At 38.4% G+C, this 72,089-nt stretch overlaps 2 protein-coding genes, 1 long non-coding RNA gene and 1 pseudogene across 5 annotated transcripts; 3 read left to right on the top strand and 1 right to left on the bottom strand.

Moving 5' to 3' along the window:
* The first annotated feature begins 20,658 nt into the window (after positions 1 to 20,658).
* Positions 20,659 to 29,156, top strand: LOC110886273 (annotated as a pseudogene).
* An 11,884-nt stretch (positions 29,157 to 41,040) lies between these two features.
* On the top strand, positions 41,041 to 42,056 carry LOC110883101. The gene is made up of 2 exons (XM_022130947.1): positions 41,041 to 41,355; positions 41,469 to 42,056. The coding sequence occupies exons 1-2, from the start codon at positions 41,041 to 41,043 to the stop codon at positions 42,054 to 42,056; spliced, it is 903 nt and encodes a 300-aa protein (XP_021986639.1).
* An 859-nt stretch (positions 42,057 to 42,915) lies between these two features.
* Positions 42,916 to 47,627, top strand: LOC110886272. 3 transcript variants are annotated; one of them, XR_002562726.2, is made up of 6 exons: positions 42,916 to 43,158; positions 43,678 to 43,862; positions 44,947 to 45,003; positions 46,371 to 46,475; positions 46,560 to 46,633; positions 47,497 to 47,627. It is a non-coding gene; the product is annotated as an uncharacterized LOC110886272 (long non-coding RNA). The 3 variants fall into 3 exon arrangements; XR_004871040.1 differs by adding an exon at positions 43,248 to 43,368 and having other exon boundaries at positions 44,947 to 46,475; XR_002562725.2 differs by having other exon boundaries at positions 44,947 to 46,475.
* A 5,475-nt stretch (positions 47,628 to 53,102) lies between these two features.
* LOC110883099 lies at positions 53,103 to 53,801 on the bottom strand. Its single transcript, XM_022130945.1, has one exon. It carries the CDS (start codon positions 53,799 to 53,801, stop codon positions 53,103 to 53,105), a length of 699 nt encoding a protein of 232 aa, XP_021986637.1.
* Positions 53,802 to 72,089: the final 18,288 nt, after the last annotated feature.

The following is a 72,089-nucleotide window of genomic DNA, read 5'->3' as shown; positions in this document are numbered from 1 at the left end:
CATTAAGCATCCATACAAAGCATGCATGCACACGTGCAAGGGGAGAGCTTTATTGGGCCCGGGGGGGGGGGGGGGGGGCGTTCCCACCGATTTTTTGCTCTTATTGTTCATTTTACTAAAAATTTTCTAAAACATTGTTTTTATAGTGTAAAATATTGGATTTTTAAGAGTCCTGCCCACACCGATTTGGATTTTGAGAGTCTGGCCGACGATTAGTTTTCGTTCAAGTTCTACCACTGCACACGTGGGAATTGTCAAAACCGTCAAACACAGCAACAAGGAGAATGTTTCCTGGTTATGGGAATATTAGCAAATTTCTGCAATGTGTTATTGCAGGAGATTGTGAAAACCTAGTAATTGTGTAAATAAGTTGTGTTTCGTTTTATTCATGTTATTAAACTGACGTATTAAATGTATTATGTCGTGTAACCCGTTTAATAAATATGACCGTGTAAGTAGTTTAAAAAAAAAATACACATTTAGTAATTAAACATGTCATTTTACACGTGTCATGACGTGTTACCTGTTTACCTTTCATTCTTATGTAATTTTCGTATCGTTAGATGAAATAGAACTTAAAATCAATATATATACACATATATATAATAGGAGAAGAATAAGTTCATTTATTGGTGATGATGATTGGCCATCGGATCCTAAACCATCTAGGTTGTATAGCCGGAGATAATGATGCTCTAACTACAATAAGTTGAATTGTTCAGTTTATGTAGTAAGTCTACTATGAACAACTATTAATTATTGTATGTGTACATAAGAACAAGCGGTATGGGGGCCGGCTTAGGCCTGACGAGGCCCGGCGCCGGTCTCCCACACCGCCCCCACTCCCCCGGCTCGTCCTTTCCATCACCCAATAGCCGATGTTCACGGGCCTCCCTTCTCCTCCCTTCTCTCACATATACCTATACATACATACATATATATACATAAAGGGGTTCATCCCCCACCCCCTAGGTCCATCCCCTCCAAGTCACTCCTACTTGGCGCCGACGTGGCGGCCCATCCCTTGGGGATGAGGCTCTCCATACCCACTAGTCTAAGTAACATATTATAAAGCCTCTGAGCAAATGATCGATAGCCTAATGAGCTAATGAGTGTTGGAATTAACTGGATAAAAAATGCAGCAACACAACGATTTTGTGAGAACTCCTCACGACTCTTTTATATATTAATAAAGAACAAAGCAAAACATCCAAGTAATTACATAACCTAACCTATCTATTTATACTAAACTAATTACTTGCTAAACAAGCTATCTCAATTAAACTCAAACTCTAAAACCAATTATACTAAACCAATACTAACTCTAATACCTAATAAATAAAATAACTAGATAACTATTTAAATTCAAACTACTAATTATCTCTAACTATTTGAATAATCTTTCATATATCAAGATTAATTCTTCATTCACCCCCTTAATCTTGATATGGACACGTTCTTCAAAATAGTGACGGATCATACTCTTCGGCCAAGTTTGCTACTTCTTCCTTTGACTCCTTCTTAGGACATTCACTTGCATAATGACCTTTTTCTTGACAATTATAACATACGATAAACCTTTTATCCCTTTGGTATCGTCCTCCTCGACTACGACCTCTTCCACGATCACTTTGGCGAGACCATCCTCGTCCACAACACTTACAACCAGACTCTTCATTCTTCTCTTGACCATCGGTTTTAGAGTCTTGTCCACTGGTATTAGAAGTTTGACCATCAGTTTTAGATAATAATACCTTACTTTGATAATTATCACTCGTCTCGTCTTGCTCTTTGATTCGTTCCTCATAGGCTTTCAATCTACCTATTGCTTCTTCAAATGGCATGCTCTCGATATCCGAATACTGCTCAATAGAAGCAACAATTTGAAGATACTTCTTTGGTACAGAATCTAACAACTTTCGAACTATTGCTTCATCATCAAGACTTGACCCAAGACTGCTATATCTTGAAACAAATCCGCTTATCTTTCCAGCAAAGTTTTCTGTAGAATCTGTCTCTTTCATTCGAAGTTGCTCGAATTCTTTCCTTAACGAAGCTAATCAAGCCTTTTGAACCTTGTCAGCGCCAAGAAATCTTACTCGTAAAGCTTCCCAAATATCTTTCGCACTTCGGTTTTTAGCAACTTGTAAAAGTATGTCTTCCGGTAGCGCTTGAAAAATAACCGCCCTAGCGACTTTGTTTTTCTTCTCATCCACGGCATCACCTGTTACCGGATCAATCACCTCCCAAAGTCCTTGAGCGTCTAATACCGACTCCATCAAGATAGTCCAAGTGTTGTAATTCTTTGACGTCAATCGTTTGTTTTCTCGTACCTAAACAATTCCTGTATTAACTGGTTGTTCTCCCGCCATCTTTCACCTATCTTTTATTACTTCAATCGGTTGTCAAAATCCTCACCAAATACAGGTCGCTTGTTCCTCGGTTGTACTTTTCTCACTTAGCATCAAAACAGTTAATTCTACTGTTTAGCTTTCTTCCTGAAACCAAAAAATTACTTCACTTGAGTTGACTTTTGCCAAAGAAAAAAAACCTTATCTAATTTTGATTACACCCTACGTAAGCAACCCTTTGTTTTTTTTTCTTCACAAATTCTCCCAAACAAACACTTACTGTTTGTTTTTCCTTTTTTTTCACCACTCCGAATCAATTAACCCGCATGTCACGATCTTTGTGATCACGATTTTCTTCACTATATTTTTTCTCGAACGTAATTTGTTCACTGTGCTTCTTTGTTTCTTCACTCAGATTGCAATCTTCCTTCACAACTCTGTCGATTCACTAAGATTTCGACCGCTCTACTCGATTCACTAAGATTTCGAGTCTTCGATCCTTGTCGATCCACTTAGGTTTCGACTTTCCTACTCGATCCACTTAGGTTTCGAGTCTTCCTCTCTCTGTCGATCCACGAAGGTTTTCGACCTCTTTCTCCTTGTCGATCCACGAAGGCTTTCGACTTCACCGGGTTGATTTGCTTCGATTCTTCTTGCTCCCGCTTGATCATTACACGCTCTGATACCAATTGTTGGAATTAACTAGATCAAAAAACGCAGCAACACAACGATTTTGTGAGAACTCCTCACGACAAGAACAAAGCAAAACATCCAAGTAATTACATAACATAACCTATCTATTTATACTAAACTAATTACTTGCTAAACAAGCTATCCCAATTAAACTCAAACTCTAAAACCAATTATACTAAACCAATACTAACTCTAATACCTAATAAATAAAATAACTAGATAACTATTTAAATTCAAACTACTAATTATCTCTAACTATTTGAATAATCTTTCATATATCAAGATTAATTCTTCAATGAGCAATTAGATTATTGTGTGTGTACGTAAGTAACATATTATAAAGCCTCTGAACAACTATTAAATATTAATTATTTGTATGTGTATGTAAGTAACATATTGTTTTAAAGGAAGTTTAATTAAAAAAAATAGATTTCAATATTTGATGATGAGTAGAGCTAATGAGCTAAGGGTGTATAAGGAGTGGTTAGACACTTGAGAGTGGCAAACTAAAAAATCAACCAATCAGAGTGCGACACGTCAATCAGTGAAAAGTGTTTAAACTATGCTGAAAAGTTGTAACACCTCGAAATTTTGTGTTCAATAAATAAATGACACGTGTCAAATACGACAAAATAATATAAACCCGGAATTAAAATAAGATATGCGGTAGGATTTTCGAATATGTCGACATGTTAATTTTATACCTCTGAGCGACTTCGACACTATAAATCCCGAGACCCCAAGCAAATTTATAAGCACCTAATCTTAATCAGATCATTATTAATAATCAAAAGCATACAAGTTGTTAAATAGGGTCTTAAGAGAAATGCAACACAAATAATTAGTTATGCAAACCCATGACCCATTATAAAATCTGATCAAGCATAGGTTAAATAGGGCCTCATACTGACATATCCCATACCCAAATTTATATAATGCAAGTTGACCGTTCAATGCATGAACGGTTAATTTTTTTTTGCCACTGATGAACGCTTACGGACCGTAAGGGTCATTCCTTACGGACCGTAAGGGGGTGAAAGGGTAAAACATTTTCCGCCATAGGCTTACGGACCGCAAGGACCAAGCCATACGGTCCGTAAGCGATGCTCAGCGACAGAAAGTTGGCTGTTGGCTGTTTTAAGCGGTAAATCATAAATGTAAAGATCTCCCAGAGATATGGGTGACCCCTAATCACCTCTTAGACATCAGGGGACACTTGTACATGATCTAGAATCGTTTTAGGCCTTGTTGTCATGATCACAATGGATTAAAGTGCCTATAAAAGGTCTCATTGTGCAACAAGTTTTCCACACACCTTGTTCTGCCTTCATTGATCACTTCTGGAGCTCAACATTCCTCTCAAGTGTTCTCTAATCAAGCTTAGGACCTCAGTAAGAATTCAAGTCCTTTCTAAATTAAGTTTAGCTTAGTTATTTAGCTAGAAATCAAACCGTCGTAACTACGGTTTGACTTCGAGATTAGTCTACAATGGCTCAGTCATATCTCGAATTGAAAGTAGTTATAAGTTGGTATCTATGTGGGTAATAAACCTCTAAAAGGGTTCCCTCTGATCACCACTCTAACTAGTTCAAATAACGAGTCAAACATGCTTAGAAAAAGTCAACAGAAAGCTATTTTGCGATTTTACATGTAATATGTAATGTAGAAGGTATACAACCTGTTTGAACACTCATAAAACATGATAATAAGTATATTAACACGTCTAAGCTTGTTTGATCCGGCCATTTGCTATATTGACCCGGTTCGGAGCTGAATGTCGCAAAAGTTTGACTTTTGCTTTGACTTCAGTTCTGACCCGTTAAAGTTCGATTTAAATATGCCTTAGGACTCTCTTAGGACCAGGTTACATGATGGTATAACCCTCTGTGACCGGTTCGTTGTTTGTCCGAGTCTTTTACGCGTTTCCGTTAATTGCTTAAAAGTTGACCGTAACGCCCTTTTTCAAAATAAAACGAGTATTTCGGACACGTGAAGGGACCATAACCTTGCTTACTAAATTCTAAGCATGTCCCTAAAGTTTCACGTCAATCGAAGGTCTAGAATAGGAGTTATGCTAAATAGCGCAATTAAAAGAAACTTTTGTAATAAACGGCGCAATTAGCATAACGCCTACCTAAACCAAGATTTCGTCACCAAACCTTTTACTCACTATTGTAAAATAATATTTTGGGAATTTTAAAGATTTTTAATTATTTTTAACCTGCTCATAACCTGCGGTTATGGCTACGGTTCAGTAAATACCGAATATGCCCTTTTCGGCCATAACTTGAGTTCTACAAGGTCTTTTGACCCGATTCCAGTTGCTACTGATTTTATATAATAAATAAAGTATTTTAGACTTTATAAACTGTTCGGGAAACTCAGATTTCCTGTAGAACTCTAAAAACCTCTTTTTAATCTTTAAAAAGACCGAAATACCCCTACGGGGCATAATATCAACTTAAACTCGTTACGGGCATTATGAAAGGTATCCTACTGGTACCACAACCTCTTTAAAGTATATTTACTTAGGAAAGTAGGACTCTTACGGTTACCCGTTGCGCCTTTTGCGCGCACGGTTCGGCTTATGTAACTAGTTTACATAAATTAGCCGATACGGGTCAAACCATATTGTTTTGACCCCAAAATCCAGAGTGTGAATATTAAACCCATATAAAACAAGCCTTCAAACTTGTTGGGTCAGAATCACATTCCATTCCTGGTTTTCGCCTTTCACGCGATTAAACCGTATCTATCCTTTGAAACTGACCGGTCTAGGCTACGGCTAATATAAAGACCCGTTAGGATTCTAATAGGTTATTTTAAAACCTTCGTTCCAGAATAGGAGCCCAGTAAAAGATATCTGTGATTTAATCAATTAAGGACTATACTTGCAAAGGTAAATACTTTTAACTTATTTTCCGTATTACGGGCTTGGGGTACGGTATCTAAGATACCGCTTGGTCGGGCAATTGACCCCAACTCATTTGTAGTTGGGTATTATCAATGTGACCCGTTTAAAAACTTGTTTTGTTGGCTTAACGCCTTTGGGGGCTTAATGACCATGTCCCGGATATCCTTGGCATCATTTTACGAAATGGCCACGACCTCGACATCCGGGTGTAGGCGTACACCCGGCATTGTGTCTATATTAATTAAAGGTGTAACCGTTGGTTTACCCACCTCGGTTTTACGCTATGTGGTGTGTCTATTAAACTTTAACCCGGCACGACCCGGGCGACCGAACGCATAGCGAGCATGTAATTCTTTACAAGATTTAATTATAAATTATCCCAAGTTATAAAAGAGTTTGTGCCTTGTGCATTCAAATCAATTTTAATAAACATTTTTCAAAAGTGTCGGTTGAATGTATTTACCAGTGTAAACTGACGTATTTTCCCAAAAAGATTAACTACAGGTACTAAACGTAATCGGCTGGCAATAGCTCCTTAGCATCTTAAAGAGTCTCGCAAGCTTTTGATGCCTTGTCTGTTGAACAATACTTTTTATTATTTTGATCCCCCTGTAGATACCATTCGACTATTTGTGATACATTCGATATTACAATCAATGGTTGAATTATATTTATCTTTATGCTTCCGCTGTGCATTCATATAATTGTGTGGTTTGACTATATTGTTGCCAACTACGTCACGGTAATCCCCCACCGGGCCCACCGGTGAGACACGTGGAAATTCGGGGTGTGACAGGTTGGTATCAGAACCAACATTGAGTGAATTAAACACTATCCTAACGTGTTTAATCTCAGTGACACAATTGCACATACTTGAGTCTAGACAAGAACATAGGATAAATTCGAATTGTTATTCCAAATTGTCTTTTTATTGTTATTGTTATTTAAAGTTTTGAAAGCAGGAAATATGCCACCTGTAATATTCCGAGGAAGAGGAAGAGGAAGAAGAGGCAGAGGAACGGACATTACTCACAATGATCACGAAGCTGGACCTTCGAATACGCGAGCTCCTTCGACCACAAGAAGTGAAGAACCACAAAGGCGAAGAAACCTTTTTGAACCTGCTCGACATTCTACCTCGCATAGCTCGATGCCATCGTACCGTCACTCGTTCGGGCCAGATTCCGAAAATGATCCCAATAACCCTCAACCCTCCTACTTACCTCTGCAGCGTTCGGTATCGCACCGTGCTTTTGACGATCCCACTCCTTACTTCAGGGGTCAGTTTAACCCAGCAGATTACATTCAGGAACCTGCAGGCTTTGTCCCGTTAGGACCACAGGATCACTTATCAGAAGACCATATGGATGAGGACACAGATCCCATTGAACCTGCTCGTGGTATGCCCACACATCCTATCGAGATCTCCGATGGGTCTTCTTTTCATGGGACACCTTATCAGGGCCCAGATAGCTTCCAGGCGTTGTTCAACCAACATGAGTGGTACTATACACCATCCCATCAGACATCGCAACACGAGCAGCAACAACAACAAGATCCCTCCGAGGATCCACGTTTCGTGGCAGTTACGCCACCACCACCGCCACCGGTTCAACCAGTAGTTCCAGATCCGCCAAGGCGAAGAACATCAGGCGCACGGATGTCTAACCGAGGAGGGGAATTTCATTTCAGCACCCCTTGCCACTCGAGTGCTAGTCACTATCCGTCAGTACCTAAAGAAGGACCTTCAAGTCCAGTACAGGAGGCAAACTCCGCACCAATTGCACCATCTTCGCCACCATTTGGGTATGACCACCCGATACCGGCATACACGGGTCCAGCGGCATACAACCCGTTCGAACCATCGTCGTACACACATTACAATTACAACTATGATCGCGACCCATATGTGATAGCGGCTAGGTATAATGCCCGCTATCCCGACGGAGCTTTTGGAAACATGGGGATACCGGACTACTCAGCTCATGGGTATCCAGCACCTTCTAGACCTCCAGCTCCGCAACCGGCGCCACAACCACGTTTTTCTCCTCCTGAACAAGAAGAAATCCTCCACCGCTTAACTCGTGTGGAACGGGATTTCGAGGAAGAACGAAAGAACAACAGGGATTCCTTAAGGGTCTAGCGAACCTGTTGAAAGGCAAGAAGAAGAAACGCGACCATTAGTTTATATATGTTCTAATGTAATGCCTATTTTAAATAAGTCCCTACGTGGACATTTATCTTTTAGTCCCTGCGCGGACATCTATCTGGTAATTGGTCCCTGCGTGGACTTGTCTCTTTATTAACCTCTATATAGGTATGTACTTGTTTAAAAGTCCCGTTTAGGGTAACGTGTAATCGTATTTGAAGTTATGGAATGTTATGTTATAATTTCATTTTTGTTATTACTATATATGAAATAAATCAAAATCATTCCTTTTAAATTAAATCTGTCTAAATAAAGAATCTTAAGAGTGAAACCTAGCCAGGTGTCTTTTAGACCCGGCCGAGATGGTAAGACCTGATTAAAAGATTCAGAATTCCAGTTAACCTCTGTAATCATGTTAACGTTCATGGCAGATGTGATTCGTTAAAATCACACACGTCATTCTTGAATAAGAATCCTTCTAAGGATTCCAAGGCCTAAATTAATGATATAATAAATCATGGGTTAAATCATCAATGAAGATGATCACTTGTTAAACATCCATTAGCGATGTAGTGCCTACGGGCCGAATTATCAAACATCCATTAGTGATGTAGTGCCTATGGGCCATAATCATTGTCATAATAAGACAAAAGACAGTGGTGGTCTATGACTCCCTGTCAGAAAAGGGTAAAAAGGACTACGGTTCAAACCTTCATACCTTGATTCTCTATAATCTCGGCTAATATTATAATAACGTCCTCGTGACTAGGCTTTTATGCCACTAGCAATATTAATTGTAATTAGGATAAGTATGTTCAAATCCTAAATAGAAAGTGAGTAACAAATTAACCAGATATGGTCCTTGTTACCATGGTTAATGAATTGCCATAAAAGACAATTCAATAATAAACTCCTAAATAAAAATTTTCGTTATCTTCTGTAACAGATTCAAGTTACCATAGCTGAACCTAATGGAGAAAATAGTCATACGAGTGAAGACGAATACGATAACGCCCAAGTACATTTAACGGGCGCTCAATTAAAAGCTCTTGTCGACAACGCTGTTCAGGCAGCTCTAGATCGACAATATACCGACTCTCGGAGCAGAACCGTATCCAAACCACTCTCCAAGCCAAAAACACACTCAAAATCCCACAGCAAACCACTGTCCAAGCCCAAAAAGGACGATGATAATCACTCGTCCAATGAAAACAGTGTTCGTCGTGAAAGGGAGTATACTGATGCATCCCGTGCTAGGGGCTGCACCTACAAGTACTTTGTGTCTTGTAAACCCCGAGACTTCACTGGGGAGAAAGGCGCAGTCGATTGTATGACGTGGCTGGATGAGATGGACACCGTGGTGGACATCAGTGGCTGTGCGGAAAGGGACGTGGTAAAGTTTGTGTCGCAATCGTTTAAGGGCGAGGCCCTGGCTTGGTGGAGGGCGCTGGTTCAGGCCTCGGGAAAAGCTGTTCTATACAGCATGACATGGGAGGAATTCATTTCTCTCATCAAAGAAAATTACTGCCCTCAACATGAGGTGGAAAAGATAGAATCCGACTTTGTATCGTTGGTGATGACAAACCTTGACTGCCAAGCTTACCTAACGAGCTTCAACACGATGTCTCGGTTGGTTCCATATCTGGTAACCCCGGAGCCAAGGAGAATCGCTCGTTTCATCGGTGGGTTAGCCCCCGAGATTAAGGCAAGCGTGAAGGCCTCTCGGCCAACGACCTTCAGATCTGTGACCGACTTATCTTTGTCCCTCACTCAGGATGCGGTCCGGCAACGGTCGCTGAGGAACAAAGAGGCCGAGAAGAGGAAGCGTGAGGACGATACCTCACGAAGGTCGGGCAAGAAACACCGTGGGAATGGTGATGGCAAGAGAGGGTCAGAGTCGAGGAAAGATGGGCAGCAATCTGGAGAGAAGCCCAAGTGCAAAAACTGCCAGAAGCATCACTTTGGGAAGTGTAGGCTCGGGTCAAACTCACAGTCCCAGTCGAAGTCGTATGCTTGTGGACTGTGCAAGTCCAAGGACCACAAGACTGTGGACTGCAAGAAAATAAAAGATGCGACCTGCTATAACTGCAATGAAAATGGGCACATTAAAAGCAACTGCCCCAAATACGCCAAGAAGCCTGAAGAAACCAAGAAGAGCAATGCTAGTGTCTTCAAGATGGATGTGAAGGAAGCTTTGCAAGATGATAATGTAATCACAGGTACTTTTCTCGTAAATAATATCTTTGCAAGAGTACTTTTCGATTCAGGCGCTGATAAGTCCTTCGTAGACCAAAAATTTTGCAAATTGCTGAATATGCCTGTCAAAACCTTAAAAGTGAATTACGAGGTAGAGCTAGCAGATGGCACAGTAGAAACCGTCTCCACTATACTAGATGGATGTGTGATATCCATTAAGAACCACTCTTTTCCTCTATCTCTACTTCCCTTTAGACTGGCTGGTTTTGACATAGTTCTGGGTATGGACTGGTTATCTCACAACCAGGCCCAGATCGTCTGCAACAGAAAGCATATAGTGCTAAAGACTCCGACTGGTGAATCGCTTACCATTCGAGGAGATACGCAGTATGGATTGCCCGAGAACGTAACTATTCTCAAGGCTTCAAGATGTTTGAAAAGAGGCTGTGTCATCTACATGGCACAGGTGATTATTGAAGAGCCCAAACCGAAGATAGAAGACATTCCCGTCATTTCGGAATATCCAGAAGTTTTCCCCGAAGACCTACCTGGTTTGCCACCAGATAGGCAAGTGGAATTCAGGATTGATATCATCCCTGGAGCAGCACCTATTGCTAGAGCGCCTTACAGGCTAGCACCGACCGAAATGAAAGAGTTAAGGACCCGGCTGGATGAACTACTAGCTAAAGGTTTCATCAAACCTAGTTCATCTCCCTGGGGAGCACCTGTCCTGTTTGTTAAGAAGAAGGACGGATCGATGCGTCTGTGCATCGATTATCGCGAACTTAATAAGGTCACGATAAAGAATAGATATCCCTTGCCAAGGATCGACGATTTGTTCGATCAGTTACAAAGGGCAAGTTATTTCTCAAAGATCGACTTGAGGTCAGGCTACCATCAACTGAAAGTCAGAGATGAAGACGTACATAAAACAACATTTAGGACTCGTTACGGTCACTACGAGTTCCTAGTGATGCCTTTTGGGCTCACAAATGCACCGGCTCCGTTCATGGATCTCATGAATCGCGTCTGCAAGCCGTACTTAGATAAATTCGTCATCGTTTTCATCGACGACATTCTTATATACTCAAAGAACCAAGCTGACCATGAGAAACACCTTCGCTGTGTTCTCAAGCTGCTACATCAGGAGAAACTCTATGCCAAATTCTCTAAGTGCGAATTCTGGCTACGAGCAGTCCAATTTCTAGGACACGTCGTCAGCGAGCGTGGTATCCAGGTGGATCCCGCTAAGGTAGAGGCGGTCATGAATTGGCAAGAGCCAAAGACGCCTACCGATATTCGTAGTTTCCTGGGGTTAGCAGGATACTACAGGAGATTCATTGAAAATTTTTCAAGGATTGCTGCGCCCTTAACCTCCTTGACCAAGAAGAAGGAAAGGTTTGTTTGGGGCCCTAAGCAGCAAGATTCCTTTGATATTTTAAAGCAAAAGCTAAGCAACGCCCCTGTGTTGACACTACCGGAAGGTACCGAAGAGTTCGTGATTTACTGCGACGCGTCACACACTGGCATGGGGTGTGTGCTCATGCAAAAAGGCAAGGTTATTGCCTATGCGTCGAGACAGTTAAAGGTGCACGAAAAGAATTACACCACCCATGACTTGGAGTTGGGTGCCGTTGTGTTCGCACTAAAACTGTGGAGGCATTATCTGTACGGAATCAAGTTTGTGATCTATTCAGATCACAAGAGCCTTCAACATCTGTTTAATCAAAAGGAATTAAACATGAGGCAACGCCGTTGGATGGAAACCTTAAATGATTATGATTGTGAAATCAGATATCATCCCAGCAAGGCGAATGTAGTCGCTGATGCCCTGAGTAGAAAAGAAAGGGTGAAACCCATCCGAATCAATGCTAAGAGCATTGAAGTAAGGAACAATTTGATTGAAAGGATATTAGCTGCACAGCGAGAGGCTGTGTTGGAAGCTAATTATCCTAAGGAAAAGTTAGGAGTAACTGAGGAGCAGTTAACTCTTAGCAAGGATGGAGTTTTACGATTGAATGGGCGAATATGGGTTCCTATATATGGAGGACTACGAGATATTATCCTCCAAGAAGCCCATAGTTCCAAATATTCTGTGCATCCTGGAGCAGATAAAATGTATCAGGATCTAAAGGCGAATTATTGGTGGATAGGCTTGAAAAAGTCTGTAGCCGCTTATGTAGCAAAATGCTTAACTTGTGCGCAAGTCAAGGCTGAGCATCAAAAGCCATCTGGCTTGCTACAACAGCCTGAACTTCCTGAATGGAAGTGGGAATGTGTAACTATGGATTTTATTACCAAGTTACCCAAGACGAGGAAAGGAAATCACACAATATGGGTTATAGTCGATAGACTGACTAAGTCAGCTCATTTCTTACCCATCAAGGAGACGTATAGCTCCGACATGTTAGCCCAGTTATACGTTGATAAGATTGTAGCCTTACACGGCATACCTGTGTCTATTATCTCTGACTGAGATACTAGGTACACGTCTCATTTCTGGAAAAGCTTCCAGCAATCTTTGGGCACACGTTTGAATTTTAGTACGGCTTACCATCCTCAGACAGACGGTCAGAGTAAGCGTACTATTCAAACGTTAGAAGACATGCTGCGTGCATGTGCTATCGATTTAGGTGGTAGTTGGGATAAGAATCTACCACTAATCGAATTCTCCTACAACAATAGCTACCATACCAGCATAAAGGTTGCGCCTTTCGAGGCATTATACGGTAGAAAGTGTAGATCACCTGTTTGTTGGGCGGAAGTTGGAGAGGTCCAATTATCAGGACCAGAGATAGTCTTCGAAACAACGGACAAGATTGTCCAGATTCGAGAGCGTCTCAAAGCTGCCCGTGATAGGCAGAAAAGTTACGCCGATCCAAAGCGTAAGGATTTTCACTTCGAAGTAGGTGAAAAGGTATTACTTAAAGTATCGCCCTGGAAGGGGGTGATGCGTTTCGGTAAGAAGGGCAAGCTGAGCCCGAGATACATAGGACCTTTCGAGGTTATTGAACGTGTCGGGTCAGTTGCCTATAAGTTGAACTTACCAGAAGAGCTCAATGGAATTCACAATGTGTTCCACATCTGCAATCTTAAGAAGTGCTTCGCTGATGAATCATTGGTGATACCTCATACAGATGTGCATATAGACGAGAGCTTGAAGTTTGTGGAGAAGCCTTTGTCGATTGAAGACCGACAGGTGAAAAAGCTTCGAAGAAAGCATGTACCGATAGTAAAGGTCAAGTGGGATGCCCGGAGAGGTCCCGAATTCACGTGGGAAGTTGAATCCACAATGAAAGAAAAATACCCTTATTTGTTTGAGTAAATCTCGGGCCGAGATTTATTTTAAGGGGGTGAGGATGTAACACCTCGAAATTTTGTGTTCAATAAATAAATGACACGTGTCAAATACGACAAAATATTATAAACCCGGAATTAAAATAAGATATGCGGTAGGATTTTCGAATATGTCAACATGTTAATTTTATACCTCTGAGTGACTTCGACACTATAAATCCCGAGACCCCAAGCAAATTTATAAGCACATAATCTTAATCAGGTCATTATTAATAATCAAAAGCATACAAGTTGTTAAATAGGGTCTTAAGAGAAATGCAACACAAATAATTAGTTATGCAAACCCATGACCCATTATAAAATCTGATCAAGCATGGGTTAAATAGGGCCTCATACTGACATATCCCATACCCAAAATTATATAATGCAAGTTGACCGTTCAATGCATGAAAGGTTAATTTTTTTTTGCCACAGATGAACGCTTACGGACCGTAAGGGTCATTCCTTACGGACCGTAAGGGGGTGAAAGGGTAAAACATTTTCCGCCATAGGCTTACGGACCGCAAGGACCAAGCCATACGGTCCGTAAGCGATGCCCAGCGACAGAAAGTTGGCTGTTGGCTGTTTTAAGCGGTAAATCATAAATGTAAAGATCTCCCAGAGATATGGGCGACCCCTAATCACCTCTTAGACATCAGGGGACACTTGTACATGATCTAGAATCGTTTTAGGCCTTGTTGTCATGATCACAATGGATCAAGGTGCCTATAAAAGGTCTCATTGTGCAACAAGTCTTCCACACACCTTGTTCTGCCTTCATTGATCACTTCTGGAGCTCAACATTCCTCTCAAGTGTTCTCTAATCAAGCTTAGGACTTCAGTAAGTATTCAAGTCCTTTCTAAATTAAGTTTAGCTTAGTTATTTAGCTAGAAATCAAACCGTCGTAACTACGGTTTGACTTCGAGATTAGTCTACAATGGCTCAGTCATATCTCGAATTGAAAGTAGTTATAAGTTGGTATCTATGTGGGTAATAAATCCCTAAAAGGGTTCCCTCTGATCACCACTCTAACTAGTTCAAATAACGAGTCAAACATGCTTAGAAAAAGTCAACAGAAAACTATTTTGCGATTTTACATGTAATATGTAATGTAGACGGTATACAACCTGTTTGAACACTCATAAAACATGATAATAAGTATATTAACACGTCTAAGCTTGTTTGATCCGACCATTTGCTATATTGACCCGGTTCGGAGCCGAATGTCGCAAAAGTTTGACTTTTGCTTTGTCTTCAGTTCTGACCCGTTAAAGTTCGATTTAAATATGCCTTAGGACTCTCTTAGGACCAGGTTACATGATGGTATAACCCTCTGTGACCGGTTCGTTGTTTGTCTGAGTCTTTTACGCGTTTCCGTTAATTGCTTAAAAGTTGACCGTAACGCCCTTTTTCAAAATAAAACGAGTATTTCGGACACGTGAAGGGACCATAACCTTGCTTACTAAATTCTAAGCATGTCCCTAAAGTTTCACGTCAATCGAAGGTCTAGAATAGGAGTTATGCTAAATAGCGCAATTAAAAGAAACTTTTGTAATAAACGGCGCAATTAGCATAACGCCTACCTAAACCAAGATTTCGTCACCAAACCTTTTACTCACTATTGTAAAATAATATTTTGGGGATTTTAAAGATTTTTAATTATTTTTAACCTGCTCATAACCTGCGGTTATGGCTACGGTTCGGTAAATACCGAATATGCCCTTTTCGGCCATAACTTGAGTTCTACAAGGTCTTTTGACCCGATTCCAGTTGCTACTGATTTTATATAATAAATAAAGTATTTTAGACTTTATAAACTGTTCGGGAAACTCAGATTTCCTGTAGAACTCTAAAAACCTCTTTTTAATCTTTAAAAAGACCGAAATACCCCTACGGGGCATAATATCAACTTAAACTCGTTACGGGCATTATGAAAGGTATCCTACTGGTACCACAACCTCTTTAAAGTATATTTACTTAGGAAAGTAGGACTCTTACGGTTACCCGTTGCGCCTTTTGCGCGCACGGTTCGGCTTATGTAACTAGTTTACATAAATTAGCCGATACGGGTCAAACCATATTGTTTTGACCCCAAAATCCAGAGTGTGAATATTAAACCCATATAAAACAAGCCTTCAAACTTGTTGGGTCAGAATCACATTCCATTCCTGGTTTTCGCCTTTCACGCGATTAAACCGTATCTATCCTTTGAAACTGACCGGTCTAGGCTACGGCTAATATAAAGACCCGTTAGGATTCTAATAGGTTATTTTAAAACCTTCGTTCCAGAATAGGAGCCCAGTAAAAGATATCTGTGATTTAATCAATTAAGGACTATACTTGCAAAGGTAAATACTTTTAACTTATTTTCCGTATTACGGGCTTGGGGTACGGTATCTAAGATACCGCTTGGTCGGGCAATTGACCCCAACTCATTTGTAGTTGGGTATTATCAATGTGACCCGTTTAAAAACTTGTTTTGTTGGCTTAACGCCTTTGGGGGCTTAATGACCATGTCCCGGATATCCTTGGCATCATTTTACGAAATGGCCACGACCTCGACATCCGGGTGTAGGCGTACACCCGGCATTGTGTCTATATTAATTAAAGGTGTAACCGTTGGTTTACCCACCTCGGTTTTACGCTATGTGGTGTGTCTATTAAACTTTAACCCGGCACGACCCGGGCGACCGAACGCATAGCGAGCATGTAATTCTTTACAAGATTTAATTATAAATTATCCCAAGTTATAAAAGAGTTTGTGCCTTGTGCATTCAAATCAATTTTAATAAACATTTTTCAAAAGTGTCGGTTGAATGTATTTACCAGTGTAAACTGACGTATTTTCCCAAAAAGATTAACTACAGGTACTAAACGTAATCGGCTGGCAATAGCTCCTTAGCATCTTAAAGAGTCTCGCAAGCTTTTGATGCCTTGTCTGTTGAACAATACTTTTTATTATTTTGATCCCCCTGTAGATACCATTCGACTATTTGTGATACATTCGATATTACAATCAATGGTTGAATTATATTTATCTTTATGCTTCCGCTGTGCATTCATATAATTGTGTGGTTTGACTATATTGTTGCCAACTACGTCACGGTAATCCCCCACCGGGCCCACCGGTGAGACACGTGGAAATTCGGGGTGTGACAAAAGTGTTGGCAATGATTAGACACTTGGGTGCTGTTTGTTTTTTCTGCGGGAAAAGGTCTGCAGTCTGCGGACCACATCTGCAGGCATTTGCAGAAGAGGTGGACCAAATGTCTGCAGTCTGCAAGAAGTAGATGGTTTGTTTTTTTTACTTCTACAAAACCCCTTCTCACACATACAACACACACACTGATCTCTCTCTCCTCCCTCGATCTCTCTCTGCCCTTCATCATCCTCACTCTCTCGATTACATACAAACAAAACAACACAGAGCCTCATTTTCACAATCAGATGCTCACAAACACCCCTCCCCTTTCCCTGCTCGATGTCGGACCGGTGATACACCGGCCGATGGCGATTGTTCCAGCCGACGACAACCCCCCCTCATTCTTGGGTTCTCGATAACCCACACCTGTGAATGAACCGGCCGACGACTGACGGCCCTCTTTCCGGCGACACCCACCTGCAACACCCCTCACCATCTCGTCTCTTTTAGCTCCGACGAAGAAAACAACCGGCCACCACCACTCTTGGTGGTGGCGGCACACATCAGCAGACACTGGGGAACGAGTGAGGAGAGAGAAACGGCGAAGGAACCCCGTCGCCGCCGCTGCTCACAGCGGCGGTATTCTTGGGCTGTCCGACGATGCTAGGCGATGATGGAGATGATGATGATGTCTGTTGCCGCTGATGATTTCCAGGTCAGACGGTTCGAGCTTTTTTATTTGTTACTTAGGGTGTTTGGTTTGTTGATTCTGTTGATTTGTGGAGGTGGTGGCGGAGCAGGGGTGGGAGGTGGTGGCGGAGTGGAGGTGGGCGGCGGAGGTGGAGGTGATGGCAGAGGAGGTGGTGTCTGTAGGGAGAAGAGGAGAAGGTGAGAAGAGGTGAGCAAACCTTAGAAGACATGGGTCAATGTCTGTGCCAAGAAGAGGTCTCGCAGACCTTTTTTAATGAAAGGTCTGTGAGAAAACAAACAAGTTGCAGCACTCAAACGTCTGCGCGCGTCTGCGCGACGCAGGCATAAGTGGCCAGAAGCGCTTCTGGCCAAAAAACAAAGGGAAATTGGCCTGTAATAATCCCACCTAGACCTTATTGGCCATTAATAATCCCACCTCAGAATATTCCCCACACCAGTCCCACCTTTCACCTATTTTTCCTACAATGGTCCCCTGTTAAAAAAACTTAACGGAGTTAAGCTTTTTTCCAAACTACAAACAGATTTTTTAGGGCTTTTGATCAGAACGATGATACGAGTCCATTGATGTAAAACTTACTTCGAAATGGTGCTCCAAGTGACTTGATTTTGGTTAATTGGAAATTTAAACACCCGAATTGAAGCGCCGTTTTCATCGTTTGGAGCACCGTTTCGAGGCAAGTTTTACATCAATGGACTCGTATCGTCGTTCTAATCAAAAGCCCTAAAAAATCTGTTTGTAATTTGGAAAAAAGCTTAACTCCATTAAGTTTTTTTAACGGCGGACCATTGTAGGAAAAATATGTGAAAGGTGGGACTGGTGGGGGGAATATTCTGAAGTGGGATTATTAATGGCCAATAAGGTGTAGGTGAGATTATTACAGGCCAATTTCCCAAAAACAAACACCACCTTGGTGATGTGGTAAACCTTTTTTTTAAAAAAGGGAAAATGTGTGATTGGTTGAGATTGGAATGGACTCCACCCCACACTACCCTCTCTCTCTCATACCCTCCCTTCACCGCAGCGGCGTTTGAACCCCGAGCGACATTGAAACCGATCGGCAAAGGGGGTCGGCGGCGGTGTTGCCGCGCGGCAAACTCCCTTGCCAAACTCCTTTCCCGCACCACACCGTATACCCTAATGAGCAATTATACTAAAGTCAACAAAGCTCTGATAGGAAGTTGCAATTAAAAAGACTTAGAAAGGACAAATAGGAGAACAATTTCTCAAAACAACCACTCTAAATAGCAAAATCGTTAAAAACCTATTTATATACAACGGTTCAGTTAACAATATTATCTATAACGATGATTTGTGTTTTTTTTATAACGGTTTAAGTAATATTATTTTAAATAATAGCATCCCGTCGCTGTTTTTTGGTACTAGTGCATACAACTGACATGCTGACCCAATCATGTCACCACGGCCATTTGCATAGGTATGAAGATTGTGTCGTTGGACATCATAAACACCAAGTTTCCTTATTGCTCTTTTTAGAGTGACACTTCCCATGAAGCATATTAGGATCCAAAATACCCCTACTCACATGTGCATATTGCAAAATTCTCATTAGGAATAATGGATTTTGTTAATAGCCGTTAGGCCGGTAATTACGGCTGTAAACGAACCGAACGAACACGAACAAAGCTTTGTTCGTGTTCGTTCGTTAAGGAAATAAATGTGTTTACGAACGGTTCATGAACACTTACCGAACGAGATTTTATGTTCGTGTTCATTCATTAAGGAAATGAGCGTGTTCGCGAACGGTTCACGAACACAAATAAATTTGGCGAACGCGACGAAGGATACAGATAGATGGCCCAGAGAGTAGCACTCGAACTTGAATCCCTTATTGTGGAACGGAGGTCGATCGTATTCGCCGATGTAAATAATGAGAAATGAAAGGGAAATGATGCATAAACAAGGCGAAAGTGGGTTTCCTAGTCTAATTGTTAGGGTAATAAAATAAATAAAAGTTTAATAGTATATAAAGTACAAATAAAATATAAGAAAGCACAAAGATCTTCAACTAAAACAAAAACATACGAACATAAACGAACGCAAATCAACGAATGTTCACGAACACCTTACCAAACGTTCACGAACACAATCGAACGAACGAGACCTCTGTTCATGTTCGTTTATTTAACTAATCGAACAGAATTTCTTGTTCATGTTCGTTCGTCTATTAAACGAACGAACATAAACGAACTTCCCGCCGAACGGTTCACGAACTGTTCGCTGAACGTTCGGTTCGTTTACAGCCCTACCGGTAATAGTCCCAACTTAAAAAATAACCAGTGGTGGTTTCATCTTTCACATATTGTAAACCAATGGACATTTACTAACAGAAAAGAAAAAGACGACAAAAAGAAATTCAGGTTCTATTACTAAAATCCATTGGTTTACAATATGTGAAAAGGTGGAACCACCACCGGTTATTTTCGAAGTTGGAATTATTATCGGTCAACGACTAATAGTTGAGGTTATTAAAATCTATTATTCCTTCTCATTATTGCCAATTTGGACAAGTATTAAATTATTACTATCAGAGTAAAGACACTCATGATAACTCACTTGGTTTAAAGAATTTCTCTGTTCTTGACTGCTTTTGTCTCCAATAATCAAATAGTATGTATATACAACTTAATATAAAGTTTCACACCGAATACCTAAGGTGAACCTATAACTGTATTTATACTCTACTCCCTGTTACCATATCAATTAACAACAACAGGGCCGGCTCAACCATTTTGGTGGCCTAAGGCGAAGAAAAATCTTGTGACCTTTTTCCCAAAAAAATGTATGTAATTGAAAGTTAAACTTGAAGGGCCCAAGTGTAATTATTTGAAAGATTGTGTTAAAATTTTAAAACAAGATAAAAAATTGTTGAACCAGGGATTCAAACCCGGGTCTCACCAACATCCATACATACACAAAACCACTACAATACCAACCATCACTTGGTTGATAACCTACATCCTAAATCTTTTATAAATGAACTGTGGTTTTATTAAATTGTGGAGGCCCTATAGTTTTGGTGGCCCAAGGCCCAAGCCTCATTTGGCTTACCCTTGGACCGGCCCTGAACAACAACAACAACAACAATAATAATAAATAAATAAATAAATAAAATAAATATATAAGTATTTTTATCTAATAAATAATGACACACACAGGTGGATAGCTTGGAAGTTGACATCACACCAAAATATATATCACACACAGCCACCATATCTGAACACTATATAGGTTTCTTTCCATTTTTGAAGACTATATAGCCCGCTTACCAAAAACTCCAAATTGGGGACAAGTACCTATCCTGTAAACATGACGACCAGTAAGCATAGGAAAGAAACAAATGCCAGTAAGGACGGGTCATTCCCGTCACTTTTCATGCATGCAGATAGAGCCGACATGTTTCTGATGGCTGTTGGATTAATCGGTGCCGTTGGCGATTGACTCGGGACTCCAGCCATGTTGTTCTTCACCAGCACCATCATGAACACCATTGGAGCCGCTTCTTCTGTATCCGCCGACGTCTACACAAACAAAATCAATAAGGTTATTTATTATTAGATATTAAGTTAATTAATAATCAACCTAGTATTGATTGATTATGGCTAAGAAACTCACCTAAATGGCTTTTCTTGTTCACAGAATGCTGTTTGTCTCTGTTAAGTGTCTATCGCAAAGTGGGCATGTTTTCTTGGTAGGTTTTGTTTTGCTTGCTTGATAATCATTTTTTATTAAAGCCATGTATGGATGGCAATGGGTCACTATATATATGGATCGGGTATGGCTAATCTCGATCTAATAACCGGTTATAAAATCTTATCTCTTGTCCGGGTATTTATCAGGTATTTTTACTCGTCGGGCATGGGTTATATCTGTTGGGATTTTCATGTGTATATGTATATTTACTTTCCTTTATAATTTTATGTTTTATAAATCTATACATGGTTGTAAAAGTCGCTAGGCGCTCCCTAGTCGGTTGACCGGGGAGTGGAGAGTACTCGGCCTAGCCAGAGATTACACGGGGAGTACTCGGAGATGCCAAATTATAAAGAAATTAGTTTTTGGAAATTAAATATATGTCAAATACCATAAATTTAATAATATTTATAACAAAGTACGTGAAATTGATATTCATTCTTTAATATGATAGGCATAAAAATTATGTTTTATTTTATTTTAAGTCAAACTCGGCCCGAGTTGACCTACTAGATCCGATTTTGGCCAATGTTGACCGCATTTGATCGATTCCGAGTAATTAGTCGGAGTTGAAGAAAGTCGCCTCGACAGCCTACCTTGTAGCGACTACTCGGGGAGTACTCGGCCTTGGAGACCTTGTTTTACAACCATGAATCTATATAATATATTAAATTGTGATAAATAGCATAAAAATATTTAAAAATATAAATATATTATAATATTAATCTCAAAAAATATATATTTTTTATCATGTGTGATATAAATATAAAATATGTCATCAAAATATATATTTCTAAAAGAAAACTTTACTTTTTTACGTAACAAAGCTCCTTGAATGAAAAGAGAAAATAAAAGTATAAGTTAAAAGTTTTCGGGTATATGACTGGGGTAAACAGGTATATAGTTTTAGAAAATCAGGCCAAGTATCACCTAATCTCATACTCACGAAATATATATTTTTTTCAATCCCATACCCGGTCCCATACTCGTCGGGTATCGGGTATACCCATCCCGAATGTTTGGGTTTCGGGTATACCCGACGTGCTCAGGTTTTTTTTTTGTCATCCCTAAAAACTGTGTTAGAAACTTAGAATCCATATAATCTGATGATGAGTTTTGTTGCAGAGGGGTATTGCTGGTCAAGAACCTCAGAAAGGCAAGCATCAAGATTGAGGTTAACTTATTTGAAAGCAGTGTTAAGGCAAGAAGTGGCCTATTTTGACTTGAATGCTACAAGCACAGCGGATATCGTCGCGAGTGTTTCTAGTGACAGCTTAATCATTCAAGACTTCATCAGTGAAAAGGTATGTCAGCCACTAGTTTATGGAGGCTGCGATCAACCTTATTTGAAGAAAAAATTGCAATGCAGGTGCCAATGTTTGTGATGAATGTGGCAACTTTTGGTGGGGCATATATTGTGGCATTTATTTTGCTATAGAGGCTAGCAATTGTTGGGGTGCCATTTATCCTAATTTTAGTTATACCTGGTTTGATTTTTGGAAGGATTCTAATGAGGTTATCAAGAGAAATCAGGGAGGAGTATAATAAGGCTGATGCGGTTGCACAACAGGCGGTTTCGTCAGTGAGGACAGTTTATTCTTTTGTGGGTGAAGAGAAAACTGTTAAAGACTACTCTAATGCTCTGGAAGGTATAGTGAAGTTGGGTTTAAAGCACGGTTTGGCTAAAGGACTTGCGATTGGCAGCGACGGCGTCACTTTTGCTGTATGGGCTTTTGTGTCTTGGTACGGAAGTCGATTGGTGATGTACCATGGAGCTAGAGGAGGAACCGTGTGCACAGTTGGAGCAGGAATGGCTGTTGGCGGGCTGTAAGTTTCTTTCTTTCTTTTTTTTAATAGACATTTTATCAAACAGTTGTCTACCTTCTCAGGGCTGGTTCTAGGAAGGGCAAAGTGGGCGACCCCTAGAGCCCACTTTCCTGGGAGGGAATTTTTTCTCTTATTTATTTTGGAAAGTTAAAAAGTGAAAAAAACACTAGTGAGAAAAAAATACTTAAAAAGTGGGACTGTGACAATATTTGAAAGTAGGATCATTATTGGCCAACCCCTCTGGGTGAGATTATTTAAACTAATTTTGCTATAATTTTAAACCCATATTATATATTAGGGCCCATTTATTCTAGTCAAATAGGCCCTTGTTCTCAGGGACGCCCTGTGCATTCTACATATCAATTTGCAACTCAGATGCTTGTATGAAATGAATGATTCTAAAATGTCTAATTAAATCAAATAATGACAGGGCATTTGGTTCTGGAATGACCAACGTGAAGTACTTCTCTGATGCAATGGCTGCGAGCAAACGTATACGAGAAGTGATCAAAAGAGTTCCCGCGATTGATTCAAACAACATGGAAGGGGAGATAATACAACAAGTCTATGGGGAAGTCACATTTAAGAACGTTAAGTTTGCATACCCATCAAGGCCGGAATCTTTGGTATTCAAAGACCTTAACTTAAAGGTTCCGGTGGGGAGGACAGTGGCGTTGGTGGGAGGGAGCGGGTCTGGTAAATCAACGGTGATCGCTTTGTTGCAGAGATTTTATGATCCTCAAGGAGGAGAGATTTGCATAGATGGAGTGAGGATTGATAAACTTCAGCTAAAATGGCTGAGATCACAATTAGCCTGCTCTATTTTCCACTACCATAAAAGAAAACATATTGTTTGGCAAAGAAGATGCCTCCATGGAACAAGTCATTGAAGCTGCAAAAACTTCAAATGCTCATAACTTCATCTCTCAGTTACCCCAGGCCTATGACACTCAGGTTCTTTTTACATACTCTAGAATCAATGATTCTTTTGTTCGTTATACTTCCTATGTAGTTACTATCACGATTATCACCGATGTATTGGTGATATAGCGGTTATCGTACTCTCGGTGATATAGAGCGATATTGGACATATACTTGACCGATATATCACCGATTTCTGATATCAATACCTTTCTTCTTAGTTCTAGCATTCGTCTTTCTTTTTATTGTTGCTATTAGTGTTTTAAGTCTTAGTTGTTAATTATTAGTGTTAGATGTTAATGTTTTAAGTTTTAATTAGTTCCTACTTGCTACAATTGTTAGTGTTTTGCAAGTTGGAAAAGGTTAATTTGTTAATGGTAGAAGAGTTTACTGAATTGTTAAGTGTTAAATTGCTATATACATAAATCTAGCATGATATTAAAATTACCGATATCTCAAATATCGGCCCTTGACCGATATCCGATTTTTTACCGCATTAACTACTTAGAATTTACTTCCTAAACAAGACATATCAATGGATTTTCCTAGTAGCTATGTTTTAAATACCGGTATGAACCGGCCGGTTATACTGATAATACCGGCTACTGGACACAAGCCCGATACAATAAACACCGGTAAAACTTGAATACGGTATATGTTAAGTACCGCCGTCAGGTTCTACCGGGTCAAACCGTTGTACCAGTTCAAAACGTTGTACTGGTTTGCAAAATATTCAATTTTGATTTTTAAATTTTAGGGTAAATTACACTTTTCATCCTTTATGTTTGTATCGGACTGCAATGGATGGCCTTTAACTTCAATAATTACAGTCACAGTCCTTTATTTGTAAATCCTGTTACACTCTACGTCCTTTAACACTAACCTGATTAAAATTTCCAGTTAAGTGTGACATGTGCCTTGCACATGAGGGTAAGTTGGTAATTTTACTCTAAAATTAGTTTAATAATTAAAATTAAAATTAAGATCTATACAATGAATGAACACACTCCAGCTTATCTACCCACTCATCTGATCCTCTCTCACTTCCTCTCTCTCTCATCCACCTTCTCCCCTCTCTCTCCGTCGCTTCTCTCTCCTCCCCACCCACCATCACCCCACCTCTCTCTCCCTCTCAAAACCCCTCAATTTCCATCAATCAAAACACACGCAAACACAAGCAACCACCACATTCTTCGACAAAGTTGACCCATATGAAATCACCGCGTTTGACCCGCCGGAAAAGCCTGACAGCTTCGTTGCTCCGCCATCGTTCAGGGCCCGAAGAAGACTGAAGAACAGATCGCTAGAGCGGTGAGGAGCTTTACTGACCCGCGTATAGTGGTGAAAGTGTGTTGGGGAATGATGTTTATGTGATGGATTCGAAGGTTAAGAAGACGAGTGCGTTTGGGAAGGTGAAGAAAGATAAAGTTAGAGATGGGTTTGAAGAGAGAGTTGTAGGTGAATTAAAGTTTTAGTTTTGACTTTTGGGTCAATGGGGTTCTTGAATTGCATTGTTTGGTAAGTAGGGTTCTTGAATTACAGTTCAAATGGTGTAAGCTAAGCAAAAGTTAAGATTTTTATCATATGCTTTTAATATTAATTTAAATTAAAATTATAAACTTTTTGGGTTTGTTGAATCTTTGGCACAAGATGAGGATATTACTGTCTGAGGTTGGTACTGATCTTATAATCCAAGTGAATGAAATAAGATTTTTGCTTTACAAGGTGATTGCTTTTTCTTTTTTCTTTTTTAATGTTCATAAAATTCAACACTTTTATGTTTTTTTCTTTTATAAAAGTTTATAGCTTGATCACACAAGAGGGTTGTTGAATTTGATGAAATAATAAGATGAAACCAAGTCAAAGACTTGTTTGTTTTAGTATTATCTTTTCTTTAATTTTTTTCATGATTCTTGATACTCTGTTTTCCACTTCTATCAAAATGCTTGAAGCTACAGAGACTTTGTTCCAAAAACACTTCATCGTCATACATTCAGTTTCGGGTCAGCCACTAAGGGTGGTGGTAGTTGGCTGCCACCATGGCTCCGCCACTAAGGATGGCCGACCCTTTTCTAGAGGGAGAAGGGCATGAGAGAGAAGAGAGTTACAGAATAAGAATAAGGCTGATGGATCTAAATGTTAGGTTAGAGAAAGGAGAAAAGGGGATAATTTAACAGGGGTTTATAAAATATTTTAATTAGATTAGTGAAAAGACAAAAGTGTCCTTATATAAATAAACTTAACTGAATTTTTTAACTTTATTACTGCTAAAGGACGAAAGATGTAACAAGATTTCCAAATAAAGGACTGTGACTGTAATTATTGAAGTTAAAGGCTATCCGTTGTAACCCGGTACAAACATAAAGGACGAAAAGCGTAATTTATCCTAAATTTTAATAAAATTAGATATTTATCTTTTATGCGATTGTGAACTTAATGCATTCAACACTTTAATTAGTCGCAAAACCTATTTTACACTTTGATTAAAAAAAACTTTGTTGGAAAATTGAGTATCTTATATTTTTATTATGGATTATTTTTTAATTATGGAATCATGTACTTTTCGATTATCTTTTGAGTTGAAATTGTATTTTTATGGAATTAGAGGGTAACTAGTCAACCCGCTTGAACCGCCTTGGTATAACCCGGTACAACTGGTTGAACCATTTCTAAACCCAACCCGGTATGAGCTAAAAACCGGTTTTTAAAACATTGCCTAGTAGAATCTACCGTCAATCCGTTGGTAAAGATACCAACTGTCTTACCCGAATGAGTAGATTAAAATTTGTTTAAAAGGCTTAGAAATATAGGTTTTTATATTAAAAGACATTTTTAATTGCATTGTAATTAATATGGTGCAAATAACAGGTTGGGGAAAGAGGAGTTCAAATGTCAGGTGGACAAAAGCAAAGAATTGCAATTGCCCGTGCGCTGATCAAGTCACCTCGCATTCTTCTATTGGACGAGGCAACAAGTGCACTCGATTCAAAATCCGAGCGATTCGTTCAGGTGGCATGACCATCGTCATAGCTCACCGTCTTTCCACAATTAGAAATGCAAACGTAATATGTGTGGTCCAAAATGGTCAAGTGGTCGAGTTTGGCTCCCATGATGACCTCATTCAACTTGACAACGGTTTCTACACTTCACTCGTTCAACTTCAAGAAACTAAGCAGATTGATGAAAACCCGTGTCCTTACCTACCCAGATTGTCAAACATGTCCTTAGCATTTGATGTCCACAACATAAACAGCTCTGGACAGTCAACGGTGAGCCAATCAGGCTTTACAACCTTAGTTAATAGCAGTGGAAGGGACAACTTCACCTTACGGGCTAACCAGGAATTTCAAGTGATGCCCTTTAAAAAGATCTTAGCATTGAACAGTCTTGAATGGAAGCAAGCGCTAGTTGGGAGCTTGTGTGCAATTCTATTTGGTGCAATCCAGCCAACATTCTCATTCTCTTTGGGGTCAATGATATCGGTCTATTTCTTGGTCGATCACGATGAGATAAAGCACAAGACAATGATTTATACCTTGTGTTTTGCTGGTTTGTCAGTTCTCTCGATGGTGATCAACATCATTCAGCATTAAAACTTTGCAGCCATGGGAGAATACTTAACGAAAAGGGTTCGAGAAAGGATGTTGTCAAAGATACTTACCTTTGAAATTGGGTGGTTCGATCAAGATGAAAATTCAAGTGGGGCCATATGTTCAAGACTGGCTACTGATGCCAATATGGTATGGTTTTACATGTAGTTGATCTTGCCTCAAATAGTTGATTTCCATTAGTACTGGTACACAATTTGCCAACAATGATTTAATTTGCAGGTGCGATCTTTGGTTGGTGATTGATGCTCTCTTATGATTCAAACATTTTCTGCCGTTATGGTTGCCTGCACGATGGGGTTGGTGATCGCGTGGCAACTGGCATTGGTTGTGATAGTGGTTCAGCCATTGATGATCTTCAGCTACTATAGCAAACAAGTTATGTTAAAGAACATGTCACAAAAGGCTTTAAAATCACAAGAGGAAAGCAGCAAGCTCGCAAGCGAAGCTGTCTCAAATTTGCGGATAATCACCGCCTTCTCATCTGAAATGCGAATTATTAAAATGCTGTTGGGGACCCAAAAAGCATCAATGCGCGAAAGCATCCGACAAGCTTGGTATGCAGGATTTGTGCTTGGGTTTTCTCAAAGCCTTATGGGTTGTACTTGGGCTCTAAGCTTTTGGTATGGAGGGAAACTGATTAGCAATGGTCATCTTGGTCCAAAAGATTTTTTTCAGGCATTTTTAATCTTAATAAACACAGGTAAGGTCATTGCAGATGCTGGAACCATGACAAATGATCTATCTAAAGGATTTAATGGAGTGCAGTCAGTGTTCAGCGTATTAGACCGTATCACCTTGATAGATCCTGAGGAACATGATGGTAAGAAGCCCGAGGGCCGAGGTCATTACAGGACATGTAGAGATATGTGATGTTCACTTCACTTACCCTTCTCGGCCTGATATCAAGATCTTTAACGGGTTCTCCATCAGTATTGAAGCTGGAAAATCAACTGCCTTGGTTGGACAAAGTGGATCGGGGAAATCATCCATAATTGGGTTAATCGAGCGTTTTTACGACCCAATGAAAGGCGTTGTCAAAGTTGATGGAAGAGACATTAAGTTATACCATTTAAGAACTCTAAGGAACTTTATCGGGCTTGTGAGCCAAGAGTCCACGTTGTTTGCTAGTACTATATGTGAAAACACCAAATATGGTGTTTCCAAGGAAGTTAGTGAAGTTGACATTGTCATGGCTGCAAAAGCAGCAAATGCTCATGATTTTATATCGGTTTTGTTGTGGTAATCAAGGGGTACAACTCTCTGGGGGACAAAAACAACGCATTGCTATAGCGCGTGCAATACTGAAAAACCCCTCGATTTTGTTACTAGACGAAGCCACTAGTGCACTTGATAGTCAATCGGAAAAAGCAGTACAAGATGCACTTGAGCGAATGATGGTGGGTCGGACCAGCGTAATAGTGGCACATCGGTTGAGTACCATACAAAGTTGTGACACCATTGTGGTTTTGAAAAGGGGGAATGTGGTTGAAAAGGGGAACCATGGCTCATTACTAGCGAAAGGGCCATCTGGCGCATACTACTCCTTGGTTAATCCTCAGGAGCTTAATACCACTCACCATACGCTAGACTGAATGATCTCACTTGGTAGATCGTGCGCAAGTGTTGGAAGTAACAGAAAATTGATATGTATTTTCTTTAGCCTTTTAATAATTTACTATTAAAGATTTAAATATCATAAATGCGATTTCAATACTTGCCTTTAAAAGCTTGTGCATATAAAAACATGGTTCATAATAGCACCAACAATTCTTAGTCCACAATCTACATGCCTGGTAGGGTTCTATACGTATTAATTACACTACTACACAAACAATTTTATGGGGCGTGGGGATATATTTTATGGTGCGGTCTCCCAATGAAAGTCCACAATCTACATGCCTGGTAGGGGATTAAGGATTGGAAAGAATTGGAACGGGAAATGCAGGGTCTCAATCTGGGGGGTTTTAAACTTCAGATTAATCGAGCAAGATTTGCTAAGGAAAACGATCAGTTGGAGGAACCTAGGGTTCCACCCCCGAAGTCTCAGTTTGTTCCCCGGGATAAAGACAAGGATTTGGAGCACCATAAGAAGGAGGCTTTTGTTAAGAATGGATGTTCGTTTTCGTCGGCTCTGATGAAGAACTTAGATATACCATTGAACCCGGAAGTGCATGTCCTGGGTTCTGACATGGTAGTGGACGTTCATAGTGAGACCAGCGCGTTCTTTGACTTGCATGGCAGAGCGGTGGTGGGGAGAGTTAAAGATTTCGATTGTTTGATAAACATGAAAGTTAACCTGATCAAGGCAGATATTTCTAGTTTCAAGCTTCATTATCTTGGGGGTTTAAACATGTTGATTTCCTTCAAAGACGATATCGATGCTTCTGTTTTCGTTCTTAACGTTAGTCAGTGGAATGAGTGGTTCGATCCCTTGACATCTGGGACGGACAGACCCTGGCATACGAAAGGTTAGCTTGGCTGAAGTTCCAGGGCGTTCCCCTTCATTTGGCTGAGAACAAAGTTTATAATGATATTGCGGCATTATTCGGAAAAGTTGTTAAAGGCTCTCAACTGTCTCGTGATGATTGGGACCTGTCTTCTTCTTACGTTGGAGTGTTGGTGGACCATGGAACGAGCATCTACGGCACGGCTATGCTGAAGTGGAAAAATAAGAAGTTTAAAGTTTGGGTTTTTGAAGAACAAGAAATCTGGGTTCCAGACTGCATGCTGGAAGAAGTTGGTAAGATGAGGAATTTTGATTCTGATAAGGAGGATAGTTTCAGTAAAGAGGGGAACGAATATTCTAGTGAAGAGGATGTTGAATCTGTGGGTAGGACGGGTAACGACATGGAGGAAGGTACTGGTGCTCAGGGACCGGTGATGCCGGATTCAGTCTCGCCGGCGAGAGATAATGAACGGTCGGAAGGAATTATTAATGGTGGCGGTTCAAATTCTGACTTTCTTGGAACCATACGTGGAGTGAATGTCGATCCATTTTCCAAAGTTGGCAGGGATTCGAAAAGGTCTGGTGGGGACCATCAACTTTCTGGCCCGGAGATTGTTTTGGACCCTTCTAATTTTAATTTCGACCTGGGTAGGCCCACTCTTTCTTCCAAAAAACCTAGGCCAGGCATAAAAAATCTTACTGCAGTGCCAATGTTAGCCCAATATCGGATCCTAGGCCCAGGAAATGGTTTAGGGAAGATTCTGAGTTCTCGTTTGACCTCAATAAACAAGTCGTTGAAGGTGCCCAGTCATCTTTCTCGAAGAAATCCCCAGACGAGGATAAGTCCAAATCGGCGCAAGAAGATGAGGTTATCCTTGTTCCTCATGATGTCTCAGGCCTTTCTTCTCCCATCCTCGCAGCTGATATTTCAAGATCGGACGACAGGGATATTCGTCTAGATGATGAGGTTAGTGTTTCTTGTGGTTCTTCGTTAATCAATGAAGTTAGGGATACGATCAATTTGGGGAAAGTCGTGGGGGTGGATTTAACTAATCACCTTGAGTTGGTCAATGAGACAATCAGGAAAGAAGGAATGAATGTGGTGATCCCATGAATTGCTTGTCTTTGAATTTAAGGGGTATCGCTGGGGAGGCGAAAGCTTCCTGGGTTAAAGATATTCGGATTTCTAATAAAATTAGTTTTATTGCAATTCAAGAAACTATGGTATCTTCTGTGAACAGGTCTTCAATTGCGAGGTACTGGGGCAACAACAATTTTGAATATGTTTTTTCGGCTTCGGAAGGGTTATCGGGAGGTTTAGTGTGCGTTTGGGACCCAAAGGTTTTTAAAATTGAATCCAGTATTGAGGAGAGATTTTATATTATTTTAAAGGGTTCTATGGTCGGTAGTGGCGATTTGATTAACCTTATCAATGTTTATGCCCCTCAAAATACGGCATCGAAACTTTAGCTTTGGAACGAGCTCTTTAATATCATCAATCCTTCGCTGGGCATGTGGATCATCATGGGAGACTTTAATGCGGTTAGATCAAGCTCAGAAAGGAAGAACTCTAATTTTAAACCGGTATGTGCAGAAAATTTTAACAACTTCATTTTTGATAATGGGTTGTTGGAGTATCCTATGCAGGGGAGGAGCTTTACTTGTGTTAGGAATAATGGCAAAAAATTAAGCAAGTTAGATCGCTTCTTGGTGTGCTCGGATTTTTTCAACAAATGGCCGTCTGCGTGCGTTAGGGCTTTATCTAACCGGTACTCTGACCATTGCCCTATTTTCCTTGAATTGGTTGAGCTTAACTTTGGCCCCCGACCTTTCAGAGTTTATAATTCCTGGATTGGGAAGAGGGGTTTTGAGGAGTCTGTTATAGCGGCTGTGAATGGTTTGCAGGTTAGTGATCCTCCTGACACTTTCCTTAAAACCAAATTTGCACGTATCAGGGAGTTCCTTAAAAAATGGAGGGATGAATTCTTGATTAAGGAAGGTGAAAGTGAATCTTTGGCCATTTCGGAGCTGGAAAAATTAGAAGAAGAAATGGAATTGAGGGATTTATCGGAAGAGGAAGAATGGGTTATGTCGGAAAATAGAAAGATTATTCAAGACATTGATGACAGAAAGAGAGCGGATATCAAACAAATAGCGCGCATAAGGTGGGCCATCGACGGCGACGAGAACTCTAAGTTCTTCCATGCTATGGTTAATAACAGGAAAGCTTCGAACAGTATTCACGGTCTCACTATTGATGGAGAATGGTGCTCTAAACCGGTTAAAATTAAAAAAAACAGATCTTTTCGTTCTTCCGTGACAAATTCAAAGAAAGCATGAAGGTTAGGCCGGCTCTGCAGTGCAACAACATCAAAAGGCTCTCCGTTGATGATGGAAATTTGTTAATTGAGCCCTTTTCCGAGATAGAAATTAGAAATGCGGTTTTTGAATGTGGAGAGGATCGGGCTCCCGGCCCGGATGGTTTCAATTTCAAATTCATCCAACATTTTTGGGAAATTTTTAAAGATGATTTCTTTAGAATTTTCTCTTGGTTCCCTAATCATGGTGTGATCAATGACGGGTGTGGAGCGTCGTTTATAGCGCTTATAGCGAAAATCCCGGACCCGGTCTCCCTGAACAACTATAGACCTATTAATTTGGTCGGCGTGATAAGTAAGGTGATCTCTAAAGTTATGGCGAATAGGATGAGAATGGTTTTGAATGGGGTTATCTCGGACTCGCAATCGGCGTTTCTTAAAGGAAGATTCATTTTAGACGGTCCTCTTATCGTTAACGAGCTCATCTCTTGGATTAAAAAGAATAAAAAGAAAGCGTTTTTCCTTAAGATTGACTTCGAAAAGGCCTATGACAATGTAAACTGGCTTTTTGTAATCAATATTCTTTCTCAAATGGGATTCCCAGAATTGTGGTGCAAGTGGACCTTGGGCATCCTTAAGTCGGCTTCCTCGTCGGTGCTTGATGCGTGTCAGTGTGTTATATTTTTAGATATATATTTAAGCCCTTTTTACACTTTTAGCCAAGTTTTAAATTTATAAAACACGATATTTACTAACACTAAACACACATATGGGCAAGTGCACCCATCGTGGACGTAGTATAGTGTTGGTAAGATACCGAGGTCGTCCAAGGACACAAGAGCTTTTAATACCGGTTTATCCTCAACGTCTAATCAAATCAAAAAGTTAGAAAAATGTTTTAAACTAAGAAAAAATAAAAACTAACTAAATGCTGAAAAATAAAATAAAATAAAAACAGATAGACAAGATGAATCACTTGGATCCGACACGTGTATTAGTATAACCTTTGATTATTTTCGCACTTTTGCACTTGTTTAAGAGATTATCTTAGTTATTGTAGTAGGCCCCTTTTTCGGAGGTGACGTTACCCTCAACCCAGTAGTTTGAGTCAGCAAGGATACAATCCTAAAGGGTTGGATTATTGAAAGATAATGAATTAAGTTATTAATGCAAATTATGGTAGGCCCCGCTTTTGGCGGTGACGTTACCCTCGGCTAAGTAGTCTGAGTCAGCAGGGATACAGTCCTAAATAGCCGGGTTATAGTATTAATAGTAGTTAGCTTATGAGGGGGTCAAAGAGTTTGGATCCCCGCCATCCAATACCTATGGGCATTGAAGGAGATCCTACTAAATTTGACCCAGGTCCCAAGCAGGACCTCTAAACGCTGAACAAGGGCAAGACCTTTACCAAACCGTTCCCTTAACCCCCGACCAGGTAGCCAACATACCTCCATATAGACCGTGGAGATATGAATGGTGAAAATCTTTTATTTTATATAGACAGTAAAATAACGCCAAGACACCACGGACAAACGATAAGGAAAGATCACCTTCAACATAAGTAACTAGTTATTAAAGTCATTAATACAAAACCAAATAAAAAGTGCAAAAGATTAAAAATAAAAAGTATTATACTAAACACTTGTCTTCACCAAGTGATGTAAGAGACTTAGGCAAACATGGCCTTGATTGTCAAGAACTCTTACGATCAATCTTGGATCCCGAGACGACTCACACACTCTATGATGGACAATGGATGATGGTGGTGGATGATGGTGTTATGGTGGTGGTGGGTGGTGGATGAAGTGTGAGAGAGGTGGTGTGCCAAGGGATGAGAGAGAATGAAGCCAAGCTCCTCTATTTATAGGCTGAACAGAACGCTGGACACGGCCCCGTGTTCGCTGAACACGGCCCCGTGCCCGTCTGACATTCTCTCTCTTCATTAATTGTAATTGCGAATTACAATTAATGCGCCTGCTGTACTTTCAACACGCCCCCGTGTCCGCTGGGCACGGCCCCGTGGTGAGCAATGGAAGCTTCTACTGGTTTGTCTTTTCTGCTGCTTCCTGGGCACGCCCCCGTGTTCACTGGACACGGGGCGTGTTCAGGCTCTGTTTCTCTTCTCTTTGTCTTGGGAGGTGCCGTTGAGGGTCCGGGCAGTTCACTTTTGTTCCTTTTCTTGTATTTATGGTAGATTTAGTAGTCTTTTTGCTTCTTTTGTGATTTTGAGCTCATTTCATCCTGAAAATACAAAAGGAAGACAAAAACACTCTTTTTCCAACATTAGTACTTAAAAAGGGTTAGTTTTATGCCTTAATTGATGTGTTTTATATGTTGCATTTTACACACATCAAATACCCCCACACTTGAACTTTTGCTTGTCCTCAAGCAAAACTCTTTTAATGTGGCTTACACTCCCAAATGGAATAGGTAGAAGAGAAGTTTTTTTTTTTTTTTTTTTTTTTTTTTTTTTTTTTTTTTAACTTGTCCTAGAGTGTCGGGAATCCAAGGTTTGTATAGGTTCTATTTTTATTTTATTTACAATCTTATTCGTCATGGTTTATTTTGAACTTTACATAAGATAGATTACTAAATTTGGCATAGCATGCCTTATTAAAATTCCATTTATATACAAGTTCACATACCTCACGGGAGATCACTCAATCACTCGGCCGAAGGTGTATATTTAAGTGAATCGCTCGAGAGCGGCACGGATTTACATTTTCCATATGCTTGCCAAGCGATCAATCCTCCTCCTTTTTAACTTTTTACCTTTGTAAATATCAAGAGGTCTTTTGGGGTGAAGGCTTGGGTTTAAAGGTGGGTGGTTGGTTAGTGGTTAGTAAAAAGGGCGAAAATCGTAACAAGTGTCGGTTTTCGTAAAATACCTTATTTTTGGTGACATTTATTTTTGAAGTATTTCTCCAAACAAGCTTTTTGTAGCTTATGTTTGTTTTTGACTTCATCATTTTTTTTTTTTTTTTTTGATCGTCACGTAAAGGGTATGTTTATGAAAAACCGAGTTTGTCACTAAAATAAAGGTGAAAAAATGAAAAAGGTTTTTTTTTTTTTTTTGGTGGGTAGAAAATTGTTTTGGGGGTAATGAAATGAAAGGTTTAGGCTCAAAGGGGTTTTCTAGGGGGATTTTGGGTAGGTAAAAAAAATGAAAAATAATGGTTTTGAAAGAAAAATAGTTAGTCCTAATGCCTCCATCATTTACTTACTTGGGTTTAAGTTGGTAAGGACCGGGAATGTATCGTCGTGGCAAGTTCTAGATTTGTAAAGACCGAGCGGCTATTCACACAAGAAACGAAAAATGAGCATTTAATCTAAGTATGTGTATTTTTATGCTCAATAAAGGCTCAAAACTCACTTTTTGTGGGAATGGGTTTTTAATGTGACCAAGCATATATAATCGAATTTTAGCTAGACTTGTTATACCGTTTCATAATTTTCTTATGTTAGTTCTTTTTATCACGACGCTATCGGTTGTAAGTTTGTAAAAATATAACCCTTTTATGACTTGTTATTCCCAACTTAAACTAACACAAGTAAATAAATAAAAAAAATTGAAAAAGTTTTTGAAAAAATTTGGGGTGTTTAGCGGTTCCAATAGAGTTTTGTGTAAGGCTTGTTTTAGGATTTTGCAAAATTCCAAGGTTTTAGCATCCCCCCCACACTTAAATTACACATTGTCCTCAATGTGTCCAAAAATAGAGTTTTTGGCTGATTAGAATATGTAAAAGTGTGTTTAAAAACAAAGATTTGTGTTACTGGCACTCTGGACACGGCCCCGTGTTGACCGGGCACGGCCCCGTGGTCAAGTGCCAGTAACAAAAATTATAGAATTGAGACAGAAGCATGGACACGGGGGCGTGTTCGCTGAACACGGCCCGTGTCCAGTTACCTGAACTGGGTGATTTCCTGCAGGGGGCTCAGCACGGGGCCGTGTTGGTTGGGCACGGCCCGTGTGGAGCCTTCTGTTATGGAGATTTTTTTGTCGGTTTGTTCTGTTCTTCTGCATGGTTCCATTTTTTCTCGTTCCCTTTTTCATCCATTACCACCATGAGTCCATAAATCATAAAAACCATCATAACATTGCTAATAGAGAGATTACAAAAATATACTTAATTAACTAAGGGGTACATAAGGTTATCATAAAAGTTCTACTTATTTAGGAAAATTTCGGGAATAGCTTCCCGATGTAGAAACATTCTTCAGCCCATGGCTCCTAGGTTCTTACTCAAAGCCATTCTTCTATCTCCCTTGGGAGGTAGAAGGTAGCTTCATTCTCGTTGGTATCTTGAGGAGGAGCGCTTACCGGGACTCCTTGCACTACCCTTGGTTGCGATACTTGGTGCAAGGCGTGCCATTCTGCTGGAATGATAACCTCGGGTACCACATTCCACGCCCTGTGTGTAATCACCGGAACCAAAGGCGGGGAAGCAAGAAGGTTTATCCTTTGGTGCAGAAGGTTTACTTCTTGCAGGCAGCCCTCCAAACTTATCGTCAGATGATTAACGCGATCCACCAAAGCTTCTTCTACACTTGTCAATTCGTCCACGGCTTCCCTTAAAGCGTAAACGTAGTTTACTAGGGAATCCTCTGCGGTGGACGATCTCCTTCCATTTCGGTTATTCCTTGAAGATGCTCCGCTGTTCCGGCTGGCCATTTTCTGCGAAATAAGCCGAGGAACTAAATTTTTGCAAAACAGTACCTCGAACACGGCCCCGTGCTCAGTGAGCACGGCCCCGTGTTCACTGTCTGCAGGAATTTTTGTCTAATGGTTCTAGGTTTTTAAATTATTTTTATATACTTTCGTCGTGTTATGAGCTTAGATAATTTAAAAACAGAGTTATGGAACTAACTTTAGACAAGAATCCATAGCGAAAATTCCTACAAACCTTGCATAGAAGGTTGGAATCATGGGTTTCCAAGCTTCCATGGAGGTAGGGTTTGAAAAATTTTTTGGAAGAAGAGGAAATGAACAAAAGTGGAAAAGATAAGATGGTCCTTAGGAACCTTCTTTTGGTACTTACCTAGGATGGTATATGTGAAGATTCCAGGGATCTCTGCTTGGTGGAGTGGTCAAAAATGAGCAGGATTCAGGCTGCATTTAAAGAAAACGACAGCACACTGAACACGGCCCCGTGTCCGCCGAACACGGCCCCGTGTGCAGAGAAAATCCTGACACATTTTGTCCGTATTCTGACAGAATCAGCAGAAAATCTTCTGAGCGAACACGGGGTCGTGGTGACCGAACACGGCCCCGTGTCGGAGGGCTGTCTCGTGGAGTTTTGTCTTTTCTAAGGCGCTTACTTATATCGGGTGGCTCCTGACTTGTTGGAACAACCCCAAAGTGCCTAAGGTACCTTAATTGTCCTATACTAAGGCGAGAACGCAAGAGGTTGTCGGTGAGGGTAATTCCTATTTTCATTCTAGGTGGACAAGTCCAACCCTTTCCCGGGCTCTCGTTAAAGAAGGTGTATGCCGAATCGCTCAGGTCTATGTATGCACCGAACGAGGTCGATGGGGAGTCCTTCACGGCACAATCGGCACAGGGACGACTATCGTCCATGTCTTGTCTAGGAAGAAAGGTATTTTCGGGAGCAACGAGGTTGTCAGAATGCGGTTCCAACATTTCCTCATGGTCATCGTCTTGGGATGGATCTAAGAAATCCTTCCTAAGTTCTTTTGACCAATTTAGAAGTAGTTCTTCTAGTTGAAATAGCTCGTCAAGGAGCATATCTCCTAGAATATCCGGTTGGGCGCATTCGAGGGAGAAATAGTGTTTATTTTTACTTTCGCCCCTCTTAAGGCTACAAGGAATTGGTGGGTCTATATAGTGTGGCCTATAAGTGAGGAAGAAACATTTTAATTCCTCGTGTTCGCCTCCACATATTTGACACCACAAACCATAAGAGTGCCGAAAGTAAAAAGAATCACTATTACTCATGTTTGTATCAGAAGTTACCAACCGCCGGGATCAAACGGTTCTGTTTTCAGCAACTGAATATTGGGCACGGGGGCGTGTTGAGTGGACACGGCCCCGTGTTCAGCCTACTGTCTGATATAAAACAGGATTGCCAGTTCCAATGATTGGGCACGGGGGCGTGTTCAGCGGGCACGGCCCCGTGCTGAGCTCTGCAGAAGCTGAAAAATCTAAAAAAAAATCCTAAAAATTAAAGAAAAATAAAAAGATGATTAGGCCGTTGATTCCTAACTTTCTTAAAATCCTTGTGTCCCCGGCAACGGCGCCAAAAAACTTGATGCGTGTCAGTGTGTTATATTTTTAGATATATATTTAAGCCCTTTTTACACTTTTAGCCAAGTTTTAAATTTATAAAACACGATATTTACTAACACTAAACACACATATGGGCAAGTGCACCCATCGTGGACGTAGTATAGTGTTGGTAAGATACCGAGGTCGTCCAAGGACACAAGAGCTTTTAATACCGGTTTATCCTCAACGTCTAATCAAATCAAAAAGTTAGAAAAATGTTTTAAACTAAGAAAAATAAAAACTAACTAAATGCTGAAAAATAAAATAAAATAAAAACAGATAGACAAGATGAATCACTTGGATCCGACACGTGTATTAGTATAACCTTTGATTATTTTCGCACTTTTGCACTTGTTTAAGAGATTATCTTAGTTATTGTAGTAGGCCCCTTTTTCGGAGGTGACGTTACCCTCAACCCAGTAGTTTGAGTCAGCAAGGATACAATCCTAAAGGGTTGGATTATTGAAAGATAATGAATTAAGTTATTAATGCAAATTATGGTAGGCCCCGCTTTTGGCGGTGACGTTACCCTCGGCTAAGTAGTCTGAGTCAGCAGGGATACAGTCCTAAATAGCCGGGTTATAGTATTAATAGTAGTTAGCTTATGAGGGGGTCAAAGAGTTTGGATCCCCGCCATCCAATACCTATGGGCATTGAAGGAGATCCTACTAAATTTGACCCAGGTCCCAAGCAGGACCTCTAAACGCTGAACAAGGGCAAGACCTTTACCAAACCGTTCCCTTAACCCCCGACCAGGTAGCCAACATACCTCCATATAGACCGTGGAGATATGAATGGTGAAAATCTTTTATTTTATATAGACAGTAAAATAACGCCAAGACACCACGGACAAACGATAAGGAAAGATCACCTTCAACATAAGTAACTAGTTATTAAAGTCATTAATACAAAACCAAATAAAAAGTGCAAAAGATTAAAAATAAAAAGTATTATACTAAACACTTGTCTTCACCAAGTGATGTAAGAGACTTAGGCAAACATGGCCTTGATTGTCAAGAACTCTTACGATCAATCTTGGATCCCGAGACGACTCACACACTCTATGATGGACAATGGATGATGGTGGTGGATGATGGTGTTATGGTGGTGGTGGGTGGTGGATGAAGTGTGAGAGAGGTGGTGTGCCAAGGGATGAGAGAGAATGAAGCCAAGCTCCTCTATTTATAGGCTGAACAGAACGCTGGACACGGCCCCGTGTTCGCTGAACACGGCCCCGTGCCCGTCTGACATTCTCTCTCTTCATTAATTGTAATTGCGAATTACAATTAATGCGCCTGCTGTACTTTCAACACGCCCCCGTGTCCGCTGGGCACGGCCCCGTGGTGAGCAATGGAAGCTTCTACTGGTTTGTCTTTTCTGCTGCTTCCTGGGCACGCCCCCGTGTTCACTGGACACGGGGCGTGTTCAGGCTCTGTTTCTCTTCTCTTTGTCTTGGGAGGTGCCGTTGAGGGTCCGGGCAGTTCACTTTTGTTCCTTTTCTTGTATTTATGGTAGATTTAGTAGTCTTTTTGCTTCTTTTGTGATTTTGAGCTCATTTCATCCTGAAAATACAAAAGGAAGACAAAAACACTCTTTTTCCAACATTAGTACTTAAAAAGGGTTAGTTTTATGCCTTAATTGATGTGTTTTATATGTTGCATTTTACACACATCAGTGCTAGTTAATGGGGCTCCCACGTTTTTATTTAGATGCGAAAAAGGAATGAGACAGGGAGACCCGCTATCGCCTTTCCTATTCCTAGTCGTTATGGAGGCCTTATCTTGTATGATTAATAGTGCTAAAAACGCAGATCTTATTCAAGGCATTGATACTCCCAATGATGGGCCAAATATCTCCCATCTTCTATACGCGGACGACTCTATATTTATGGGGAAGTGGGACAAGAAGGAAGTAGTGAATATCGTGAGGGTGCTTCGGGTTTTCTATATATGTTCAGGTCTTAAAATCAACATAGATAAATCCAACTTGTACGGTATTGGCGTCGGATCGGAAGACATCAACGGTTTGGCTAGTGTGGTTGGTTGTAAGCCGGATCACTTCCCTTTTAAATATCTTGGTCTCTCGGTTGGGGCGAACATGAACAAGATAATTAACTGGCAGCCCGTTTATGATATTTTTCGAAATCGGTTGGCTAGGTGGAAGTCGCAACTACTTTCGATAGGTGGAAGGGTCGTCATTATAAAGTCGGTGTTGGAAAGTCTCCCGTGCTATTACTTCTCTCTATACAAAGCGCCTAAGAAGGTAATTTCTGACCTTGAAGCTATGATTAGGAAGTTTCTTTGGGGAGGTTCCCTAGAGGTTAAAAAGATGCATTGGGTCAATTGGGACTGAGTCTCGAGCCCTAAAAAAGATGGAGGCTTGGGAATTAGTAAACTTTCTGATGTTAATAATTCTCTCCTAATCAAATGGCTTGGCATTTTAAATCGGAGAGCAATAGTCTTTGGCATAAAGTTATTGTTGCGCTCCATTCTAGTCGAGTTGGGTGGGAAGGTTTTCCGATAAAAAAATCGTTAAGCGGTGCGTGGAATAACATTGTTAAGGTCCTTATTAACGTCAAAGTGGGTGGTATTCATATTAAGAATTTTTTTAAAGGTGTCATTGGGAACGGTAACAACATTTCGTTTTGGCTGGATACTTGGATCACCGATGAACCTCTCAAGAATAAATTTCCTGAGTTGTTTCGTATAGAGGCTGTTAAGAAATGCACTATTGTTAATCGAGTTATTTGTGCTAATTCGGGAGTTGAATTTTCATGGAATTGGAAAGAAGACTTGTTCGCTACGGGGCTGTCAGTGTTTTTTCGCAGCTTTGTGACATTCTGGCTTCGGTTCAGCTCACTGATAGTAATGATAAATGGATTTGGTCTCCTCAAAAAGACGGGTCGTTTTTAGTTAAGGCGGTGGAGTCTCTTCTCAGTTCGGACAGGAATTTGGGCTCCAATTTTGTGCTAGAATGGTGTGGTTGGATTCCTGACAAGTGCAATATACGTATTTGGAGAGCGGAAATGGAAAAAATTCCCACAAAGCTGGCGTTGAGGAAAAGAAACGTGCTATCCGGAGATCCGAGCTGCCCGTTATGCTGTTCTGCAGATGAATCGGCTGAGCACATTTTTACGGCCTGTTCGGTTTCGGCAGCCGTTTGGAACGGGATCAGCATATGGTGCAAGATTCCCTTTATTTACGTGTTTTTGATCAAGGATCTGCTCGGTTTTCACTCTTCTGTTCCTGCATCGGCTAAGAAAAAGGAGGCGATTTACGGTATAGTGATTATAGTGTGCTGGAGTCTTTGGCGGGCTAGAAACAGGTTGGTCTTTTCTAATGTTCCGGTTAGGATTGATAGGATTTTGAGCGAAGTGAAAGCTATTAGTTTCCTTTGGTATTCTAACAGATCTACGTACAAAGGGGTTAGTTGGGAAGAATGAGCTTCCTTTGTAAATATGTAATCTGTTTGTAGTGTTGTTTTTTGGGTCGGCCCGGTATGGGTTGGCTTGTGTTGAATGAAGTTTACGTTTCAAAGAAAAAAAGGTGCCACATAAACTACTAGAAAATAAGCCTAATGCAACCTTTTAGATGCAACTTTTATCAATTATGTTGCATTTGACTCTAATGCAACTTCGTTCATTATAAAGGTTGCATTAAAAGATCTAATGCAACCTTCTTCATTAAAGGTTGCAAAACTTTAATGAAATTGCAACCTTTTTATTTAGAAGTTGCAAATCTTACTAAAATTGCAACATTTTTCTTGAAAAGTTGCATTATTAAAAGTTATATGCAACTTTTATTGCGTAATTCAATGAAAATGAGAAAAAAATCTTAAAAATATTTGATTTGTAAATAGTAAAAAAACATATATTATTGTTTTGCCATATTTGATATATATACTTTTTTATTATAAAATAAATGGTTTGATTAATTTAAAAATACATGAAATTAAAAATAAAAGATGACATATGCTGATACTAAAAGAAAATACATATATAACTCATTGGAAGTCAATATAGTTCATTAAGACATGTATGAGTGTATATATCTCTTAAGGCCTAACATGACTTATTAAGAATCATTTTATAGTTTTATTTTATGTGTGTATATATATATATATATATATATTCATCTTTTACACAACTCTTATATACAATATCCTATTAGTTTTATATAATATATTATTTGATTTCTTATATGAGTTTGATTAAAAATAAATAAAAAATAACTTATGACATTTATTATTTTTATCTATTTAAAATTAAAAAATGCTTTATTTTTCGTTCCCCAAATTCAGTTTCCCCATAAAGATACTCTCCTCATATTTCCCTCTCAGTTTTAATTTTTCATTTTCATCTTCCCACCAAAATCTCACAGCCTCCTAAAATGCCCTAATTAAGAATATTTCCTCACGATCCATGTCTTCTTCTCTGTGATTTCTTCTTCTCTATCTTTGGCTCATTACATCTTGATCACCATTTTATATCGTAACACATTGTTACAAGGGCTTCAAACCAGGACTAACATGTCTTTGTTACTAAGGTACTAGCCGAACTGTATAAGATTATTAGTGTAATTATCTGTTTTATTTCATTATGGTGGTGATCCAGATATGTAACTTTATGATTTAGGGCCAAGATTTTATGTTGTGCCGTTTAAAACTAAAGGTTTAAAGATGCACACCAACTGTTTGATGTAATGCTTCAACAAAGTTTTCAAGATGCAGATTACTGGCCTCTTTCGTGTGATATGGTATTCCATATTTTGGACCTATTAATTGCCTCATACAATCAAATTAGTTCATCTATAGCAGTCCTAAAGATTCTTTTAGATGGTATGGAATGAGGAAGTGATAGTTTCTTTTTTGCATATTAAAAAACTTAGATTTGTTTTGGTATCTTGCCTTTTGTTCTTGAAAGGTATTAGGGATTATAAATTCTACTAGTTGTTTGTAAAAGTCCATTATTTATGAAAACATAATTGTAATCTATTTTGCTTCTTTGATTCAAAGATAAATACGTATTTTTAGAGTTTATATACGCTAAGTATTGGTATCTGCAGGACTTACCCAGTATGTTTGGAGGGTTGAGAAGGTCGATAGGCGGTGAAAAAAGAGTGGGTGCTGGTGGTGATCGGACAATCCAGGATTGAGAATTTGATTCAATATGACGCAATTAGTCCGTCCATTGCAGTGGCTGGCTTACATCCTATTAATTATGCGTGTCTATCTTATCCCGAGTAAAAAGGTCAACAGTTCTTTAATTTACACTTTTTAATGTTTCAGCGTGCTACACTTTGATTTTTATAAGTAAGTTTGATTTTTATATTAATTTCATCAGCATAGTTTCTTAAAAACTCAGGAGAAAGCTACAAAGTTGTTTAGGAACAGAAGCTTAGGGTTGAACTATGAAGTCTTAGATTAAAACATGGACCCCTTACATGCTGTTTTAGGTGATTTGTTAACCTTTATATGAAGTTAAAGTTAAATAAAAATGTTTTTTTTTTAATTTTAAATAACTATCTTATATCTATAATTCTATATATAATGAAGATTTCTTTAATTATTGTTGCAGCTAGGAATTTAGTACATTCTTATTAGAGGTGGCATAATCAGCGGGTTGGGTGGCATGTTTGGGTAAAATGGGTTTGGGTTTTTAGGGTTCGGGCCAGGATGGGTCAATTTAGAAAAAAAAGCTATTTTGGTTCGGGTAATACGTAACGACTTTTTATTCAAGTTCGGGAAATACGTAACGACTTTTTATTTAATCTATCTGCATTTTCATATCCTTTTAACGTAAATACTCTTGGTTGACAATTTAAAGGAGTTAGTATGTATAAAATTCCATCAAAGATCTTTTGCCATGTTATGAATAGGGGTGCAAACCAGTCGACCAGAGCCCGAGATCGTTTAATAAATGAAAGCTCGAGCTCAGTTTGGTTCGAGCTTTCTTTCTAAAGCTGAAGCTTGACTCGTGGGTGTTTTTTCAAGTTTGAGCCCGGCTCGTTTAATATTTAATAATTAGTTTATAATCATTATAGTTATTGTTTTTCATAAATTTAGTTATTTTGTCATAATGTTATAAATAATGATTATTATAATTATTAAAAAAAAGTATATTTAATATATTATTTAAAAATTATATAAATAATTGGCTCATTTAGGCTCTCGGGCTCTGGCTCGTTTACTAAACAAGTTAATTTTTTAGACTTAGGCTCGAGGTCGTTTAACTTGCATTTGCGGGTAAAATTATTATTGAATTTGATGTTTATGGTTTGCTAATTGTTGCATTTTTTATTACGTTACTTATATTTATGGTTTTGCGTTTGTAGGCTGAATTAGAGTCAGACGAGTTGTTTGCTGATATATCTTTGATGCCTAAACCTGATGTGAGTCTACCTTCTGTATATCCTTGTGGTATGCGTGTAGTTAGCATTTGATTAATGGTTTGCTGGCACACTACTGGGATCAATGGAAGTTTTGGCACTACAAGAAATATGAGCATTAGCGATGACCTTTTTAGCGGCAACACCAAGCATGTCGTCGCTAATGGTCACGATCTGAAGCGCTCACATAATAAAGGAACTTCCGCCTTAGGTCACCTTTTGCTTATTAGACACGCCTCGTAAACACTTTTTAAAACTAACGTATAGTAGAATAAGAAAAATAATTATTTTCATATGTATTTTCCTATAATATATTAGTCTATATACTACCGCTTGGTTAATTCGACCCTAAAGAGTTAAAATATTTTTGTTGAACATCGTCTTTCCTACATCGTTTTCCTTAATCAGCAAATATGAGCTGCAAGACACAGCATAGAGCAACAAAAATCAACATAGATACCAGCGATAGAGTTTAGTTAATTCAACCCATTTTCTAATACTTTAGCAGCCCGTGGCCTGCATTTTAAAAAAGTTCAGTTGGTCCATCTGAGTTACCTGATTCAAAAGGGATGATATGCGGTTCAGGTGGTGTGGATGATATGTGTGTACGTACCGTTGTAATTTAATAACCTCAAATGCATATAATTTCCATACTATATGTTGCACTCGAAAAAACTGACCCGCAGGCATGAGTTTGGTATAAAGATTCTCCGGGTCATTCTGGACACGGGTCAGATGGGTCATGATAACTAAGATGGGTAACCACTCATAACTGAGAATGGGTCAGATGGGTCATTATAAAGACCCCCAGGTCATTCTGGACACGGGTACCTGCAACCTGGATTACGGAAGAGAGACGAAAGGGATACACACATGGAAATCGAAGGAGAGAGACAAGAAGGAGGTGAATGGCAGTGAGTGGCAGGTGACGGGCGGTGGGCGAAGATGCTGAAGCAGCTGGTTGTATCTGGTTATAGTTTGTTTCTCCTTTTCTTTATCACACTTTATTTTATGTTAAGTTATTAAAATATTAATCAATTTACGTTTTGCAATTTCAATTACAAGTATTTTCCCAATATTTTATTATGACTATTGACAGAGTATTAGATTTATTTATAATTTTTATTTCAAATCAAACAATTATAAATAAGCGATCTCAAACAATAATTTAATCATGATTATTTAGAGTGACCTGTTTTTGACCTGAACCCATTCTGACACGACCCATTTTGACCCGAACTCATACTGACCCGCACCCAATACCCATATCCTGACCCGAACCCGTTCTGACCTGGACCAAAATGACCCTTGCTACATAGGTGATAAATTAAATGCGATAACGTTAGTGGTAAATATGAAATTGATGATAGGTGTGCAGCAATACAAGTTGGGATAAGAAGTTACCCTTTGCTCGTGCAGATTGGTGGAGTGTTTTATGTTGACATAGCTGGGTTCGAGGCGTGGACATACTCAAGGTATTGAGCCTAAACCACGACTCAATTTTTGATTTTGGGTAAGGTATATGAAAGCGGTCTCTTGATATTTTTGTTTGTGGTTAGGTCCGACTCTTGCTTCTAAGGCGTTTCGTCTTCAATTTCGGTCAATTACTCCTGGTGTTATAAATGGAACGCAGGTATTTTTTATTCCTATGTGCAAAAAGTGACTCTTCTTTAAATTGTGTTAATCTAGATGTTATAGGTGGCACAATGGGCAGACTGGGTAACGGGTCAAAACGGGGGTTCCGAGTGGCAAGAGGTGTACAATAAAAGCCGGTTTTAGGGCCGAAACCGGAACCGGTTATGCCAGTTTGGGTTCCTATCATGAAAACCGGTTAAAAAACCGAACCGGTTTTTTTAAAACCGGTTTTTTTCCCACACAACAATAACCTGTTCGGTTAAAAGCCGACCGGTTAGAAAAAAACCGATTTGTGGACCTCTCTACGGGTGGCCTGCAAACACTTTTATGTCTATTTTCTTAAAAAGTGTAATAACTAACTAATGCGTTTTTAAAAATAGAAAACAATTTGATACTAATTATTATAATTTGAATATATATTTATTATATCAGTTAAAAATTGTATAAATAATGGGCTCGTTTAGGCTCCCGAGCCGGTTTAAGCTTCACAAGTCAAGCTTGAGCTCGTTTAAGCTCGGCTCGTTTCAAGCTCTTTTTCGAGTCGATCTTGAGTAGCTCAGCTCATTTACATCTCTATCGACCACCCATTATTCCTCACGATCCTCATAATTTTCTGTTAACTTAATATAATAGTGGACTGGGAAAAACATCGTGTCAGTGACACTAATATGGTGAGGCGATTCTAATTGCTTTTGAAGAATGCCAAGCCTCATCAACTCATTATAGAACATAAAAACAAATATTTATGTGTATGCTACTCAACAGGAGTGGCTTTATTTTCACTTGAAAGTTTATCCCTTTTTACTCTTAGCTTGCCTTTTCTTCTCGGTTTTCTTTTTGTTCACTTTTTCTGTTTTGCAGATTGAGCCAATCCCAAGCAGAAATCTGCCTCCTAGGTTTGAACCAAATACATCTCGCAGTGTGAGCGGTTTACATATGATTTTTTAGTTTGTTATTCTCCTTTTCATATGCATGTTCAAGCATGACGAATGCCTTAGTATGTCCCTGGTAACCAAGTAAGCGTTTTTATAATTTGCTATATCTTACCAATTTTTTTTCTCGTCCCCCAATACACACAGTAATGAGGTTTATAGTTGTGATATGCAAAAGTGTTAAATGTAGGATGGCTCTATGTTTTATGTCTACTGGAAATTGTTTATTATTCTGTAGCTAAATGTGTTTTCTTTTTAATTTCTACTTTTATTTTTGAGAAAATGCTGGTACATTGGGAACATCCATATACAGATGACGGGACAATTTATTCAGGAGGTTTTTGCAAGCTAAAGTTGTGAAAAAGCAGTCATTTGAAACTCATTAAGTGAATAAAGAGGATCATGAAAGAAAAAAAGTTGACCTTGAAGCTATACGACAAGATATTGATATCCAGCGACAAGACTAGGAAGATCTGTGTGGAATGTTACGAAACAACTACAAGTTGAAGATCAAGATGCGTAGAATGTTTTAGTTGCTCTTTATTATTGTAATTGACACTTTGGTATTGACTTTTTTGTTACTTGAGTTTGTAACAGTATGTTAAGGTACACTTTTTGACTAGCAATGATATTTGTGTTAATATTGTTTCGGCTAAACTGCGATTAAATTCATATTAATTAATAACAATTATATTTATGTCAGAAGTTGCATTTGCGTGTAAAAAAGGTTGCATTTACTGTAAGAAAGTTGCATTTTTTCTATATTGTAGATAATAACGGTTGCAATAAGCTTTAAAAAAGGTTGCTATTTTGTAACAAAACTATAATAAAGGTTGCATTATAGTATATAAAAAGTTGCATTTAAGTGTAGGAAAAGTTGCATTAGAATGTAAAAAGGTTGCATACGATAAAGGTTGCATTTGAATAGTAAACGCAACACTTTCAAAAATGGTTGCATTAGGCTTCAAAAAAGTTGCATTAGGTCTAATGCAACTGCTTCTAATGCAGCTCCCAATATAAGGTTGCATTAGGCCTAATGCAACCTTTTTAAGGCCTAATGTAACATTTTATTGGAGTTGCATTAGCTTCATTTTCTTGTATTGCATTCAAAATTCGCATCATATCTTACAATAATTGCCCTATTTAATTGTTTCATTATGCGAATATTTAATAGCTATTTAATTGCTCCATTGAAACTGCCTCATTTGTTATTATTTTACGAAAAATATTGAACCGCCCCACTATAATAGGTCCCATGATAAAAACCAAAGAGAAAGAGAGAGAAATTGAATACCATACTTCATTCTATTCAACATTACAATATATAGATAAACATAACAATAAACCCTAAAGCACATGAGTAATGGGTCGGGCCTAAAATGTCTGGTTTATAACACTCCCCTTCAGACATTTAGAATTATACACAGTTTAACAACATACTTCAGGATGATGTTAAATAGATACTTCAGGACCTTAATAAATAAACTGATACTACTGGATCATCTATGCTGCCTTGTTAAAAACCTTACTAAGAAAACCCAGTGGGACAAAACTTAGTTAAGGGAAAAAGAGTACAGCGTGTATAATTCTCCCCCTGAATTCAACAAACATCTTTCAATCTACGAAGACCGATCTTGTGTGATAGCTGCTCGAAACTGTTTCTAGGTAAAGATTTCGTGAACAGGTCAGCTAGATTTTCACTTGACTTAATTTGGCAAACATCAATTTCCCCTTCCTTTTGCAAGTCATATGTTGAGAAAATTTTTGGTGAGATGTGCTTTGTTCGATCACCCTTGATATAACCTTCTCTGATCTGAGCTGTGCAAGCAGCACTGTCTTCATAAATAATCGTTGGCTCCTTCTTGATCTGTTCTAATCCGCATGCTTCTTATATGTGATTAATCATTGATCTCAACCACACACATTCTCTACCAGCATCATATAGTGCTATTAATTCGGCATGATTTGATGATGTTGCTATAAGTGTTTGCTTAGTTGACTTCCAAGAAATTGTTGTGCCACCATATGTGAATACATAACCTGTCTGAGATTTTGCTTTGTGAGGATCTGATAGATATCCGGCATCAGCATACCCAACAAGCTGGGACTTTTGATCTTTCTGATAGAAAAGACCTAAGTCTTTTGTCCCGCAAATATACCGGAATATATGTTTTACACCATTCCAGTGTCTACGTGTTGGATTCGAACTGTATCTCGCTAGTACATGTACTGCAAATGCAATGTCAGGGTCTTGTGTTATTTGCGAGATACATAAGGGCACCGATCACGCTTAAGTATGGTACTTCTGGACCAAGTACTTCTTCGCCTTCTTCTTGAGGGCGATAAGGATCCTTGTGTGGATCTAGCGGTCGGACAACCATAGGTACGCTAAACGGACGTGCTTTATCCATATTAAAACGTATTAACATCTTCTGGATGTAGTTTGATTGATGGACAAATGTGCCATTGCACAAATACTCAAATTGTAGTCTAATGCATAATTTCGTCATACCAAGATCTTTCATTTCAAATTCCTTCTTCAACAACTGAGCAGCTTTCTCTATCTCTTCAGGAGATCCGATAATGTTGATATCGTCAACATAGACTGCTATTATAGTGAAATTTGAGACTGATCCTTTTATAAAGACACATGGACTGATTATATCAGACTTGTATCCTTCTTTTTCGAGATATTCACTAAGTCGATTGTACCACATACGACCAGATTGTTTGAGACCATATAAAGATCTCTGGAGCTTTATAGAACACATATCTCGAGGTGTTGATCTTAATGCTTCAGGCAATTTTAATCCTTTAGGGATTTTCATGTAGATGTCATTTTCAAGTGTCCCGTATAAGTATGCGGTGACAACATCCATTAGTCTCATATGAAGTCCTTCAGAGATTGTGAGGCCGACTAGGAACCTAAGGGTTATCGCATCCACTACAGGGGAATACGTTTCCTCATAATCAACTCCTGGAATTTGGGAAAACCCTTGTGCTACAAGTCGAGTCTTATATCGTACAATCTCATTCTTTTCATTTCTTTTTATTGCAAACACCCATTTATAACCTACTGGTTTGACGTCTATGGGCGTTCGGACTACAGGTCCGAAAACATGTCGCTTTTCGAGCGAATTCAATTCGGCGTTTATGGCTTCTTGCCATCTTGGCCAATCATTTATGTGCATGCACTCTTCTAAAGTTTTAGGTACGTAATCATTTTCGTTGATTACATTCGTTGCTATAGCATATGCGAATATATCATCAACACGTGTTTTATTTCGGTTCCACATTGTACTATCTTGTACATAATTAATAGAGATCTCTTTTCGTTCGGTACCGGTGTTTCTTCTGAAACTTCATTTTCCTCTGGATTCATAGTTGTCTCTTCTGGGATATTTACCTCTACCGGGGTTTCACTTGTAATCTTTTGTGAGTTTTCACCAACTGCGTTACTTTGCTCTTTTCGTTTCCGTGGGTTTTTGTCTTTGGAACCGATTGGTCTCCCACGCTTTCGTTGTATAGTAATCGCTTCTGGGATTACTTCAATTCAAGCAGGTGCATTTGATGCTGGTACACGTGACTTTGTCACTCTATTCGTGTCTGTGAATGCATCTGGTAATTCATTAGCTATTCTTTGCAAATGTATGATCTTTTGGACTTCATATTCACATTGACCACTTCGGAGGTCGAGATTTGATAGCGATGATGCATTCCACGTTATTTCTTGTGTTACCAGTCTTTCTTTGTCCTTATCTCCCCCTAAGACTGGGAACATCGTTTCATCAAAATGACAGTCAGCATACCGTGCTGTAAACATGTCTCCCGTCATTGGTTCTAAGTATCTAATAATGGACGGGGAGTTAAAACCAATATAGATACCCAGTCTTCTTTGGGGTCCCATTGTAGTACGTTGTGGTGGCGGTATTGGTACATATACCGCACAACCAAAAATTGCAAGGTGGGACAAACTTGGTTCTCGTCTGGAGACCAGTTGCAATGGGGAGTATTCGTGATCAGCAGTTGGTCTCATTCTAATCAGTGCAGCGGCATGCAAAATAGCATGACCCCATGCAGAAGATGGTAATTTACATCTCATTAAGAGTGGTCTAGCGATTATTTGTAATCGTTTGATCAGAGATTCAGCTAAATCGTTTTGTGTGTGAACATGAGGTACTGAATGTTCAACATTGATCCCAATTGACATACAATAGTCATTAAAAGCTTGAGATGTGAACTCTCCCGCATTATCCATCCGGATGTTTTTAATTTGATTGTCGGGGAAATTGGCTCTCAATTGTATGATTTGAGCTAAAAGTCGGGCAAATGCTACATTTCGAGTAGCTAAAAGGCTCACATGTGACCACCTGGAGGATGCGTCTATTAACACCAAGAAATAGCGGAATGGTCCACACGGAGGATGAATAGGCCCACAAATATCCCCTTGGATTCTTTCTAAAAATGATGGGGTTTCATGTATCAATTTAGTTTGTGAGGGCCGAGTTATAAGTTTGCCCAGAGAGCATGCTGCACATGATAAGTCTTGTGGTAGCAAAACTTTTAAATTTTTTTGAGAGGGTGCCCAGTTGCACTTTTGATTATTCGTCTCATCATTATGCTACCAGGGTGACCTAGACGGTCATGCCATACATTGAATGTGTCTTTATCTAACAACTTTTGGTTACTCACCATGTATGATTCGATAGGATTGATATTAGTATAATATAATCCAGAGGATAAGGCTTCTAATTGTTCAACGATGGTTTCTTGACCATTTTTGTTTGAAGTAATTTGAAGATATTCAATATTATTTTTAGATATTGTTTTTAGATGATAACCGTTTTTTCGAATATCTTTAAAGCTAAGTAAATTTCTTCTGGATTTACTAGAATATAATGCATTATCAATAGTTAATTTGGTACCCGAAGATAATGTTATGTGTGCTCTGCCGGAGCCTTCGATAAGGTTACTGACACCAGATATAGGTGTCTCTGCCGGAGAGAACTCAGAGAAAAATTTCATATCTTTGAGAATAGTATTAGTACTACCGCTATCTACCAGACATTCATCACCAATGATAGCTCTACTGGAGCTAGCATGCATATTTCTTCATGAAATAAAAAAAATATATAAAAGTTAATGCAAAGAAGTAAAAATGAAACATTGCAAGAGTTTCAAACCAAAACAAATACCAAGGTCACAGTGTGAAAAGTAAAACATATAAGGTACGTTAAATATGTTTAAACATCACGAACATTTTCAATGAAATCACATGCATCCAAATGAACGTCTGATATCGTGGCTGAAGGTGCATCCTTTATCAGATTAGTTTCAGCATTCTTTCCTTTTTCTTTCACCATGCGTTGATATGCCTCAACGAGGTGTTTAGGGGTGTGACATGTGCGGGACCAATGATTTGACATCCCACATTTATAACAAATGTTGCTTTGGTTCCCGCTACTTTTCCCTTTCGAAGGTCGCCCCGTATTGTGTCGACTCGATTCACCACCGCTATTTTTAGTGTTCTAAGACTCACGACGCCATGTATATCCCCGTCCCCGACCACGAACCACGACCTCTGCTGGGGCCGCGGCCTCTACCTCTACCTCGTCCGCTTTGATAATTGGCCACATTCGCTTTAGGGAATGGGCTTGCACCGGCAGGTCGCAATTGATGATTTTGTAGTAGGAGCTTGTTGTTTTGCTCCGCGACCAGAAGACATGATATCAATTCAGAATACTTAGTAAATTGACGTTCCCTGTATTGCTGCGGCAGGAGCATATTTGAGGCATAGAATGTTGAGAAAGTTTTTTCAAGCATGTCTTCATCGGTAATTTTCTCAGCATATAATTTAAGTTCAGAGGTAATGCGGAACAGGGCATAATTATACTCACTGACGGTCTTAAAATCCTGTAGTCGTAAATGAAGCCATTCATAGCGGGCTTTGGGGAGTAAGACCAACTTCTGGTGGTCAAAACGTTCTTTGATGTTTGTCCATAATTCAAGAGGGTCCTCAACAGTTAGATATTCCTGCTTTAGATCTTCATGAAGATGATGGCGGAGAAATATCATGGCTTTCACTTTATCTTGAGGTTTACTTTGATTTCCATCAATAATTGTCTCCCCCAAATTATTTGCCGTCAAATGAATTTTAGCATCAAGAGTCCACGGGAGGTAGTTGTTACCCGAGATGTCAAGTGCGGTGAATTCAAGCTTTGATAAGTTTGACATTTTTATCTACGAAGGAAAAATTCATGCATTTAAAACGAGCCAATGCATAATATATGAGAACTTCAGGTTCAATTTTTTTTTGTTAGAACTTCAAGTTCTAAAACTTGTGCATGTTTACTTATGATTGTGTATTCTATAGTAACTTAAGGTGTATGAAATAATAAACAAATAATAATAATAATAATAATAATAATAATAATAATAATAATAATAATAATAATAATAATAATAATAATAAGGTGTAATTATGGATAATCTTTATATACTTGTATAAACACATTCCTATTATAATTGTACTTTGTATATTTATTGTACACACGCAAACCAGAAATATTAAAATTTCAAATTTATTTGGTGCTAACGTGATAAAAACCAAAGAGAAAGAGAGAGAAGTTGAATACCATACTTCATTCTATTCAACATTACAATATATAGATAAACATAACAATAAACCCTAAAGCCCATGAGTAATGGGTTGGGCCTAAAATGTCTGGTTTATAACATCCCATAATTTATTAGTCTATTTTTTAGATAATGGCTACAAATCAAATCCCATATCTTCTTCAATTCCCATCTGAAACATCCGAATTCTAGCTATCAATATTCCATTCCTCATTAATTTTAAAGGTATAAAACTTTATTTTTATCAAATATATTGATTTTATATTTTGTTTTTATATAACTTTGTTATGTATTAATTGATTATATGTTGTTACATGTAGCTAAAGATCGAATTATTCTAGTTTCTTTCATTCTTCGTTCAATCACCACTTAAAGGTACAAAGTTTTTACCTTTTTACATTTTTCGTATATATATTCTAATGTTATTTGATTGTTTTTGTACAATTTGATATATATTGTTAGGTGTATATAAATAGGAAAAGTAAATATGGTGATGTTAGAAATATAATTTGTATGCGAATTCCTTTAAACCTATGTCGGTTTAAATTAATTAAATAGTTTCATTATAGAAGTAATCTCCACCGATCCCAAGTTCGGTGTTCATCTTTTTCGAAGGCATGTAGCACACTGCACACTTTCCCCAAATCAATCTTTCCTCCATTCCGAAACGATTTAAATTGTTTATTGTTGTTATTATATAAGATAATATCCTTGAATATAACATTTAGGTATCCAAAACAATTAATTATTTTTAGTTGGAGTGATGGAGCTCTTAGATTTAATCCGAACTCCATTTAAGTTATGAAGGAACATGGTTATTTCAATTAATGGAGCATCTCTTCATGTTAAATGACACACATGAAATGAAAAAAAGATCACAATCGTATGTGCACATTTAAAGAATTTTGTCCTTTAGTAGATGAGTACACAATATGTTAAGCTCTAGTTAATTGTTGGCTGTGTGAAATTTAATATATAAAACCTAATATTTTTGGATAATTTGTTTAAATTAAGTTTAATAATTTTAATCAAAACAACTTGATAGGTTTCACACACAAGTTACATGTCTAACAACATTATATCTACTTTTCCCATATATGTATGTATGTATATATATGTTTATATTTTTTAATCTTATATATGTGTACATGTATGCATCTAAGATAACCCTTTAGATTATACCCGTCTAAAATTTGTCTAATAGAGATAAATTTTGGATTGTCCCCTTTTTGGGACTGCTTTTTTGAATATTCTATCTCATTAGGATGTGTATATACTTTAACGTGTTGACATTTAAGAAAAAATTGGTAGTTATTTCTCTTGCTCCTTCGGGTATGCGATTTATACGCATACTTGGGGAGTTAAAGGGAAATGTTGCCGATTTTTTCTTATATAGTCAACTCGTTAAAGTGTATACATATGAGATAGAATATTCAAAAAGTGGGTTAGGATCCACCGCCACATGCACCGGTTTACATCATATGCTTACATTTATATCATTTGTTTGTTTATTTTAACTTTCAGATGGATCGTGTTACGTGTTACTTGGATGTACTATACTGCACGTAATACCAACTTATACATGGAGCGCGTTCAGAGTTTTCTTAAGGTTGCCGAAGCTAATCGGGTGAATAAAGGAAGTGGATCGATATGTTGTCCTTGTACAGTTTGTAAAAATTTTAAAAGATTTAGTGACATCAATGAAATAGAGTTTCATTTGTTGAAAGATGGTTTTATGCCTAGATACACTTGTTGGTCAATGCATGGGGAATCACTTACTGATCGTAGCACGACGTCAAATAATTTACACAATGATAATACAAAGAACAATGATTCATATATGAATGCCGATAATGATCATCTAAATGACACTAATGACAATTTAGATTAAATGATACATGATTTAGAGACTAATATTGGTGATGATGACCATGAAAAATTAGAACACCTATTTATTGATGCAGAAAAACCATTATATACTGGTTGTAAAAATTTTTCGAAACTGGGTGATGTGTTGAAGTTGTCTAACTTAAAATCAAATTACGGATGGAGTGATAAAAGTTTTACGACTCTATTAGTGGTTTTGCATGACATGCTTCCAGAAGGTAATGAGTTACCAATTTTGACATACCAAGCAAAAAAGTTGATGTGTCCGATGGGATTGGAAGTTGAAAGAATACATGCATGTCCAAATGATTGTATGTTGTATCGAAAGGAGTTCGAGAAGAAACATAGTTGTGATAATTGTGGTGCATCGAGGTATAAACGTAAAAAAGAAACTGATGAAGTTCACGATGATGTGACAAAAAATGGACCACCGGCTAAAGTGTTGTGGTATTTCCCCATTATACCGAGATTGCAACGATTATTTTCAAACGAAAAAGAAGCAAAGTTATTACGTTGGCATTCAGATGAACGTGTAAAAGACGGAAAATTACGACACGTGGCAGATTCACCTCAGTGGAGGAATATTGACAACATATTTCCAGAATTTAGAGACGATATTAGAAATAACGTTTTGGACTTAGTTCAGATGGAATGAATCCTTTTGGAAACATGAGTAGTAGTCATAGTACGTGGCCGGTTCTTCTATGTATCTACAATCTTCCACCGTGGTTGTGCATGAAATGAAAATACATAATGATGTCCTTGTTGATTCAAGGTCCGAAACAACCTGGTAATGACATTGTGTAAGACCCTAATACGTATTTGACAAAAAGTCACAAGGGAAATTCGTGCCATAGAAATTTCTTTCATTAAAAACATCTTGACTTACTTGAAAGTTCGTTTTAAAATGTATCTTTTACAAAAATAAAGTATAAGTCCTGTTTGCTAAAGCACATACTCAGTTATTCCCATACAATTTATCTTGTGACTCGGTCTTCAATCTCTATTCTTCGTGATAACCGCCCGTGATTCGTACAACCTGCACTCACCACATACATTCATAACACTAGTACACAATACATAAACAAGATTGAATCTCGTACACTTCCCATTTCGTTATCTTTCTAACTTTAAGCATTTCATCCGTGTATCCATATCCTGGTGAGGCTTCAATAATGTACCTGCATTACTTTTCAATCTCAAGGCACACTATTAATAACGTATTACTCGACGTATCTAAATCATGCATACATACATTCTTACATGCATACATACACATCTACATACGTACATACCTTCATATTTCTCTACATACATGTATACACTCACACGTACCTTCATATATACCATATACACATCTACATATGCACATACATCACTACGCCTCTACATACATACATACATATACACATACGTATCTTCACATATACATAAATACACGTCTACATACTTACATACATTACTACGCCTCTACATACATACATATACACATACGTATCTTCACATATACATAATACACGTCTACAAACTTACATACATTACTACGTGCATGTTCAAGATCTTATATACCTCTTATATATCCATACATTAATTACATGGTATTTAGACTTAGATTTATAGCCCATAAACATCAAAGGAATGATCAAAATCATGTTTGGGAGGCCCGTCGTGGTCCATGGATAACAAACCGAAGCCTACTATACCCAAATCAACTTAGATAACAAATTTCAGGTTTTTGAACATGGGGAGGCCGTCGGCGACGGCCCTTGCAAGTGCCCGTAGCCCAAAACTTCCGTAGACAGCCAAATAACCCGTCAGCCAAAAACTGACTTTCCGGAGCCCGTCGGCGACGCCTTCTAGATATTGCTTTTTTCTGCAGCTCTGTTTCGTCGTCCGTACGCACTAAAACGCGCATAACTTTTGAACCGTTTACCCATTTAACCTCCCGTTTCTTCCTACATGCTCGTAAATTAGTCCTCTACCCTATGGACTCAAAATCCCACATCCGGATTAAGGAAATTCTTAACTTACGCACTCTCGGCTTACTATTCATTTACGAATTATTCGACCCGTTCATGATTTTACCAAACTACTCATTTGTTTTTAACCCAAAACTTATATGAACATTATAACCATAATTCTTTTACGTTGTCCTGAGTTTCATACTTGGGGCTTACGCTCCCGATACCCGGCATGCGTTAAACTCATTCATTTTCTTTAATTATATGAAATCAAACTTTGTTAACCCAAGTTCCATTCACGAAATTGTTTACCCATTAGTCAATATTCACACCCGATCCTTTTGACTATTAATTCACGTCCCCGTTCCCGGTTAGCGTACTTATGTGCAATTCTACCCATTACCCAGCTCTAATACCGTAGCCATTTCTTATACTTCATTCCGTTATCACAACAAGACCTCATTTTACCTGTTCGATCTACTTAACGAAAATTATTGATTTCATTCAACCAAATCCATACTTGACTTCACATCACGTTTAATGATCTAGAATGCTACCTTAATTAAACAAGCTAAGAAGTGAAATCGGAATCACTTACCTTATGCATCCGTTTCGACATGATTCCTATACTTTCATGTCATCGAAATCACATTCTTATTAGCATACACAAGTTTACATGTTGAAGATCATATCAATTGCATATTCACATTTGACTTTCATTAGTCAATTATAACAAGCATAAGACATATACCCACTTTCACATACTTTCAAACTCATATAATTCACCATGTCATTCCATATAACGCATATTGATGTAACATGTACCATACGACTTTCTAATATCCTACCTTTACAAAAACAAGTCAATTTATGCTTCCTATGTGTAGTTGACTTTCAGAAGTCAACGGTTTATCATATAAACTCCCGACTTATCCACATATATCCGTAACATCATTTATGCTATATAAATGACACTATATACATTTCTTACTCACGATGCAAATATGCTTACAATCATATGATCACCTAGTGATATTAAACACAACGTACAAGTCCTTAATGCATAGTCTTGACCAAGACATACATTTAACCCGAATTCTTGTATGAGTTCCATCTAAAGCACATTTTTCAAGTTAGTATACTACTAATTACATCACTACTTCATCTCATTCATATATATCAAGCCATTTCATACAATCTCACATCTTAACTTCACTTAGACATTTCATCATACACTTGGTGTGCGTACACCATTTAGTGCACATTGTACAACTAATTAAAGCACATTCTTCCTAGTTCATCCATGGATTAACATAATCTTTCACAAATCATTATCATAACCAAACATCATGCATATTATATAAAATACTCAATTCATTTAACATTAATCCATCTAATACCTTACACTACGTCATCACGAATTGAGCAAGGCTTGGACATGGTGAAACACCCATGTCATCTTCATCATCCAACTAGTGGGTTTTTATCTTAAAACATCAAATTAATCGAATTTATGCCTAACACATGTTTCCTAGGATGATACTAACACATATTCATGCTCAATTTCATACAAATTCGTGGATTGATCAAAACCCACTTCATATCAAAATCACCAAATCAAAAATTACGACTTACCAAGTGATTTTTAGGGCTAGATGATTAAGAATTCAGGTACATGCATTAGATTTGGGTTGAATTCCCCTTTCAATTTGAGCAAATTGCATCTTTTGAGCATTCTCCTCCTCTTCCCTTTGTTGGTGTCGACACACACACAAACTACTGACTTTGTATTTTACACAAATTTCATCTTAAATCTTTAAGTTCAGCCCCTCATGTTTGCTACTTGTTCATAATTGTCCCAATTTCATTCCTTGTTTGTTTTGACTAACTATTTAACTAGGTTAAATAGCCTAGTCATTTTGTTTTATGTTTTACATTGGAAACATACTAGCGAATATATAAATTCGGATTTTGGGGCGTTACACATTGATGTCTATTTGTCTCCTTTGATTGATGACTTAAAAACTTTATGGAGTTCAGGTGTAGACACGTATGATGCTTATAAGAAAGAATGTTTTAAACTGCGGGCCATGCTTTTTTTGCACTATAAGTGATTTTCCAGCATATGGTAACTTGTCTGGATACAATACGAATGGTAAGCTAGCTTGCCCTGTGTCATGGCCCCCGACCCGGTTTGACACGTTTCAGGAGCCGCGGGACAGAAATCCCGTGATATTTATTTATGTGATTTTAGCACCGGAAATTTTAACATCAGGATCGTTATAAAGCTAAAAACTTTTCCCGATTATTTTATTTCACAACTCGGGATAAAACCCTGATAATTTACAATAATAAGATTTTTCTGGTAAATCTTTATTTCAAAACATATTTCTTTATTTTATACTGAGCCACTATTTTAAGCTTGAAATGCTCTCCGGCACTTTTCCTGAATTACAGTAGATCACCTGAAACATGTTTGAAAAAGGTTTTGTCAGCGGGGAAATACTGAGTGAATCATTCATTTTACTGAAAACGACACATTTGTTATAATTCACAGTATTAAGAGTTTTTACATATGTTTATTATCAACCAACTACCCACAGTACTTGTCACTCGACCGGATCTGTGACTGTGGTCATATCACCATTGGCTGCCCCAATGAATGACGTATATCACTTAATTTTAGGTTCGCCCACCTAATGTGATTAAAACTGTAGTAATGTGCACAATACCCCACATACTGGCTGTAATTTGGTGATTACATAAACTTAATCACTGTAATTATAACTCTAAAAAAAATGATTTGGAGTATTGTAAACAGTTGATAAAAAGAGAATGATTCACATTGCAGATTTAACACGGACAGAATATGATTTAGCCTGGTTAACCTTATTTCAATAATAATGCACACAAAACTGGGTTAGTGATCAATACAGCAGTCACGATAACTCACGAAATCAAATTCTCACAATGAACGACAAAGTGCAATACTTAAACATTCATCGATTTAACGACGAACGACAAAGTATAACCCAATGTGGGCAGCACTTAAACATTCTTTGGATATATTGATCTCGGAAAATGAATCGTAATAGCGATCGAGTAATTACCCTGTTTTGCGGCAGCGATTCGAGTGCAGTGTGTGTTTATTTGTAGTATAATTGTGATAATTCGTCGTACAGAAAGCGTTTGGCCGACGTTTCAACTTCCAATTTCAAGTCCCAAGGTCGGCTATTTATAGTAATTTTTGGGACTCCTTTACGGACCGTATGGCATTTCCCCTTACGATCCGTAAGGGGTGCAGTCTATTTACGTAGACTTGCTGGCTACGGGACTAGCTTGTATGACTCACTAAAAAAAATCAGTTTCAATATATACAACACAATTTCAAGATAATTATCAATTAGGGTTTTACCCCCCTGAGTTTTAGGGGCCCTGATCCTGATTCCGATTGTTCTGAAAATTTTAGGGTTAGTGCAGGATTACTTGGGTGTCTCAATTAGGGTTTCCTTATTGACTAATTATCATTCTAATTATTAATTTTAATGAGAGTTGTTACATCCTCCCCACCTTAAGAAAAATTTCGTCCTCGAGATTCATTGAAATAGATGAGGGTATTTTCGCTTCATTTCTGATTCCAGTTCCCAAGTATATTCTGGTCCTCTCTTTGAATTCCATTTGACTTTCACCAGTACTAGTCGCTTGTGTTTGAGAAACTTGATTTTCTTATCTTCTATTTGTAAGGGTTTCTCTATGAATTTCAACTTTTCATTTACCTCCACATCTTGAAGAGGTACTACCAGGGATTCGTCTGATAGGCATTTCTTGAGATTGGATATATGAAATACATCATGTACTTCAGCTAGTTCTTCTGGTAGTTGTAAGCGATAAGCAACTGGTCCGATTCGTTGAATCACTGGGAATGGTCCAACATATCTTGGACTCAGTTTTCCTTTCTTACCGAATCGTACTACTCCTTTCCAAGGAGATACTTTCAACAGTACTTTGTCTCCTATCTGGAATTCTAGTGGCTTTCGGCGATTGTCTGCATAGCTTTTCTGGCGATCTCTGGCTGTTTTCAATCTTTCCTTGATTTGAGTTATCTTGTCTGTGGTTTCTTGCACGATTTCTGGACCTGATAATTGACTTTCTCCTATTTCCGCCCAACATACGGGAGTTCTGCACTTGCGTCCATACAGTGCTTCGAATGGAGCGGCTTCGATACTTGAGTGATAACTATTATTATAGGAGAATTCGATTAATGGTAAATGGTTATCCCAATTACCTCCAAAGTCAATTACACATGCTCGGAGCATGTCTTCTAGGGTTTGGATTGTCCTTTCACTTTGTCCGTCTGTTTGTGGATGATATGCAGTACTTAGATTGAGTCGGGTTCCCATTGCTTATTGGAAACTTGTCTAGAAACGGGAAGTGAAACGACTATCTCTATCCGATACAATGGAGAGTGGAACTCCATGTAAAGATACTATTTCATCTACGTACAACTTGGCTAACCTTTCCATGCTAAAGGTTTCCTTTATTGGTAGAAAATGAGCGGATTTGGTTAATCGGTCCACGATCACCCAAATGGCATCATTACCTTTTCTGGTTTTGGGTAACTTGGTAACAAAATCCATTGTTATAAGTTCCCATTTCCATACAGGCATTTCTAACTGTTGTAGTAGTCCTGAAGGTTTCTGATGTTCGGCTTTAACTTGTGAACAAGTTAGACACTTAGATACGTATTCGGCTATATCCTTCTTCATTCCTATCCACCAGAAATTCTTTCTTAAATCTTGGTACATCTTATTGTTTCCTGGATGTACAGTATACCTAGATTTATGAGCTTCGTCTAAAATCTTTGACCTTAAATTTCCCTGTTTAGGTACCCAAATTCTGCTTTTGTGGAATTTCCAAATTCCATCGTTTCCTTGTTCCAATTCTTTTAGGTAACCTTTCATTCCTTCGGCATCGTCCTTGATTGCCGTTTCTTGAATTTCCTTCAATTGTTCCATTAAATCTATTTGTAGATTTATTCTAAGAGCACGGACTCGTCTTTGCTTTTCATGGTACTTACGACTTAAGGCGTCTGCAACTACGTTTGCCTTTCCTTTGTGATATTGAATATCACAGTCGTAATCACTCAGGATTTCCATCCATCTTCTTTGCCTCATGTTTAACTCTTTTTGCCCAAATATATACCTTAAACTCTTATGATCTGTATAAACAGTAAACTTACTTCCATACAGATAATGTCTCCATATCTTAAGGGCAAAAACTATAGCTCCTAATTCTAAATCATGAGTCGTATAGTTTTCTTCGTGCTTTTTCAATTGTCTGGAAGCATACGCAATTACCTTCTTGCGTTGCATCAACACACATCCATATCCTAATTTTGAAGCATCACAATATACTTCAAAATCTTCTGTTCCTTCTGGTAAGGCTAAAATTGGAGCATTGGTTAATTTCTGCTTTAAGATTCTGAAGGCCTTTTCTTGTTTAGGTCCCCACTCAAACTTAGTGGCTTTACAGGTTAGCTTAGTTAATGGTACAGCTATCTTGGAAAAATCCTTAATAAACCGTCTATAATACCCAGCTAAACCTATAAAACTTCTAATTTCCATTGCAGTTTGCGGAACCTTCCAATTTGTAATTGCTTCTATCTTAGCAGGATCTACGTGAATACCTTCGTGATTCACCATGTGTCCTAAGAATTGCACTTCTTGTAGCCAAAATTCACACTTCGAGAATTTGGCATACAACTTTTCTTTTCTTAACAAAGTTAAGAGTGCATGCAAGTGCTGACGATGTTCGACCTGACTTTTGGAATAAATAAGTATATCGTCTATGAAAACAATTACAAATTTATCCAAATATGGTTTACAGATCCTATTCATCATGTCCATAAATGCTGCAGGTGCATTAGTTAACCCAAAGGGCATGACTGTAAACTCATAATGTCCATACCTAGTTCTAAAAGCAGTTTTAGGTATGTCTTCTTCTTGAACCTTTAATTGATGATATCCGGAGCGCAAATCTATCTTAGAAAAATATTTAGCGCCTTGTAATTGATCGAAAAGATCATCAATCCTAGGTAATGGGTATCGATTCTTAATTGTAACCTTATTTAACTCTCTATAATCGATACACATTCTCAGTGATCCATCTTTCTTTTTCACAAACAACACTGGTGCACCCCAAGGGGATGAACTAGGTTGTATAAATCCTTTGCTTAGTAATTCATCTAATTGCTTCTTTAATTCTAGCATTTCGGAAGGAGCTAATCGATAGGGTGCCTTGGCTATCGGTGTAGTTCCTGGAATTAGATGAATCCTAAATTCTACCTCCCTATCTGGTGGTAACCCAGGTAAATCTTCCGGAAATACATCTGGGTATTCTGAGACTACAGGAATTTCCTTAAGTTCTTTTCCTTTAGTTCAAATGATTACTGAAATCATATATACTATTCCTTGTTTCCATTCATAATTAGCAACTTTCATTACTGATATGAACTTTAGTGGCTTTCGAGGTTTATCTCCTGTAATCATGATTACTTTCCCAGTAGGTGATTGAATTTCTATAGAGTTTCTATCACAAATGATTTGAGCATGGTTGGCTATTAACCAATCCATTCCTAACACCACATCAAATTCAGCTAATTTCATAGGTAATAGGTTTGCAGCAAATTTATGACCTGAGAGTTCTATTTCTACTTTTTGCAAAACCTGATTGATTTTTACTGAATTCCCATCTGCAGTTTCGACTGTAAAAATTTGCCTAACGGTAGTTAAGGGTAACTTAAGAGCTCCACAGAATGTAGTATTTATAAAACTTTGGTTTGCACCAGAGTCAAATAATACTTTTGCATAAACGTTGTGAACCAAAAACGTACCGGCTATGACATCCGGAATGAGCTCTGCTTCTTGAGTGGTTAGCTGGAATGCTCTGGCATTCTTCTTAGTAGCTCCTTCGGCTGCCTTGGGTTTATTGTCTACTGGGTTAGCTAACTTAGGACATTCTGTTTTGAAATGTCCGGCTTCTCCACAATTGTAACAAATTATGGATTTCTTCCTGCAGTTTTCTTCACGATGTCCTATCGTTTTGCAAAAACTGCAAAGTATGTTACATTTTCCAAAATGTTTCTTTTTGCAAATTTTGCAGAATGGCTGTGCTGAAGATTGCCCTGCTCCTCTTTTCTTGAAATTACTACTATTACCCACCCTAAATCCTTGGGTAATTTTCTGGGCTAATTCCTTCTTCCTGTCTTCATCTCTTGTGCGTATCAGTTCATCGGTTAGGGTGTTAGCTAATTCTACTGCATCGTCAATAGTGCGAAGTCTCGCAGCCTTAACGATATTTCGAATTTCGCTAATTAATCCCCAAATATAGCGAGAAATGAGTACCGGTTCTGGCGAAGCCAGGTTAGGTACCACTCTAGCATATTCGAAGAATGTCGAAGTATAACCACGACAATCCACACCTAACATCCGATGAGTTAGGAACTTATTTGCCATTTGTTCCTTTTCGTATTCAGGACAAAATTTTCTTTCTACGAGATTCTTAAATTCTTCCCAAGACATAGCATAAGCCCTATTTCTCCCTTTAGCTTGTAACACAGTGTTCCACCATTCGAGTGCTCCTTCTTTAAACAGATTTGATGCGTACATGACTTGATCATCTTTGGCACACTTACTTATTGCAATTACTGCTTCGGTTTTCTTTAACCAACGCAGTGATGCAGTTGCCCCTTCATTGCCTGCAAATTCCGTGGGTTTACAAGCAAGGAATTCTTTGAAAGTGCAACCAGGTGTTGCAGCTTTCTGTTTCTTAGGGAGCGGCGTGTGCTGAGATTCATTGTCATGATTATTGCCCCCATTTATACTATTACTGAAGTTATCTTCAGAAGTACGTTTACTAAGAACGATATGTTGCGGTTCGATTGGACTTTTTACAGAAGCAACAAATGCTGGAATAGCATTGGCTATCCCTTGAGCAACAATATTTTTAATATCTTGTCTAGTCATATATTGATCCCCTGGATGTTGCTCCGACTGATTAACCTCATTTACTGGTTCATTACCACTATTTGCCATCTAATAATATATAATAATTTTTTTATTACTATTTGATAACTAACAATCATACATAAACAATCAAACAATTCACAATGCACGTAAAGTCAAAACTATCGATTTCTCGATTCCATTTCATATCCGTTATAGTATGCATCACTACACACAGATATTTTACAAAGTTTTATTTGGAGTTATGTTACAGACTGATTTCACTATTTACTATACTATTACACAACTATAATTTTACCACCTTCCTATCCTTCACCATTTGTTGTTCTAAAAACGCATTTCCCTTTCATCATATTTCTAGGCAATCTGTCCCCCTATCTCCCTGATTCTATTCCCTGCATCCATCAATTCTTCACCGAAATGGCGAAGTTCAGCCATATTCTCAGTGCTCATTGGTGGATTAGGTAGGGGTTCTGGATCGAATTACAGAAGGAAGGAATAAGGATCGTTGACAATATTTTGAAATTGCCAATCATTCGTCCACCATTCTTCCATTTCTACAGGTTGAGCGTGGACTATTGGTTCTGGGATTGCTGGTGCAAAATTCACAGGGATTGGATTTTTGATAGGATGGTAAAAAATATTCGTATTGACAGGCTGAATAGTCTCACAGTTTGCTAATAGGAAATCTATTTCATCCTGAAAAGTTATTCCCTGGTTTTGGTTTTGATTGGAGCTCTCTCCAATTTCTATCTGTGTTGGTCTAGAACCTTGCCCTACTTCCATTTCTATTTCTTGAGAATATTCCTCAAACTGCATCTCCATTTGCCGAGAATCTTTCTTATCTTCAATTTCCATCTCCGGCTGTTTACCAGTTTCTTTTGCTATTTCTAAAGGATTGTTTATTTTAGGAAGTTTCGGGACTGGCTTTTTCCTACGGATACGATGTCCCCATACATAATTCTTCTTTTTCTTTCGTTTTGGCTTTGTCAAAGGTGGAGCATGGAATTCTACAGGTTGGTCCACATCAGCAAAGTATCCAGTAAACTCTTGGGAAACTTCTATATTCACCGGATAAAGATTGAGGTTCTGAAAAGCTTCAGATATCTTGCTCATGCTGTGTAGCATATATGCAAAATGCACAGAAATGCTAAGTTAAAACTTTGGAACAAAGTTTAACAAATAAACATCGAAGTTTTTATTGCACACTATTTGTACAAAATAACAGGAAAGAACACACTCAGATTTATTTATTTATTTACTGAGAAGTGCTATTACTAGACTTAGGGTATTTAAAGATTTGCATGTTCTGCTACAGTGGCTAGCATATACAAATTTGCCCATTTCTCATCTAGCTCGTCTTCCCAAGGTGATTTATTGATTAATCCCTGAGTTTCCTTTTTAATCCTCTTTTCTCGGATTTGCTCTTTACTTTTCTTAATAATTATATTCCTTTTTCTAGGAGAAAGCGGATTCTCATATTGTGCTTTTCGCACAAATATTCCTTCTTCAGGAATTGTAGGAAGCTTTGAAAATTTAGTTTTGGATGAACTTCCCTCTTCGTAGACTGACCTATCTAATTTAAGATAGATATCTTGCAACTTTTGCTTACCCATACTGTAACTAACAAATAGTCAGTTTAATGAAACACATAATCACATAATAGTAATAAGGAAAAATTAAGTATCTTTTAAATACTTAATTAGCTTAACTCAGTGGCTCTGATACCACCTTATTTCTGTCACGGCCCCCGACCCGGTTTGACCCGTTTCAGGAGCCACGGGACAGAAATCCCGTGATATTTATTTATGTGATTTTAGCAGCGGAAATTTTAACATCAGGATCGTTATAAAGCTAAAAACTTTTCCCGATTATTTTATTTCACAACTCGGGATAAAACCCTGATAAGTTACAATAATAAGATTTTTCTGGTAAATCTTTATTTCAAAACATATTTCTTTATTTTATACTGAGCCACTATTTTAAGCTTGAAATGCTCTCCGGCACTTTTCCTGAATTACAGTAGATCACCTGAAACATGTTTGAAAAAGGTTTTGTCAGCGGGGAAATACTGAGTGAATCATTCATTTTACTGAAAACGACACATTTGTTATAATTCACAGTATTAAGAGTTTTTACATATGTTTATTATCAACCAACTACCCACAGTACTTGTCACTCGACCTGATCTGTGACTGTGGTCATATCACCATTGGCTGCCCCAATGAATGACGTATATCACTTAATTTTAGGTTCGCCCACCTAATGTGATTAAAACTGTAGTAATGTGCACAATACCCCACATACTGGCTGTAATTTGGTGATTACATAAACTTAATCACTGTAATTATAACTCTAAAAAAATGATTTGGAGTATTGTAAAACAATTGATAAAAAGAGAATGACTCACATTGCAGATTTAACACGGACAGAATATGATTTAGCCTGGTTAACCTAATTTCAATAATAATGCACACAAAACTGGGTTAGTGATCAATACAACAGTCACGATAACTCACGAAATCAAATTCTCACAATGAACGACAAAGTGCAATACTTAAACATTCATCGATTTAACGAGAACGACAAAGTATAACCCAATGTGGGCGGCACTTAAACATTCTTTGGATATATTGATCTCGGAAAATGAATCGTAATAGCGATCGAGTAATTACCCTGTTTTGCGGCAGCGATTCGAGTGCAGTGTGTGTTTATTTGTAGTATAATTGTGATAATTCGTCGTACAGAAAGCGTTTGGCCGACGTTTCAACTTCCAATTTCAAGTCCCAAGGTCGGCTATTTATAGTAATTTTTGGGACTCCTTTACGGCCGTATGGCATTTCCCCTTACGGTCCGTAAGGGGTGCAGTCTATTTACGTAGACTTGCTGGCTACGGGACTAGCTTGTATGACTCACTAAAAAAAATCAGTTTCAATATGTATAACGCAATTTCAAGATAATTATCAATTAGGGTTTTACCCCCCCTGAGTTTTAGGGGCCCTGATCCTGATTCCGATTGTTCTGAAATTTTTAGGGTTAGTGCAGGATTACTTGGGTGTCTCAATTAGGGTTTCCTTTTGGGATTTACCTTACCGGAAGAAACTAGATGTTAGACATTGCCTGGATGTAATGCATATCGAAAAAAATGTTTGTGATAGCTTGTTGGGCTTATTGTTAAACATTCCAGGTAAAACTAAAGATGGGATTAATGTTCGTAAAGACATGCTAGACATGGGAATACGTAAAGAGCTTGCACCCGTTGAAAGCGGCAATCGTTTTTATCTGCCACCTGCGTGTTATAGTATGTCAAATGAAGAAAAAAGAAAGTTTTGTAAATGTTTACACGATATTAAAGTTCCGTCTAGTTATTCTGCAAACATTAAAAGATTGGTGTCGATGAAAGATTGTAAATTGCTTGGTATGAAGTCTCATGATTGTCATGTTTTGATGACACATATGATTCCTATTGCAGTTCGTGGATTGTTACCGGAAAAAGTTCGACACACGATCACAAAACTATGTTTTTTTTAATAACATTCACTTGAAAGTTATTGATCCCCAACTATTGGATACATGGCAGAAAGAAGTTATTATCACGCTTTGTGAACTAGAGACAGTGGCGGATCCAGGAATTTTTTTCACTGGGTTCACTTTTTTCATATGACTGAACATAAAAAATTTCGGGTCGGTTCGACAGTTCGGATCGAGTAAGGTTCATCACATAATTAAAAGGTACAATACAATAATGAAAAGAAAATCGTCATTAGAAATTTAAAAACACATAATATATTAATTACTACCTGAGAATCGAACACTAATCAGAGGCCCTCACTCACACATTCTATAATAGCCAAATTCAAGTTTAAAACATCAAAAGCTGATTCAAGTTCAATAAATTAGAGAATCAAAGAATGAATCAAAACAGAGGAACATGTTCTTCAATATAATGTTTTAAGTTCTGATTGTTATTAACTTCACTTAGATTTAAAAACAAACTGTGAAAAAAATATTATAGAGGAACATACATGTAATATTTATTGAACAGAGGAACATGTCATTTTTATGTTCAATCAAAACAGAGGAACATGTCCACAATAGGGTATTACATTCAACAATTACACATTCAACAATTTATGTAATGATGAAAATCGTATAAAGTATAAACCTTACCTTAAGTCCTTAATCGTTGACACTGGTGTCTGTGTCTGGTGGAGGAGAGGACGGCCGACAATCGGCGGAGGTGGAGGCTCCGTTCACTTCAATACAGGGGCTGAGATCTTCTTCTCTAGTTCTCTGACTGGTGTCTATGAGGACGGCCGACAATCAGCAATCGGCAGAGGTGGAAGCTCCGTTCACTTCAATACAGGGGCTCAGATCTTCTACGGAGGCGATGTTTTATTAAAACCCTAAATGGGTTATACATTTAAGGAAAAAAAAGAGAAATAAAAAAATGTAACAAAAAACATCAGTATTGTCTAAAACGGGAGTCGAACCCGAGTATCTTGGGAACATTAACGCAGGCCAAACCAGTGGAGAACCAAGGACTTTTTGTTTATGGGTTCCTTTTATATTTTAGTTATGGGTTCCTTTTCAGTTTGTTATATATATTTACACTAAAAATTAAAAACCGAATGGGTTCCTGGGAACCCGTTCTTTATTAATAGGTCCGCCCCTGACTAGAGATGTACTTTCCGCCGTCTTTTTTTGATGTGATGGTTCACCTGGTATCCCATATCGTAGGAGAAATTAAGGCTTGTGGTCCTGTATTTCTACGTTACATGTACCCTTTCGAAAGATACATGGGTATCTTAAAAGGCTATGTAAGAAACAATAATCGACCTGAGGGTAGTATTGTTGAAGGATATGCATTCGAGGAGGCAATTGAATTATGTACAGGTTATTTGGGAGGTGTCAAAAGTATTGGTGTTCCTGAGTCACGTCACTCAGGTAAACTTGAAGGGGTCGGAGGTGTTGGTATGATAACATTCACCCCAAGTCACAATAATTTACAACTTGCACATTTATTGGTCCTAAAACACATAACATGTCTTACTCCATATGTTGAAGAACATATGAAAATATTACGGTCAACATACCGGGATAAGAACGAAATGTGGCATGTGGTAAAGCATAACAAAGAGTTTGCTAGCTGGTTGAAAACTAAGGTAATGACAACTAATGTTGATAAAACTGTAAAAAGGTTGGGACTGGGACCAAATTGTAATGTAAAATCGTACCAAGGCTACGACATTAATGGTTATACGTTTTACACCAAAGATCAAGATGAAAAAAGTACAACGCAGAATAGTGGAGTTGCAATAATAGCATCAACGACCGAATTCGAGAGGATGGATCATTCTAAAATGTTAAGAATCGCACATGATTCTTATTATGGTGTTATACAAGAAATTTGGGAATTGGACTATAAATCTTTCATTATACCCGTGTTCAAATGTAAGTGGGTGAATAACCGTACAGGTGGTGTTAAAGTGGACAATTATGGTTTTACACTTGTCGACCTTACAAGTAATGGCTATGCATCTGAACCATTAGTTCTCGATAAACATGTCACACAAGTGTTCTTTGTCAACGACCCGAGCAAACCAAGATACCACATCGTATTGCAAGGTAAACGTCGTATCCTTGGTGTTGATAATGTCGTTGATAAGGAAGAATACGACAAGTTTGACGATCTACCACCATTTTCTGTGGGTATTCAACCGGTTGATGACCATATTGTTAATCGCACCACATACTTTCGATCTGACCACAACGACGGGATATATGTTAGTCAAACCAAATGATCAAGGTTTGATACATATGTTCTTAATTTCCATATTAATATTTAAAATAGAGTCAATTTGTTAATATAATATTAATTATTTTATACAGGATAGATGATGATGAAGATAAGAAGGCGTGTTCGATTATTTGTGTGAAAAACGTAATGTTTACCATTTATTATTGAATTTTTTAGTGATTAACTTTTTTTTTTTGGGTATTTTAATCGATTT

This window comes from Helianthus annuus, chromosome 11, assembly GCF_002127325.2.
Source record: "Helianthus annuus cultivar XRQ/B chromosome 11, HanXRQr2.0-SUNRISE, whole genome shotgun sequence".
Classification (NCBI taxonomy): Eukaryota; Viridiplantae; Streptophyta; class Magnoliopsida; order Asterales; family Asteraceae; genus Helianthus; species Helianthus annuus.
The sequence above is the reverse complement of the archived record's forward strand: the minus strand, read 5'-3'. Positions and strand labels throughout refer to the sequence as shown.

Excerpts from the sequence above, each read along its gene's own strand:
- LOC110883101 (XM_022130947.1), top strand. The coding sequence starts at position 41,041 with ATGGCTTGGCATTTTAAATCGGAGAGCAATAGTCTTTGGCATAAAGTT. Across the intron at positions 41,356-41,468 it reads AATGCACTATTGTTAATCGA|CTCACTGATAGTAATGATAA; the intron begins GTTATTTGTGCT and ends GCTTCGGTTCAG.
- LOC110883099 (XM_022130945.1), bottom strand. The coding sequence starts at position 53,801 with ATGTCAAACTTATCAAAGCTTGAATTCACCGCACTTGACATCTCGGGT.